Below are 72,089 nucleotides of genomic sequence, written 5' to 3'. Positions count from 1 at the left end.
GTAAACAAAAACACCCTTAAGTAAGTCTCTTCCAACAGGGACCGAAGCGTCGGTAGTTCTATATATATTGACAATGCGGTCACAAACCCTGAAATATTTTGTTGAAGATTTGCTTTTAATTTTATCAAAGACTGTTTTGACTTTTCCATGTGCTGAAACACTCCTTCGATGACCATCAGTTTTCCCTCTCTTAGAATTTCACATTCTGTCAATTTGATTTTGGTTCTCTACAATTTCTGTTTATTTTATTCCTAAAGTTGATCCTGTATAGCTGCCTTTTCCTGAACAGAATTTTACTTACTTCTTTCATCTGTCAATTGACTTCTTCTGTAACCCAAGCTCTTTTTACATTTTCAGTCCTTCTTATATCTGTCTGCCCAACGTATCTGAATGCCGTTTTCAGAGGCGTAAATTCCTCCTCAACTAAACTGCCTATTGTGAACTTATGATCGCAATTTCCACAGCCGTATGAGAATTTGAAATACACATCAGTCATTGCTCATTGTTGTTTCCAGTCCTCTCCTAAGTTCATCTCTACCTCCACCAACACCTCTTGTGATTTTTGAGCAGGATAATCTCTACTGCAAGATGAGATTTATTGCAGACATCAATCAGGTTTCCTCCTCTGTAATTCCTTCTACCGAGCCCATACTCTCCCGTAACCCGGCAAGCTTGCAAACATCTACGATTATTGAGTTATATATTCTCTATCCTCGTATGCAATACCTCTTTATCTCCTGCCTGTGACAGCAGCATAGTTATGTACATGATGTATAATTGTTGGCACTTGTTTGATGCGATTCTGACGACAACAACTGAGTCCTGAAATGTTCACAGTAATTGACTCTCTGCCCATCCTTCCTCTTCATTCTACTGTTCTTGACAATACCCAATATTCGCCTGTCCAAATGTACTTCTCTTTAGTTCGCTTCAGCGATCCGACAATATATAGACTTAATCTCCGCTCTTCCCTTTTCAGATTTTATCTTCAGTATGATTCACATTTCAGAAATTACATGCCGGCACCCGTAGAATGTTACTTTTTTGTTGACTATTGAATTATTTTCTCATAGACATCTCTCCCTTAGCAGTACCCTTCAGGAGTTCCGAATGGGACACTAATCCGGATGGAGAGCCAAAAATTTTAGAAGACTATCAAAGCAACGTGAATAGTTAAGCATTGGTTACTGTTGGGTTTAAATTCCATAGGAAAACAGTTGTGCCCAGCGACCATATTCTTCAAGCAGTAAAGGCTACGGCAACTAGTCGCAAACGATGTTTACTACATATCAAGATTTCCGTCACTGTGTGGCCATCATCTGCGCAGCTAATGAAAGTCATAAAAATCAGAACACTTGTATCTGCACTTACTTGCAACTGGACTATTCACTTCAGAGGTTGAATCCACAATCTTGCAGCAAAAATTTAAATTAAAGCATTCAAAACAGTCGTATACAAACATAATCCCAACTGGACTATCCATATCAGAGGTTGAGTTTGAACTCTACCTCTGACATGAATGGTGAAGTTGGGACTATTGTACTGGTCCTCTGGGAACTGGAAACATTTATTTATAGTTCACATGATGTGTTTAAACGAACCGTTATTCAGTGTACAAAAGAGTACGTGGAAATATTCTGTGAGGTATTCCTAAATGTAAGGAATTAAGGTGTTTCACATGACGAACTGTTGCTAATTTATTTTACGTATATTCGTATATTAAAAAGTGATATTTATTTGTTGAGCACTTGAATGTAGAAAGCCTTAACAATACAAAAAATAATAATAGTCGTCCGTGATCAGGAGTAGTAGTGAGTACGTCGTGTGCAACTTTATGTGATCATATGGCGTATTATTAACAGCACAAGTATTCAAATACAAGTATAAATCCAACACATGAAAAAATCACTACACTATCGTGAATACATAAGGGCTTTTTATGATTCAACTTATATTTACTGAGCTAAAGATGGCCATACAGTGACGGAAACATATATATGCTACAAACATCATTTGCGATTGATTGCTGTAAATGACTGAATACTATGTTGTTCGTATAGGTTCAACAGGGTGTTATAGTTCAATTCTTTTATCTTGGCGGCTCGCGCATGCCCGCCTAGACGCGGGAGATTGCTGCGTTGCCAGTTGCACACGACGCACGCGCCAAGAGAAGCAGCGCCATAGTATAGCATAGTTCGCAAGCTTACGTTTAGGGGGGAGCGCGCAGTTCATGAAGTAAAGCCACCACGGCCGCAGTAACCCTTTCGCTGCTACAAAGACGTGCTCCCTGAATTCCGCGCTGTGGGCGATTTTGTCACTGCACTGCTCGCCTGTGCAGACACATTGTGTTCCGACTGCTTTGACACTCTTTATCATTCGATTCCACAAAAACTATTTGGCTCAAAAATTAGATTTTTACCTATCTTCTTGACTGATACCTTCCCCCCATAAATGACTTAATTTTGTTTCGATGTTCAACGCAGTTATTATGCAGCATTAAATACAGTAAACCATTGCACGAAATTTTTAAGAGTTTGCAGAGGTTAAGTCCATAGAGTATACTTTCCGGATGGTCGATTTTAGTTGCCACAATGTTGAGAATGAAATGTGGACAAGATACCTATATATTTCATTTAAGTACCACATAAGTGTCGTATGTAATATTGAGAAATATTCCACCTTTCGCGACTGTAACGAAAGTTTTACTTACACTGGGCACGTTTGGCTTTATTTTAAAGCACTTCAATCAATCAAAAGGAAGTAGACAAAATACATTAAACAAAACTGTGGACTTACAAAAACATTAGGACTTGAATATACCGTCTGTCAGTGAAGTGCTCAGAGCTATGTCAAATATAATTTTGTGTGTGGCACACACAAACAGCATTTATTTGCTAAAACACTGATGAGCCAACACAAACGTTGAATATTGTGCTACCGCAGCGCAAAACTACGAAAGGTGACTTGGCAATGGAGGACATAAAATACAGTCCTCTTATAATGCTTCAAAAGAGAGAAACGCGTCTGGTCTAAATAAGTCGCTTATTACAGTTGCAGAAGAGGGATGTACAGTATTTCAATACCATTGGTAAAACTGCGACTGTGGAACAAAAACAAGAAATAGAACATGAATACCATTGTGTATGTGCCATAGCTTTCACCGATGGAAGTGCTTTAAAATAAAGCCGAACGCGCCCTGGGTAAATAAAACTTTTATTACAGTCGCGAAAGACGGAATATTTCTCAATATTACACATGACACCTATGTGGTACTTAATAAAAATGAGGTATTGTTATACAGTAAATATTATATGAAATTTAGGTATCTTGTCCACATTTCATTCTCAACATTGTGGCAACTAAAATCGACCATACAGAAAGTATACGCTATGGACTTTTACCTCTGCAAACTCTTCAAAATTTCGTGCAACGGTTTACTACATTTAATGCTGCATATCAAAACAAAATTAAGTCATTTTTGGGGGAAGGTATCAGTCAAGAAGACGTGTAAAAATCAAATTTTTTGGCCAAATAGTTTTTGTGAAATCGAATGATAAGTGTGTCAAAGCAGTGGGAACACCATGTGTCTGCACAGGCGAGAAGTGCAGTGATGACAAGATCGCGCACAGCGCGGAATGCGGGAAGCACGTGTCTGCAGCAGCGAAAAAGTTGATGAAGAGGCAAAGCACTAGAAATTTCATTCAAACGAATGAAATTCGTGAAGTAAGGCACTCCAATATTGTTTTAAAATAAAGAAAATATTAAGCACTGCACAAGGTTTGAACTCATAACCTTTCACTTGGCAGCCCAACACCTTAACCGTTCCGCTACCTCAGCTCATCGAACAGTATAACTCCATAAGGACTCTAACACTCACGCAACTACTTATAAACACTGTTGGTATGACTATGAATTACTCACGCTTCGTCGAAGTACAATAGGAAATAAACAATTACCCCTGTTCTTTATTGCGAAAAAGCAGTTCATGAGATTGAAACAAACATCTTTCCTTGCTATCGCCTGAATTAGGAGTCTTATTGCTTGTTTGGTTTCATTAATTAATAGAATATGAAGCAGTTGGTATAAAGAATGCTTTTTCCAAACTTTCTATAAAAGAAAATCTGCTATCAAGACATTGCTTTTGTTCTATTACTTTATTTATGACTGAACGTTTCTAAAACTGAAGACACTCGTCCGTGTTCTGCACTGCAGTCGAGATCTGGCAACGTCGTTCTCTGTTCATTGGCTGACTGTGTTTTGTGACGTCAGATGCGCAGAACGAACCTAAACTCGGCCGCCAAGATATATGACGCGCACTATAGTTGCCCATTTTAACCAAAGCACGTATGGTGCAGAATCTGAATCTCGTTTGGTCTTTGTGTGGAAGATAATGTGAAATAATGTATTGGTTATGATCATGACGACTGTAATGACTGTAGGGAGTATGAAGTCGCAGGAATTAATAACCTAAGTCGTAGTACAGTTGTACCGTTAGTTTGTATTGATAATCCTGGCACACAGTGATTTCAGTTCAGCAAAGCGCCTCGCCAAAGTTGTGGCGCCACCTTGCAAAGCCCAGTGACAGCTATCACGTATGCGACAATGTACTGTCTCAGCTGCCGACGCGTGCTGGGTGTGAGGGAGAGAGAGCGGACCACCTGCTGGGTCGGCGAGAGTTTGGAGGAAACGCGCTGGCAACCCGTCACTGTGTCAGGCCGCAAGTGGCGCCAGCTGACACGGCCGTCACAGCTGGCTTAGCGACAGCGGTTTCATTACCGCCGTCTGTCGCGTAAGCACAACGCTGCACTGTCTGCTTACCACTGCCGATGGCGGGGTGTCGTAGCGGGCATCCCTCCCTCTCCCCAACACTCACACTCTATTATTTTGTGTGTGTGTGTGTGTGTGTGTGTGTGAGAGAGAGAGAGAGAGAGAGAGAGAGAGAGAGAGAGCGTTGTGCAGGAACTTTATGTTCCTGTCAGAGGAGAGCTTTAACATACACTAATGGCCATTAAAACTGCTACACCACAAGATGACGCGCTACAGGGGCTAAATTTAACCGACAGGAAGATGATGCTGTGATATGCAGATGATTAGCTTTTCAGAGCATTCACACAAGGTTGACGCCGGTGGCGATACCTACAACTTGCTGACATGAGGAAAGTTTCCAACCGATTTCTCATACACAAACAGCAGCTGACCGGCGTTGCCTGGTGAAACGTTGTTGTGATGCTTCGTGTAGCGATATTGCTGCTCGCGTTGGTCGAGATCCAATGACTGTTAGCAGAATATGGAATCGGTGGGTTCAGGAGGGTAATACGGAACGCCGTGCTGGATCCCAGCGGCCTCGTATCACCAGCAGTCGAGATGACTGGCATCTTATCAGCATGGCTGTAACGGAACGTGCAATCACATCTCGATCCGTGGGTCACCAGATGGGGACGTTTGCAAGAGAACAACCATCTGCACCAACAGTTCGACGACGTTTGCAGCAGCATGGACTATCAGCTCGGAGACCATGGCTGCGGTTAATCTTGACGCTGCATCACAGACAGGAGTGCCTGCGATAGTATACTCAACGACGAACCTGGGTGCACGAATGGCAAAACGTCATTTTTTCGGATGAATCCAGGTTCTCTTTCCAGCATCGTGATGGTCGCATCCGTGTTTGGCGACATCACGGTGAACGCACATTCGAAGCGTGTGTTCGTCATCGCCATACTGGCCTATCCCCCGGCGCGATGGTGTCGGATGCCTTTGTTTACACTTCTCGGTCACCTCTTGTTCGCATTGACGGCACTTTGAACAGAGGACGTTACATTTCAGATGTGTTAAGACCAGTGGCTGTACCCTCCATTCGATCCCTGCCTCACCCTACATTTCAGCAGGATAATGCACGACCGCAAGTTGCAGCTCCTGTACAGGCCTTTCTGGATACAGAAAATGTTCGACAGCTGCCCTGGCCACCACATTCTCCAGATCTCTACTAACTGAAAACGTCTGGTCAATGGTGGCCGAGCAACTGGCTCGTCACAATACGCCAGTCACTAGTCTTGATGAACTGTGGTATCGTGTTGAAGCTGCATGGGCAGCTGTACCTGTACACGCCATCCAAGCTCTGTTTGACTCAATGCCCAGGCGTATCAAGGCTGTTATTACGGCCAGTGTTGGTTGTTCTGGGTACTGATTTTTCAGGATCTATGCACCCAAATTGCGTGAAAATGTAATCGCGTGCCAGTTCTAGTATAATATATTTGTCCAATGAATACCCGTTTATCGTCTGAATTTCTTCTTGGTGTAGCAATTTTAATGGCCAGTAGTGTATTTATTAATGACGTGGCTCATACAATGTACAGAAGAAACTAGCGGTCACTATAATAATTTGGTTTATTGTCTTAAAGCAATGACCGAATAAATTACTCACTCAGATAAATATTTAAACATTTATTAAGTAGACAAAAGGTTATAATTACGAAATTATGGCACAGGTGGATGGATGCATGAAAGTGCAACGTGATACTACGTCACAGATACGGTCAATAACTGCAAGAATGGCTAGTGGTTTAAGGAAAGAATCGGGGAAAATTAGTACGAACACCAGTGGAGCCACCAAAGAATGGTGATGGAAACAACAGGCTGGCTGCGAACTTGATATTTAGCATCTTGTCCCCGTTGCTCCGGTGACAGCGCAGTGGGCTCATTGTTATCATTCCTGTAGTATGTGAATGTGAAAGATGGCCTCAGTAATGGCTGCAAATTCTGAGTCTGGCTCCTTCTCTGTACTCTCGTATAATATAAAGACACCGTTCTGGGCGACACTTCGGCAGCAAACTTGTATTCACCGACCTCACGGCAGCAAGTGTACTCTATTCTGTCGTCGGGCAACAGGTATGCTTTGACTAAACTTCTCGAAACTTGATTTCTATTGCCAGTGTAGCAATTTCTCCTGGCAACTGCAGGAAACCTTATGGGTTCGGAACAAAAATAGTTTAATAATTAAGTTTAACAAACTCCTAATGTCGACGATTTTTTCATGATTAACGAATGATCGGCTGGCGTGGGGAGTCAGGCAAAAAACCTCTCCAGCCAAGGGGCTTACTTGTACACACGCGAGTTCTACAGAAGTAATTGTTGTAGACCAGTTACAATCATTGTTACTAAATTTTAAACGAACATTCTCTCGTGGCGTGACTTCAGAGAAACTGCCAGTCTCACGTTCTTACATTATGCTGGCTACACCTGGTTTCACGTCTTAGATTTCAATTGGGATTTCTTCAGGCATCTCGCACAATATAGTACTGTCTACTGTAGATATACGCGCCAAGTCACCTGTTGAGCTGAGAGGTGATGTAGCGAATTATGCTTCTCCTATCAGCACAGTTGGACAGCATTCAGCTCCGACAATATTTATAATCCTCTTTGGCCATCTTAAGCAAACTCCTACGTTGCGTGATTCAGCTAAAAAGAGTTCTGAAGATATAAAAAATAACAGTCCCCCTTACTGTAACAAAAGGAAAGGAAGAGACGAAGTAATTATCGGCACTACTATTGGCAGTACTGTACATGGTCTGCTGTTATGCCGCAGGATGGGATCAACTATACTGACATTTGTGGCGTGTACCAAGTTACAAAATACGTTGTATGATAGTTTGGTGATAAATTGCTACATAAGTGGATCTGTGATTGGACAAAAGAAAAGAACTCCCTGGGTAGGTCAGTGATCTTGCAGAAGAAATTATAGTGCAAGACCCATAAAGTTATTTCAGCCATCTCAGAATGTCATCAAATCAGTTTACATTTCTGCTTCATACAGTTTATGATGTAGTAAGGAAGGAAGAAAGGTGGTGGCGTGTGCGAAGTGTCGTCACCCGAGCTGAAACTACAAAACACATTCGTTTTCTTCCTGCAAAGGGGGATTCATATTCGTCATAACAATATATTTTTCACGTTTCAAAACCAAAAACTGCCGAATTTCTTCCGATTTTTTGTGATGCCGTGATTAATTTGATGCACCCCTGTGACGTCAGATAATCTAACTGTGAATACAGAATTCAGCCTACCAAAGTTGCGTTGCTTTCCGTCCTGTAAACAATCTTCCTTGAAAGGAAGTCTGCCAACTTGAACTATGGGATTTTTGTCTTGTAGATGTCGTCTGTTCCACAGTCATAAATCTTATTTTTGTATATTTCGTAATATATTTCTGCATTTTCAGGTCGCGTAGGATGACTTCGGAAGCAGGGCCACATCGGTGCTTCTTCCTGTACTCAGCACGATTGAAATCCATGCATATCATTAAAGTCCAAGAAGCGAACAATTTGCTCCTCTCCTTTTCTTCATATTTCTGTCTGATACGCTACCGACACGGTGCCTAACACAAAATCACGTGGCACTACTAGTTCTGTGTCAAGTTTCAACAAGCTTTTCTTTGTATAAAATTCTGTTGATACGCTAACGACACACCACCTAACACAAACCACGTGGCAATACTAGTTCCGTGTTCAGCAGCAATATGCCGAAAGTGTAAATTTTCGAAGTGACTTGTTCAATGGTGCGCCACACATGCGCAGAGCCCCGCGGGATTAGCCGAGCGGTCTTAGGCGCTGCAGTCATGGACTGCGCGAGTGGTCCCGGTGGAGGTTCGAGTCCTCCCTGGTGCATGGATGGATGTGTGTGTTTGTTCTCAGAATAATTTAGGTTAAGTAGTGCGTAAGCTTAGGGAATGATGACCTTAGCAGTTAAGCCCCATAAGATTTCACACACGTTTGAACATCATTTGAACATGCGCAGAGGCCAGTAGCGTAATTTATAAACTTGTTTTCCAAACCTAGTGTAGTTGTCTAAGTTTGTTTTAACACATGATCATATAAAAATATAGAATCTATGAAGTCTACGTGACACTTGAGAATTTCTCGGTGTATATGATATTGAGTGGTACTTCAGATAACTAAACAAATTAGTGAAATCAAAGTGAAGTAGAAATTAGAAAATAAATGAAAAACTTCGTTCAGTTTAGAGAGTTACATACTGGCAAACAGCGAGCAGAACAGCAGAGCAGAAGAGACAATGACCGTGAAGTTGTAAGTAGGCTGTTTATGTTTTCTTATTGGCAACGCTACGTAGCGCTCTATATGAAAATCACTGGCTGTGCTGTGTGCAGTCTGTGGCTAGTTTGCATTGTTGTCTGCCATTGTAGTGTTGGGCAGCGGCAGCTGGATGTGAACAGCGCGTAGCGTTGCGCAGTTGGAGGTGAGCCGCCAGCAGTGGTGGATGTGGGGAGAGAAATGGCGGAGTTTTGATATTTGTAAGAATGGATGTTATGAACTGCTATATATATTTTGACTATTAAGGTAAATACAATGTTTGTTCTCTATTTAAATCTTTCATTTGCTAACTATGCCTACTAGTAGTTAGTGCCTTCCGTAGTTTGAATCTTTTATTTAGCTGGCAGTAGTGGCGCTCGCTGTATTGCAGTAGTTCGAGTAACGAAGATTTATGGTGAGGTAAGTGATTTGTGAAAGGTACAGGTTAATGTTAGTCAGGGCCATTCCTTTGTAGGGATTTCTGAAAGTCAGATTGTGTTGCGCTAAAAAATATTGTGTGTCAGTTTAAGCACAGTCTTGTCTAATTGTTATAAGGGGATGTTTCAAAGTCAGCAAGTTCCACATAAGCGGACGCTGTCGATTCAGCCGTCAGGGCAAAGGCTCTCGTCTACATTCCAAGAGCCAATGACCGTCTTTAAGAAGATTCTTCGAGAAGCTTTTCAACGTGACTGAAGAGGCAATGACCGGCTCACGTGTTTCTCAGTCGTCACATGTGATCAAAGGCCCTCGCCTACATTCCAAGAGCCAATAACCGACGTTAAGAAGATTCTTCGAGAAGCTTTTCAACGTGACAGAAGAGGCAATGACTGTGAAGTCGTTCACCTCCAGTAAACTAAAGTGAATAAATACGCGAGACGCAGTGGGCCCAACAGACGAAAGGAAAGAAAAGAGAGTAGCAGTTGTTTTCAGTCAGTTTCGGTGCTGAAGACCGTTATGCAAGAAGAGACTGCATCATGAACAGACACAACAAGTCCGCCGCTGTAATGAAATACCAAGCAGCAGCCTCGGCCCCAGAAGGCAGAAGTTAAAAAGTATTTGAAGTCTGATTTTCACGTACCCGGGTGACTCGTGAGGATGGGAAGGAAACAGCCTCACATCAGCAGTCACCTGTGAGCTGGGATGAAGATCTGACAGCCGAAGACAGGCAAGCGGGGCTCCATTGTTCGAGTCCGGGACACTGGCCTTCCACCGCCACGCCACTCCGCTGGCCGATGCACAACACACGCGGCCGCTTAGAGAAGAGAAACACTGGGACGCCACATCCAAGTATCACCATCGTATGCACGACTCCGCTCGCAATAATTAAACGGGCCACCTCGCGTTGCGTGTCTCCAGTCAACTGGGCGAGACGGCGACACGAGATACACACTGCCACGGGTAGTCAGACGCCGCCGCTGCCACTGCAGAAGGCTTCGCAAACGACATAGCTGCCGTTCTCCGAGCCACAACATCGAGTAAGGAAACAGTCGTACGAAACTTACAATAAAAGTTATCTTATGTAAAAATGCTGTTTCATTCTACCTCATACCAGTGTCAAGGAAGAACCCACCCTGCCCACATGTTGTTAAGAGAGAAAAATTAATATATTTAGTATTTTCCCCCTGACATAATGCTTTAGAATGAAATGCCCTTCAGTAATGCTCATCCTGACAATTGACTAGAGTCAAAAAGAGAAAACCCAGTTGCATTAAGTGACAGAACTGTTACATTTGATGTCAGAGAAAAAACCCTTGGCTCAATATGAGGTGTGAATGACAGTCACTAAAGGTCCACAGTGAGTATTGTTTAATGTGTGAAAGGATAGAGGTTTGCATAGAAGTCGTAATAATTTCTTTATTTGGAAGTGTATTTTCTGTCATAATTTTAAGAGTTTGTCGGAAATATTTAAACATCTTTTCCACGCAGTGTAGTAAGATTGCGTAACTAACAGTTTGTAAAATGATGACACGAAATCGTACAAAGTGAGTCAGCACCACAAGCGGTTTCTACTGATGAAGCTATTCAGAGATTAGTTAATCAAATAGCACAGCTTAAAAATGATAATAATGCATTATGTAAACAGTTGAGTGAGGTTAGGCAAACCAGTTCAATCCCTCCCACCGTAGATTCCTCAGCAGCAGCCTTTGTAACTCCTTTTTCAGGTAAACCTGGCGAAGACATAAGTCTTTTTTGATGATTTAGTAGCAGCTGCCAAGTTAAGATTGCTAGGAGAGGCTAAGGCACACGTATTATACCATGAAGAATTACGGAATTCTCCCACATTTGAGGGATTGAAGAAAGTATTGCTTAAAAGTTTTCGAAAACAGAACTGCTGCAGATTTTAAAGGGAAAAATTAAACACTATCACTCAGAGGAAAAACGAGTCGTTAGAAAGCTTTGTAGATAGGATTAGAAAAGTTAATATTAACACCTATCAGTTGACCAATAGTGCTGAAGCAAATAGTTATTTTACAAGAGGCAGAAGATAGAGCTCTGGATACAGTTTTACGTGGGTTACCTCCTGAAACGTCCCGTCGTGTCAGGGCAGAGTTTCCTAAAAATTTATCAGAAGCTCTATCTGTGGCGACGGCTTTCGAAGAAATAGACATTGCCACCAGATGCAAGGAGAAGCGAAATGTATTGTCAGCAGGAGTATGATGTTTTAGGTGTGATCGACAGGGCCATATAGCTAAAAACTGCACACAACCTCAATGCATTAATTGTCAAAGAATAGGTCACACATTCAAAGAATGCAGGTCTAAGAAAGTTTTTGGAAATAGAAATCAGTTAAAGTCAAACGGGAATGTCGGAGCCGCCGCCAGGCGTACCCAATAAAATTTCAGGCCATTAAGGCGAATGTGAAGGCGTAATGCTGGTTATCTGCTACCATACAGGATAAAGAGGCAAGGATACTGGTGGATACAGGCGCAAACGTATCAATAGTCAGTAATGAATGTATTGGAGAAAAGAAATATGACCCTCCAAGGTATAGATTGAGTGGGGTAGGAGGAGGTAGAGTGAAGTCATTAGGATGTGCATAATTTATTTTCTATATTCATGATGTACAATTTCAAGAAGATGTAGAAGGGGTAACGAAGGTAACTGACGGGTACGACGCGATCCTAGGACTGGATTTCCTGAATAAACATCACGCTAAAATCGACCTCAGACAGCAAATTGTAGAACTTAGCGGAGCAGTGTTTCAGCTAGGTGACACCGCTGCAAAGGGCACGCTGCCGCAATATTTCCCCAACCGGAAGGCAAAATCAACTACACTGCGTGCAAAGTCCTTGAAGGTTGATTCGCGGGATAAGATAGCATTTGGCTCAGGGAAACTTTTCTGGATGACCGTAGACCCCAAGGTACCTACAGATACAGTGTGTCTAATAGAGCCATTAGAGGAAAATGAGGAATTAGATGTATCACATTGTTTTGTACGTAGAAGTGTTGTACCGGTTCAAGACGTTGACAATTCGGAGTGGAGGACAAAGAGATGCGTAAGGGAATATTAGTAGCTACAGTCAGTACTTTTGAAGAAGAAGATTTCATTTGGTAAGATGTTACTGATGGTCAGAAACCAGACGCCTATAAAACCGCATTACGCCAGAAAATTGAGCATTTTAAAGGAAATGGCGGAGACACGATAGAAGCAGTTTCAGTTGAGTTCAAAGATTTATTTAATGGAGATGGTCCACTGCCAGCAACAGATATCACACAGCATAGAATCCCAACAGGAAATAGCCCCCCAGTTTATAGGAAGCCTTATAGAGTTCCGCATCACTTACAGCCAGTACTGGATGAATTTTTAGAACAGCATCTAAAAGATGGGATTACAGAATATTCTGATTCGCCTTCTAATTCAAATATTGTAATTATTCCAAAGAAGTCCCCTGACAGTACGAGACGATATAGACTTTGTTGTGACTACAGACACCTTAACAAACAAACTATCTCAGATGTTTATCCTCTTCCAAACATTACAGATATCATTGACAGTTTGGGTAACAGTAAATACTTTTCGACAATCGATTTACGTAGCGGATATCATCAATGAGAAGTTGCACATGAAGATAGGTATAAAACAGCATTTTCTACTCCTATAGGCCATTGGCAATTTAAAAGAATGCCGTTCGGTTTCAAAAATGCACCAGCAACTTTTCAAAGACTACTCGATGGAGTATTGCGAGGACTCAAAACTCAGCAATGTTGTGTATATCTAGACGATATTATTGTACTCTCCAAAGACATTGATGAACATGCTCTGCGTCTTCGTAATGTTTTTCAGAGACTTAAAGAAGCTAAGTTAACATTAAAAATTGGAAAATGTAGTTTTGCATTGACAGAGGTTACATATCTAGGGTATGTCATTAGTGAAAAAGGAATTAAAACTGATCCTCGATTAATTTCGGCAGTTAAGGACTTCCCAACACCACGACGCGTTAAAGAAGTACAAAGTTTCATAGGTCTTGCATCGTATTAGTGAAAATATGTTCAAAATTTTGCCGAAATTGCCCGACCCTTAACCCACTTATTGAAAAAGGTAGCAAAATTTCATTGGTCTGAAGATTGTGAATCAGCATTTCAAACCTTTAAAGATAAGTTGACACACAGTCCAGTATTAGCCTACCCAGATTATAATAAAGAATTTACTTTATCCTGCGACGCAAGTGGTCATTCAACAGGGATTGTTTTGAGTCAGAATATATGGCGCGGAACAACCCATAGCCTACGCTTCGAGACAACTAACAACGGCAGAAAGAAATTATTCCACAACGGAGAAACAATTGTTAAGTGTTATTTATGGCATCAAATACTTTAAATGCTACTTGTATGGTAGGAAATTCAAGGTTATTATAGACCACACAGCTTTAAAATTGTTGCTTGGGTTAAAGGATCCATCCAGTCGTCTCACCCGTTGGGCCCTATGTCTTTCCGAAATGGATTTCGAAGTTATCCATAAACCAGGCAAAAGACACACGAATGCAGATTGCCTAAGTCGGAAAATAGCTGTTTTGGAAGCAACAGGCCGAGATACTGAAGACTGGAGAAAGGCACAAGATGAGGATACAGAATGCAAAAAATACGCAACTGAAAAACAATTTTGCTTTGAAGATGGTGTATTATGCCGTAAAACAAAACTTGGACCGCGAGTTGTTGTTCCTCAACACCTTAGACGAGAAATAATGGCAGGCCCACGATCACATCCTTGCAGGACATGGTGGACAACGGACAACCGAAAGACGCGTAGCAGAGCGATTTTGGTGGCAAACCAGAAAGCAGGATGTTGCGCAGTACATTCGTAATTGCACTGCGTGCGTGCAACGAGCTGCATTTTCTCGTTTAAAAATACCCTTACAGAGGCTCCCCAAGGCTTCATGTCCATTTCAGATCTGTGGAATAGATCTCTACGGGCCATTTCATAAAACACCTGCTGGTAATAAGTATGTTCTTACAATTATAGGTCACTTTTCACGCTATCTAGCTATGGTGAGTCTCTCAGATCAGCAAGGAAATACAGTTGCCCAAGCTTTAGTTAACAACTGGATACTTAAATTTGGCGTACCTGAAGCTATTATCACAGATCAGGGATCTAATTTTGTGTTTGAATTAATGAAGCAGCTATGCCACTTACTAAAAATACGTAAATTACGCACAACTCCGTTACACCATCAGTGCAACGGGCGCACAGAAAGAGTTCATCGGACAATTGGCAAGATGCTTAGTTATTATATTAACGAACAACATTCTAATTCGGATACGTATTTACCAATAATCGTGTTGATATACAACGCCAAAACGCATGAAGCAACTGGCATGTCACCTTATGAAGTGGTCTATGGGACAAAAATGCCGTCCCCTTTTGATGTAATCAGGCAGAAACATGGAAAAGTCGGAGAAACAGTAAAAGATTTCTGTCGAGTGATGAAGGATGTATCGAAAAAGGTTCAAAAATCTAATACAAAGTCTTTGGAACGATAGGAAAGATTAGGTAATGCCCAAGCTAAATATCCAAATTACAAATTCGGTCAGTGGTTGTTGCTGTCAACTCCATACATTGCGAAAGAAAAAACGAAGAAATTCGTAACAAACTACAGAGGTTCTTATCAAATTATTGAGATCATGTCACCACTCAACGTTAAACTGCAGCTGCCCACCCGTATTACTATTGTCCATGCAAGTCGTTTAAAACCTTTTAACGGCGCTCCAGATGTAATTCCTGCTTTTCCGAAGGGTGGAGGAAGTGCCTGGAAAGGAAAGAGTGGCTACCCCAGCACAACATACAGACATTGCACCATACAGTCTTCGACCAAGGGTGCGAATGTCCTAGTTGAATCTTAGTAGACTGTGGATAATATACAAATGTAAATAATTAATAAATGATAATGGTTTATTTAGTTGAACGTAGAAACATGTAGATCTTGTAGTTGACAATGTATTCCTTCTTTTCTTTGTTTCTGTTTATACTGGGTTGGTAGGTCCATAACCATGTTCTTTGCTTTTTTTGAGAAAACGCCATGCAATCATTTCCTACACAAAATCTGTCCTACCTCAATGGCTCCTTTGACAGTTCCCTTCTGAAGTCATTAGATATGTTCATAAACTCACAGCAAGGCAAAGATTGATGTCAATGTTATGATGCAACATGTCTCAAAATTAAAAAGTAAACACAACACTAAAATTATAATGCTAGGAACGGGTATATCTGAAACCTTTGTGTTGATGTTTCTGCTTTGTACAGTTTTCTTTTATTTGAGACAAAAAAATAAGTCAAATCATAATATGACACTTCATCAAATCCCTGTTAACTGGATACCACAGTCTTAACTAGTGTACTTCAGTGGTTACTTTTGGGCATTAGTGTATCAGTTTTGTTTATTGTACTTCACTCTTTATTAAACAGTCTCATGTTAAAATAAATAATACTGTAGAGTAGATATTCTTGCATTAATATAAGATAGATTAAACAGGTGTTGCTATGTTATTTTCTAAGTGAAAAACCTATTCTTGTTTATTCATTGTCATCAAGATTTGTTACACTTATTATAACCACTGATGTGCAAACTATGTGATTCATGAGCATGCAGTGATTTAGTAAAGTGGTAAAGTATTTTCAACATACTTAATGTGAAGCGTATGTAATCGTCTAAGTCGAGAGTTTTCATTGCTTGTGTTATTGGTTTTGCTGTGTAAAGAGTGGAGGAATGTTGAGTGGTAAACTCGAGGGTGAATTTCTCTAAGGAGTGGAGGAATGTTGAGTGGTACTTAAGATAAGTAAATAAATTAGTGGAATCAAAGTGATGTAGAAATTAGAAAATGAAAGAAAAACTTGGTTCAGATTAGTGAGTTACATACTGGCAAACAGCAGGCAGAACAGCAGAGCAGAAGAGCCAATGACCATGAAGTCAGCAAGTTCCACATATGTGGATGCTGTCAATTCAGCCGTCAGGGCATTGCCTGACTGGCTCACGTGTTTCTCAGTTGTCACAAGTAATCAAAGGCCCTCGCCTACATTCCAAGAGCCAATGACCGACGTTAGAAAAATTCTTCGAGAAGCTTTTCAACGTGACAGAAGAGGCAATGACTGTGAAGTCGTTCACCTCCAGTAAACTGAAGTTAATAAATACGCGTGATGGGGTGGGCCCAACAGATGAAAGAAAAGAGAAGAGAGTAGCAGTAGTTTTCAGTCAGTTTCGGTGCTGAAGACCGTCATGCAAGACGAGACTACATCATACACACACGCACCAGGTCCGCCGCTGTAATGGAATAGCAAGCAGCAGCCTCGGCGCCAGAAGACAGAAGACAGAAGTTAAAAGGTATTTGAAGTCTGGTTTTCACGTACCCGGGTGACTCGTGAGGATGGGAAGGAGACAGCCTCACATCAGCAGTCACCTGTGAGCTGGGATTAAGATCTGACAGCCGAAGACTGGCAAGCGGGAGTCCGTTGTTCGAGTCCAGGACACTGGCCTTCCACCGCCACGCCGCTCCGCAGGCCGACGCACAACACACGCGGCCGCTTAGAGAAGATAAACACTGGAACGCCACATCCAAGGTATTACCATCCAATGCACGACTTCGCTCGCAATAATTAAATGGGCCACCTCGCGCTGCGCGTCTCCAGTGAACTGGGCGAGACGGCGACACGAGATACACACTGCCACGCGTAATCAGACACCGCCGCTGCCGCAGCAGAAGGCTTCGCAAACGTCACAGCTGCCGTTCTCCGAGCCAAAACATCGAGTAAGGAAACAGTCCTACGAAACTTGCAATAAAACTTATCTTATGTAAAAATGCTGTTTCATTCTACCTGACACCCGAGCCAAGGAAGAACCCACACCGCCCACATGTTGTTAAGAGAGAAAAATTAATTTATTTAGTAATTTCACCCTGACATAATGCTATAGAATCAAATGCCCATTGCTGTAATGCTCATCCTGACAACTGACTAGCATCAAAAAGAGAAAACCCAGTTACATTTAGTGACAGAACTGTTACAATGATGTTCAGTCAACGTTCGGATTATAGCCGCCTGCTACCTTCAACCAGGATTCCAATCATAATTTAAGCAAAATTGTCTGTGTATGATTATTTGAATCCTGCTCTCTCCCTGGTCAATGGACAGGTAGTTACTCACCTCTGACGTTGATCATCTTTTGCTGTGTGGTGCCACAACTTGTGCGAATGTGCCGTCGTTCTCCATCTACTGCATTACCATTCGTGATCGGCGACGATTTGTTTACCGGGTGTTTATGTTGCCTCATCCATCGAATTTTTGGTGGTTGTGGAGGATATCACATGGTTGCATACCCGTTAGTTGTTTGAACAAGCCTATGCATATTTTTCCAGAATGTTGAAACATACGCTGTTACTATAGAGATGTATTTTTTGACATCTGTTGTGGTAGACCATTACCGGGTAGAAATCTGGATCAGTTGAGGGTAAAGTAAGTCAGTACTCTCTCGAGAATCCGCAGGCTGCAACGAAGCTGCAACGGCTGTACCAGCAGGAAAAGACCCGCCGAGATTAACAGCGACTGTACCAGGAGGAGATGGTCGCCTTAGACATGAAATACAGAACCAAGACTGGCATCAGACATACGAGTACTACTACGATAAAATATATTCAGTGAAGCAAACACAGCTGAATCTGATCAGCAACAGAACGGCCTACTATGGGCTGGAACAGTCGCTGTAGCTGCATCCCCTTGAATCGGCCGCTTGTGGCCTGCTGTGATGAGGCCCGTTATCCGTCTGTGAATTCTTTCTAGCATCCAAAGGTAGAAGTGCGTCGTGTGGCTACCAAAGCTGGCGTTACACAGGATGAAACGAATTACAAACTCCACGGGGTATTGTTAACACAGACAAACCGTCCTCAAGGGAACCACACCGACAGAAGAATATGAGCGGCTGAAACAGGATATCGCACATGAAGTGTACTGGGAGAAGCAAGGAGACAGACAACCAACACCGTACCTGCACTGCCTCCTCCCGTTGGCGGATGCTTAAGTTTCCAACAAATCCTTGCGCTCCATATTGACGTCAAGTTTGGAAGAAAGTCATCACGTATTTGAAAGTGTCAGCTATGTGAAGACTCCTTTCACGAGCGGGGAGAGGCTACTCACACGTTCGACTTACTCAGAAGTGGCGTCAAAATGACGTGCACGTGTCCAGCACCACATTTCCAGCAAGTTGAGGGCGACATTGCCACCTGCTTCTCCCGTTGGTGAGTGTACCATCGGAAGTCGGAGAAACGTTAGTTAAATACTTTACTCGCATCAGTGTAAGCTGTCTTCTTAAGTTCCTTTCTAATCGCTCCCTCGGAAATCGCAATATATTTGGAAATATGCAGCCAAACTCTGACGACGGCCAGAGTGGCCGAGCAGTTCTAGGCGCTACAGTCTGGAATCGCGGGACCGCTACGATCGCAGGTTTGAATCCTTCCTCGGGCATGGATGTGTGAGATGACCTTAGGTTAGTTAGGTTTAAGTAGTTCCAAGTTCAAGGGGACTGATGACCTCAGAAGTTAAGTCCCATAGTGCTCAGAGCCATTTGAACCATTAACTCTGGCAGCAGTTTAAGGGTATTCATAGAATGTTGCCTCAACTCACCATTGGTAATCACGTTATATTCTGGAGAAACAGACAAATATTTATGAAAAGCAAGAATACACATGCCACTGCTGGTCGTTTTACTCAAAGCAATATAATTTTTCGTTTTCTGATCAGATAGAGGTAACAAAACCGAAGAAACTCATTCCGAGAGAGTGTGCTCCGCTACTTAAACAACGTGGAATACTGCAAAGCATAGTAGTATTACAGTTACAAGAAAAGAGTAAAAAACGCTAAGGCGAGAAAAATAAGCATGAAGCAGAACACGAATCTACTTCTTTCAACCCCATAATCCACTTCATTACCCTCTCCGCTACGCTGCTATCTATTTCAAAGTTGTTCATTCGTACGTGTACGAGAACATGGGCATCTTAACACACTGCTCAATAAAAGATTGGATTAATATACTAAAATGTTGTCGACCATCGACCATCTGGAAGTCTTACTGACCTACACACTTATTCAGTCGGAGTCCATATACTGGACGTGTTTGCTACCAGTATGGTGTGTGGCCGATTGCCAGTCAGGTAAACGTACCGCTGCCGCAGCGGCACTCCGCGAACAGTCCAGAGTCTACAATTCAGTTTGTGTTCAGCACTGCAGCTGTTGTGAGTTGGCAAGACAGCCAAGTCACTATGCGACGATGCCGAAAAGCACGCGTTAAGCTCACGCAGGCTGGCGTGAGGTCTGGAACAGTAAAGTAGTTGAGTCTAGTAAGAAAAGAACGTAGTTGATGTAATACTTAACTTTATTCCATAATTGGAGAACATCGGTCTTGATGATACATAAGTGCAATCTCAATATACTGGTAATGGCGCCTTGCTAGGTCGTAGCAAATGACGTAGCTGAAGGCTATGCTAACTATCGTCTCGGAAAATGAGAGCGTATTTGTCAGTGTAGCTTCGCTAGCAAAGTCGGCTGTACAACTGGGGCGAGTGCTAGGAAGTCTCTCTAGACCTGCCGTGTGGCGGCGCTCGGTCTGCAATCACTGACAGTGGCGTCCGTCTTATACTAGCGGACCGCGGCCGATTTAAAAGCTACCACCTAGCAAGTGTGCTGTCTGGCTGTGACACCACAGCAGCATCATGCAACGCAGGGGCATACAGCACTTTGATTGAGTTAAGATATTGACTTTACTTTCAGCAGATCATACACAGCAAGATGTTGCCGACCTGTTACATGTCACTCAAAGTGGTGTTCTAATGAATTCTACTTTAATTGATGAAAGTATGTGAATGCAGCTTGCCGCTAACTTGGTGTAATGTTTTGTCTGTACAGAAGTGTATCTGTCGCCTTTATCGCTCTCTCACCCTCACACACAATTCTGTACAATAAAGTCAAGGGCTTAGGTTTTCTTATCAGGCTTATCCGTGCAAAGACAGACAAAACATTATACTAATGGGAGGATTCTGAGTAACTTCTAGAATTCCATTCGCTCTCTCTTTCTCTCTCTCTCTCTCTCTGTCCTTTATCTGTGTACAGTTCAAATATAAGTTACATGAAATCAGCCTAGTAGAATCTCTGGTGGAGCCCTTCGTCTTAATATTCAGCGGCTGGCTTGCTGGAAAAGATCTTTACATACGTTATTATTATTAAGCGCTGCATTCAGTTGGGAAAATCGATCGTTTGAACACTTCGTTCAGTTTACGACAGATCTAAAATTTCAGATGTGGACGAAGCCTTTTTGGACGATTTCAATAAAACTCAGAGATTGCAGGCTCTCTTCGTCACAGCTGAAACTTCCCAATTAAGTACAGGGCCCAGATAATCATCAATGATTCAGACAGAGAACGCATTCGTCATTCACTCTAGAATAAAATGGTCACAAACCTTATTTCTGAGGAAAATTGTATATTGAATCCATTTCCGTACATGTTCCGTTTCCGTGGATTTTAAGTCTCATGCAATTTACTTTTACAAGTCCTTCTTTCTCTTTATCTACCACGCTAGCGGCACAAACTTTCCTGTCTCGCTTTAGCGCGAAGAAGAGTAAATAAATCTGCTTTAGCAATCCGAAAATCTTCCAACCGATACTTTCCGAAGCTGTTCCTTTCTCTCTCTCTCTATAATGACCATGGAGCATACATCTCTGTACCTCTGTTGTTCCAAAGAATAAACGTACTAGAAAAATACCTTGGCGTCGACGAGCTGTCGGCGCATATATTACTAGAAAATCTGCTCGGATACTTTTCAAACGTAAATAAATGTGGATGATTTGATTGACCATTATTAATTATTGCGTGGTAGAGGGTAATTTTCCGTGGGGCGATTACAGTGTGTCTAACGTGCGGCATCGCAGTGGTTGTCCACGTATGAGAGCGCCAATACAGAATCGTCCCTCGAACTGTTGCCTCACAGGTACTCAGTATCACTGCCAGAAATATTGGTAATGACTTTTCCCGTGCAACAGGGATTCGTATCTCAGACCAAACAGTGCGTAGAAGACTGGATCAGAGTTGACTTTATTGCGGAAGACCAACGGAACCAACGCAGTCGAAGGACTTAGGCTCTTGCACATTAACACTTGACCACTACAGATTGGAGTAATGTCATATTCGCTGATGAGACCAGGATTGGTGACCGACTGGGTACTATACATGTTAGGGTTTCAAGAGGCGCTACACGACGCCAGGAACGCCGAAACGTTCAGGAAGTTCATCTGTTTGCATGTGAACTGTAATGTTGTGGGCGGCAATAATGATGCGACGACAAACCTCTCTAATTCTCATCAATGGCAGTTTGACTGGTCCTTGATACCTCCGAGAGGTCCTACATACAATTTTAAGACCGTGCAGACGTGAATTCGGTGACAACTTCATCCTAGTCGATGAGACTGCAAGACCCCATCGTACCGTAGCATTGTCTCGATATCTTCAAAGATGCAACATCGACCGAATACGCTGGCGAGTACAGGCCACAGACATGAATACAATTGAGCAAGCGTCGGTCATCTTGAACGTGGCCACTGAACACCGTCAGAGTCCACCTGAACTCACTGAAGCTGCCATTATGGTCTAATTCAGATGATGCCTCGCAGAGTGCAGAGTTCATCCGCGTGTGGGGAGGACATCTACTAAGGTCTGATAGTCGTCATCCTGAGATAAAGATTTTCACTGTTCTTATTTTCAAGATGTACGTTTGGGAAAGACCCACATTTTGCTTTGTAATGTTTTTTTTGCAAGTAACCAAACTCGTTGTTTATTTTGTTAATGAGGTATTATACAGACGCCAGTGGATGTACTACAAGAAATCACAGTAGTAAACTCTATAATATTTCAAACTTTGTTGAGGTGTGTATATTCCAAAACTCACCGCATAGAAACGGGATTTAACGGGACTTGCACCTCGAATTCTAGTGTTGGTGGAAGGGTAAGTCAAGTGTTTTGGATAGCCCTTGGGCTAAGGACCATTTGTATGCATAACAGAATATTCTCTTTAGTGTTTCTATCGTACAGTACATAGTCAAAGCACGAATATGAATATTACACACTTCCTCTTACTTAAGCAAATGGTGTATATCATTTGGTTTTTTTCTTCATTTGATCTAGTCTATGGTGGGCCTTAAGGGGCTTTTGGAGTAACATTTAGTTGCTGGGTGATTCCTTAGAAAACTCCCTAGAAATGTTTCTTACCATTTGTTCGTACCGAAACGAGCCGCAGATTCCAATACGGCTATGTACAGCAAATGCCTGATATTTTTGCAACATTTTCCTCATATCTTTATCAATGTCAGTGGTACAGAGATTCAAAATTACCCTACCTGTACCTAAGGACATCACACACATCCTTGCCCAAGGCAGGATTCGAACCTGTGACCGTAGCGGTGTAGTGGTTCCAGACTGAAGCGCCTAGCACCGCTCGGCCACATCGGCTGGCTCCTGTAAATGCAATATACGCGTGTAAAACCATTGTGAGGTGAGAACGCAGTTTATATATGAAGATAGTATCTATTTGACGATCTTCCTCTGTGTGGATGCACAACAGTGCCCGAACTCTTACGTGAATCGGCAAAAAGCCTCGAGTAATGAGTGTAATGGGCAGGGCACTATGAATATAGTGCGGGACAATAAGATGAGAATTTGGGTCTCACGGGAGTCATTGCAGTCGCACTATCTTCTGTGTCCTCGGCGGTTCAGATGGGCCATGTTCGGTCAGAGGGCCGATTGTCCTCTGTAATAAAAAAACTGAGTAAAGGATTCATAGATCAACTTGAACGGACGCCATGTGACGTCCGCACAGATCAAACGCATCTAACTATACTGAACAAAATGAAAAATAATAATTAAAAAAAAGATGTATAGAGCGTCTGCCATGTAAGCAGGAGTCACGGGTTCGAGTCCCGGTCAGGGAACCCAGTTTCAACTGTCCCCGTTGACTTATATCAACGCCTGTACTCAGCTAGTAGTATTCATTTAATCGTAATTGCAGTTTATAAAGTGACGTAGCACGGAGAAATATGCTGTAATGTGTCTCGGTTATCACTGCAAGTTTCCTCGGTACCCCATGATGTAGTACTGAAACACATTCAAAATTTTGTGAACCTAAAGTCAGGGTTGAGGTTCAAAATTAATTTTGCGTTATTTAAATTTCACATAAGCAAACTATTGAAAATTTACCAACCCAAAAAGTAATTTTCATATCAGAAGGGAAACAGTGGAAAAATGTTTTATCGTTGCACGAAAAGGCGAATATACTAGAGTCTATTAAAAGACTGAGTGGAAAATGGGGTAGCAGTTGCCTCATTCTAGGTTCCGCAGCACCGTTGAATATCTTTCCAAAAATTTTGGGCTGCAAATATAGGGTATTCGTACTTTAATTTTATGCTGAGGGGAATGGTGACAGTGGCAGTGGGAAAGAGACGGAAAAGTAATAAATACCAGAAGTTAGTAGACAGTGGTTGTTGTATAAAAACAGCGAACGAGACAATGACCGTGTAATAGACAGGGACACAGCGGGAGTAGACCAAAGTTGACACTGATAGAACAGTACTAGCATAATAATGGAGGAGACTGTGTGATGGGAGAGGACTATAGAGAAGGGGGAAATGGAAGTGGATGGGCCTCAAATGGTAATGAAGGACAGAGTCTATGACATGAGAATGAGGAAGTGAGAGATACTGAGAGTGAGCAGAGACACCAACAGTGGGAGAGAGTGAATGAAATAGTAACATTAAGAGAAAGCGAAAGTTAGACAGAGAAAGTAATAGCAGATAGCAATGGTAGGAATGAACGAATGAGACGTGATGTGAGACACAAAGATATGACAGTTGGGCTGAATGGCTGAGTAAGAATAGGCATGTGGGCTGTAAGGGTATGTGCGACTTACTGCGTTGGACTAGTGAGTGAAGCCATTTACAGTTAGGGGGGTTGTGGGAGTGAGAGGTGAGTTGCATATTAAAAAGAGCACGAATATGTTTGCATGCCAAAATCTCTGGGAAAATTTTGAAAGGTGTTGAGGAAGGTAGAATGAGGCGGCTGGTAGTTCACTTTTCATACAGAGTCTTTTAAACAGGAGCTGTTCGCCTATTTTGAGGTCCGATAGGAGCGTCTTTTTTCTCGTCTTAGTACATTCTAAGGCTTTGGCCTTTGATGCTCCATTAACTGAGATTCAAATATCACCTAGGGTGGTGCGTCTCTAATAAATATGCTGTTGCCTCGAAATGACAGAATATGACGAAACCAATATGATGTCTGTCGCATCAGGTGACACATCGTTATGACGTCACTTCCTAGTAAGGCAAATATATCAATAGCTTCTCCCTTCATGAGTGAGCAAGCACCTCCCGCTTCAGTGTTCTATATTCGCCAAGCTGTAACAGCTCTAAAGACTGCACTCCCAGTCTCTCCACGTTAGTCACATCTACTAAGCCACACATGGTACGTCCCGCTAAGATCAAAACCTTTGATCCGCATTAGCCAATCGGACGCGCATCACGGAAATGTCGTTTTGAGAAAACGTGAACAAATAGGAAGGCACTCCAGGCTTATCTTTTCGTGTTTTGGACGCTCCGTTGCTTGTTTTCCGACAGAATATGCAGATCGGCGGTTTCAACATGCTGTTTTGCACACTTGGGTGATGCCGATGTATGCTGCAGGCTTAATCCTTGCGTTTCACACGTATTATTTTCGCTTCTTTCACACCGTGTTCCTTTTGAGTCACCTTTATAGAGAGTAAATTCTCACGTCGCATATTTCTTCAAACTATAACGAAAAGCAGACTTCCTCCGTGGAATTTCGGAAACGTCCACTTGAAATTATCACATCCGTGAACACCGACTGGAATGGAACTCTCTCTCTCTCTCTATCTCTCTCTCTATCTATCTACCTATCTATCAATCTATCTCTCTCTCTCTCTCTCTCTCTCTCTATCTACCTATCTATCAATCTCTCTCTCTCTCTCTCTTTCTCTGAACTAAAGGTATGGATAAAGGTTTCCTTGTATCATTTTCCTGGTCTTTGTTGCTAATCATTGTGATCATTAGCGTGGGGCTATTTAGAGGGCACAGAACCTTCTGGAGCGTTACGGTGCCTTTTTGCCACAATTCGTATTGGTCTCTTTCCTGTGACTTACCTTTCCTTATGTGTACCTGGTACTTTTATTACGGTTCATTAATAAATACTCCTTCATCACTTCACCACTCAGTCTTTTGCGTCCTTTAGTAGCAACTGCAGGTATTTGTATTTGTTGACGAGTTGTAGCTTGCAGACGTTTGCATTTCCGAGCACCGACCCCGTTTAAGTCAGTCTCCTCAACAAATGTTTCGTCAATGTTCGTTGGGATTCGGAAGTCTTTGATCAGAGCGCTTAAGTTCCTAATACATAGATTTCAAATAAATAGCACCAAATTTGTGTACAAGATGAACAGCAATGTCCACTGAGAAGACAAATAGCATGGGATAGCGATATTTATATACAGAGATGGTGTTAGTATCGCGCACACAAGGTATAAAATGGTAGTGCATTGGCCGAGCTGTCATTTGTACTTAAGCGATTAGTGTGAAATGGTTCCCGATGTGATTATGGTCTCACGACGCGAATAAACAGATTTTGTACGCGGAATGTCTCTTGGAGCAAGACGCATGGTACATTCCACTTCGGATATTGTTAGGGAATTCAGTATTCTGAGATCCATAGTGCCCAGAATGTGCCGAAGGTACCAAACTTCCGGCATTGACTCTCACCACGGGAAATGCAGTGGCCGACGGTCTTTATTTAGCGACTGAAAGCAGCGGCGTGTGCGTTGAGTTGTCAGTGCTATCTGGCAGCCAACACTGCGTGAACTAAACGCAGAAATCAATGACGGACGTACGGCGAACGTATCGTTTAGGGCAGTGCGACGATATTTCACGTTAATGGGCTATGGCAGCAGACGACAGACAATTGTGTCTTTGCTGACTGCAAGATGTCCCCTGCAGCCCCTTCTGGCTCGTGGCCATATAGGTTGGACCTTACACGACTGAAAAACGTTGACCTTATCAGTCCCGATTCCCGTTGATGACGGCTGACAGTAGGGTTCAAGACTGGCGCAAGCCCCAGGCAGCCTATGGACCTGGAATGCACTAAAAAGTTAATCCAATCTTTGTCGCTCGATTCCCAAAACTTTTATTTTCTCATACTAATTACATGTTTTCTAAGGATCTTCCAAACATATTTGTTTCAAACTTTCAGTAAATGTTACACAGTACCATCTGCATAATTTAACACACCCTTTTTCCAAAAACTGTATATTTTTGAATATATAGATAAAAAATTGCAAAAAAATGTTGTGAATTTTCATTATAAATGAAAAAAAATCATCTTTAAAAACTGAACTAAAATTTTGTAAAATCCCTGTGTCAAGTTGTAGCCCATATTCCAATAAATAATCTGTAAAAAGTTCAACTTCCTACCTCAAATACTTTGTGAGGAAAGATGTAATTTGTAAGCGTTATTTTAACATTGCAAGTATAGGGCGTTCCGGAGCCCCTTAAGTTATCCGACCGCTTCGTTATGGGTCAGTCTCCACTCTTGCACGTAACGGTATGTTCATCGATTTTGCGCTCGGAGGATGTGCCACGTCATTCAGCAGTGCACTTTGTGTAGACTACCGACGGTCTTACTGTTTTCTGTCGACTGCAGCATCTTGGCTCGACAGAAGGCGGACCATCGCGGCACCTGTCGATGCAGGGGTCTCAGACGGGCTACCAGACATCCGTCGCAGAGCTCTGAGGCATCACCACTGTGCTCGATGCCAAGGAAACCACGTTGGCGGCTACATGCTATTGAGTGCTCAGATAATTTCCGAACGCTGGAGCCTACAACCTGCTACCACTGATCCAGATAATATACACAAAATGGCTAGCACAACAAAATTTCCATTGTTCAAATTTTCCAACGCATGGCACGGTGTGCACATCACTGCGCAAATTTTCCACAGAGTTACCATTCAGATAAGGGACCTAGACTCCCTAGCATTGATCATCTCCATCAGAACCAACTGAACGTCATTTTAAAGACGTTTTCCACCATTTAGTCGACTATACATTTCAACCGAAAGCAGTCCAATGCGCCATCCTCACTACCATGGTGATATTCATTAGATACAAGGTACCTATTGTTAGCACATGCGAACTTCCGGTGCGGGTCGCAGGCCTGAGTGACTATCCGGTGTCTACGGCAGTACGAGAACGGCGGCGATACTTAGGCATTATAAATACCGCGTGGATACCCAGGCACCATAAACGTCAATCGCTGCTTTATTCTTTGCCCTGCTGGTAACCAAGAGCCACTCACCGTACTCGCAAGTCATCCGACAGGCGTTTAAAACTCGATGGCTAGTCAGGCGCGAGTTGCACTGTTCGTCTACATCTACAAGTAAATGTATGCTAATCACATTTAAGCGCCTGTCAGAGGGTTCGTGGAACCACTTTCACAATAATTCTCTATTATTCCAATCTCGTACAGCGCGCGGAAGAAACGAACATCTATATCTGAAACTTGGTAGTCGAGGAAGGACAGGATTCGGTTACGATTGTGGACGGGGCCGTAATCACTGACTCTGGGTTGCGTTTTACAGTTACACACAATTTATTTCAAACCAGTAATTCCAGTAATTCAACAATAAATAAAAATCCCACACGTTATTAATGAAGAAATAAACAACTGTGTAAATAATAGTGTTTTCAGTGAGTTACAATTAGCAAATCGCCATTAAATAAAGATACGGCATATAATGTTTTAAAAGCAAGCCACTCTGACCTGGGCAGGAGGCCTTACACGCCAGAAATGGCAATAAATTAAGAATTGTTTTAGAACGCGCTGCAGTTTACTGCACCACAAACACAGCAGAAGGCATCAGACGCCAGAAATAGCAGTAGATAAAGTTTTAAGGCTTTCTTCTAAAATACAGATAACTAATTAGAATTTTAAGGCAAATGACCGCAATCACGGTTGAAGGCCTTACACTCCAGGAAAGGCAACGATATAAAAAATTTAGAAACCTGTTCTCGCGTCCGTCGGCCGTCGTAATTTAATATATTATTATTGTTATTATTATTATTTTTTGATTGTTGCCGACTTACGTGGTGGGCCTTAATAAAAATGATATTCCATTTAATTTTGATTTTACGGTTAAATTCTTTCCTGGAGTTCTCCTTTTAAACAATATTAATCTCAAATTATTTGTTACGTTAATGAATGTTAGACTTGCTGCATCTTAAAACATGAGCATACAAGCTGAACAATGTAATAAACTTTTCATATTAATTTCCTCGGCTAGTCAGTTCACTTTAAAGCAAAAGATCTTTAGTTATTAATTATAATTGCGGCCCACACACGCGCGAGTGTATTTTTCTTACCTCCGTTTACCATTGTATTGTAGTCGGAATCCTGGCTCTGGCTGTCGGATACGGTACTGAAAATAAGAATTTTAAAGCTACGTATTTCTGCAACTTCGTGCGACTGTGGAGGAAAATTAATATTATGTTAATAGCGGGCGAGTATTTCGCTTCCGCTAATTTTCATAAGTTAATATCGCCACGTAATGGCGTCGTTGGCTGCATCGGCCGCTGCGATTGTTGAACAGTAAATTACTTGAATGCAGGTTAATTCAAGGAAGGCGAACATGAAATCGGGATCACCTCTTACAAATTAAAAGTGCACAATAATATTCAATTAATATATTATCTGCTTAACTCATACAAATATGCTTACATTTGTCAGCACTCGAAAGATGTCCGTCTATACACACTAAAGACAAAAGAGGAAGTGAAGTCGACTAAAAAATTAACAAAAGAGCGTATCTTGTCGTCTCTTTAGATCATTTTGTCATAAATTATTTCTTTGCAATCTAAACCTACACAGAGAAATTATTATTTTACGGCTACATGATAAAAATATATTATTAAATTTTTTAATGTCTCTTCTTTATAATACTGTTTTTTAAGTCTTTTCGTAATATAGCACTGGGGACGCTATACTGTTATAAAACAGCAAATTCAGTGTCAAACGTTAATTAAAAAACTAGCATCTGATCACCAAATGAGTGAAATAAGATGATGTTAAACTTTGTAACCCTTAATATCCACTGAACACTACACTGCTAGATTTATTCCAGAAGGCGACCAGAACTATTAACTAGACATATATAACCTTTAATGTAGGCATTATTTTTGTATCCCGCCTGGAAGGAGACGTGTGGGTCTGCTCCTCAAAACTGAAGGGTAGGCCGAATGTAGGAAGCTAGGAGGAGCAGATGAGGTAGAACACTTTGTACTGCAATTAGGTTATAACTCTTTTACTTAACTTTGCATACAGATGAGCACGTAGGTGCGAAGCCATTCATCCATCAGATCTAACAGCGGCTAGAAGTTACAAAGTCAAAATCTGTAGTTGCTCGCCCACTATCAAATAGAAAGAATGTTGCATGGTCCTTTACTCGGAATCAACTGGGCTGAATCCGTAGCGGCGCTCGTAGAGCTGCACAGAGCCGGCTAGAGAGCGCTGTCGTCGGTGTCAAATGGTTCAAATGGCTCTGAGCACTACGGGACTTAACATCTAAGGTCATCAGTCCCCTAGAACTTGGAACTACTTAAACCTAACAAACCTAAGGACAGCACACAACAGCCAGCCATCACGAGGCAGAAAATCCCTGACCCCGCCGGGAATCGAACCCGGGAACCCGGGCGTGGGAAGCGAGAACGCTACCGCACGACCACGAGCTGCGGGCTCGTCGGTGTCGGTGTCGTAGTGCCAACCTAGTAGAGCGCACCTACGTTGTGGCATCGTAACTATCGATACCACAATTACAAGGTATTGTAATAAATAAAACAATAATTAAAACATAAAAACCAGTACAGAATTTCCTTAAAGGGTTCTGAGACAAATTATACCAGCAGAAGGCGTGGGTCGAAGGAGCGTTACACTGAACTGCTGGCCATCAGACCTCCTATTCAAATACACATGTCTTACAAGAACCAAGGGGCCTCGGATGTTGCTCCAGGAATCGACCTCTGAAAAGGGCTGAGAACAAACACTTTCGCGAGCGATGAGATAGGCAGACAAGAGTTGCATTCACTTCACAATATGGTAAATCAAACTAGAGTCAGCCTAATGAACGATTAATGATAATCATGCTGAAGCTACGTGACGTTCAATAAACCAGATGCAACATTGGAACAACTTGCCTGAGCCGGAACCGGCGATCTGCACTACGTCCCCAGAATACTGTGCTTCGAGCGCCCGGAACGAGAAAGGAACCACTACCACCAGAGTAGAAGAATCATCAGCTGGCCTACAATCAAGAAAGCTGTCAAAATTACACGCCTTACCGAACAGCAGCGGCAAGTCGAGGAAACGTACACTGCCGTTACCTACACTAACCCTCCAGGACAGGTAACTGGGGTGTTAGCCGCCAACAGGCAAGAAAAATTACCGCTGGTTGAACTTAACAAATTGTAACAAGTTCAACGCTGTTCTTCTTTCATGAGATTGTCATCATGTCATCTGAAAAGCGAACAAACACTAGTAACTGGCAACAATTAGAAATGTCAGCCGATTCACCTCACTGCAAAGAGAAACGCAGCGTTGTTTTTTTAATTATTGAATCAAGCTTATCTTCGATATCATTTGACATTAGTTCAGTTCGAGCCTTACCACTGTTATTGGCATTTCGCTATCAATTTCGATATCTCAAACGACGCTACTAATGCTATCTCCGATGAAGCAAATCTTGTACCACTAAGCCCGAGTTTCATTTTTCTCAGATTCTTTAATTTGGCTTCTAACAATTCTTTTGGTCGTTCAGAGAACTTGGGATGGACGGTTTCTGAGTGATGTCTCAATTACGCGAGAGCGGTTGCATATATAACGCACTACCGTTTTATTTGTCCATTACGTTCTACCGTAGTTACTCCGAATTAAATGTACTACAGTCGTACTTTTTGTTAGGCGCCATTTTCTGAAACTGAAACAGAAATCTTGTCCTGGATAACCACAAAAATATGTATTTTTCATAATAGAATACTTAACTAATATGAGAGGAGGAGGATGTTGAGGTCCCATACTCCGAGGAGCGTAGGAGAAAATGCGGGGACCCGCGCCGCTGTACTAGGCAAGGTCATAGTGGAGGTGGCTTGACATTGCCTTCCTCCGACCGCAATAGGGATGAATGATGATGATGATGAAGACGACACAACAACACCCAGTCCAACTCCCCCACCCCGCCGGGAATCGAACACGGGACCCTGTGCGCGGGAAGCGAGAACGCGACCACGAGCTGCGGACTACAAATATTGTTGTTGTTGTTGTGGTCTTCAGTCCTGAGACTTTGATGCAGCTCTCCATGCTACTCTATCCTGTGCAAGCTTCTTCATCTCCCAGTACCTACTGCAACCTACATACTTCTGAATCTGCTTAGTGTATCCATCTCTTGGTCTCCCCCTACGATTTTTACCCTCCACGCTGCCTTCCAATACTAAATTGGTGATCCCTTGATGCCTCAGAACATGTCCTACCAACCGATCCCTTCTTCTGGTCAAGTTGTGCCACAAACTTCTCTTCTCCCCAATCCTATTCAATACTTCCACATTAGTTATGTGATCTACCCATCTAATCTTCAGCATTCTTCTGTAGCACCACATTTCAAATGCTTCTATTCTCTTCTTGTCCAAACTATTTACCGTCCATGTTTCACTTCCATACATGGCTACACTCCATACAAATACTTTCAGAAATGACTTCCTGACGCTTAACTCTATACTCGATGTTAACAAATTTCTCTTCTTCAGAAATGCATTCCTTGCCATTGCCAGTCTACATTTTATATCCTCTCTACTTCGACCATCATCAGTTATTTTGCTCCCCAAATAGCAAAACTCCTTTACTACTTTAAGTGTCTCATTTCCTAATCTAATACCCTCAGCATCACCCGACTTAATTCGACTACATTCCATTATCCTCGTTTTGCTTTTGTTGATGTTCATCTTATATCCTCCCTTCAAGAGACCATCCATTCCGTTCAACTGCTCTTCCAAGTCCTTTGCTGTCTCTGACAGAATTACAATGTCATCGGCGAACCTCAAAGTTTTTATTTCTTCTCCATGGATTTTAATACCTACTCCAAATTTTTCTTTTGTTTCCTTTACTGCTTGCTCAATATATAGATTGAATAACATTGGGGAGAGGCTACAACCCTGTCTCACTCCCTTCCCAACCGCTGCTTCCCTCTCATACCCCTCGACTCTTATAACTGCCATCTGGTTTCTGTACAAATTGTAAATAGCCTTTCGCTCCCTGTATTTTACCCCTGCCACCTTTAGAATTTGAAAGAGAGTATTCCAGTCAACATTGTCAAAACCTTTCTGTAAGTCTACAAATGCTAGAAACGTAGGTTTGCCTTTCCTTAATCTTTCTTCTAAGATAAGTCGTAAGGTCAGTATTGCCTCACGTGCTCCAGTATTTCTACGGAATCCAAACTGATCTTCCCCGAGGTCGGCTTCTACTAGTTTTTCCATTCGTCTGTAAAGAATTCGTGTTAGTATTTTGCAGCTGTGGCTTATTAAACTGATTGTTCGGTAATTTTCACATCTGTCAACACCTGCTTTCTTGGGAATTGGAATTATTATATTCTTCTTGAAGTCGGAGGGTATTTCGCCTGTTTCATACATCTTGCTCACCAGATGGTAGAGTTTTGTCAAGACTGGCTCTCCCAAGGCCGCCAGTAGTTCTACTGGAATGTTGTCTACTCCGGGGGCCTTGTTTCGACTCAGGTCTTTCAGTGTTCTGTCAAACTCTTCACGCAGTATCGTATCTCCCATTTCATCTTCATCTACATCCTCTTCCATTTCCATAATATTGTCCTCAAGTACATCGCCCTTGTATAGACCCTCTATATACTCCTTCCACCTTTCTGCATTCCCTTCTTTGCTTAGAACTGGGTTTCCATCTGAGCTCTTGATGTTCATACAAGTGGTTCTCTTATCTCCAAAGGTCTCTCTAATTTTCCTGTAGGCAGTATCTATCTTACCCCTAGTGAGATAAGCCTCTACATCCTTACATTTGTCCTCTAGCCATCCCTCCTTAGCCATTCTGCAGTTCCTGTCGATCTCATTTTTGAGACGTTTGTATTCCTTTTTGCCTGCTTCATTTACTGCATTTTTATATTTTCTCCTTTCATCAATTAAATTCAATATTTCTTCTGTTACCCAAGGATTTCTACTAGCGTTCGTCTTTTTACCTACTTGATCCTCTGCTGCCTTCACTACTTCATCCCTCAAAGCTACCCATTCTCCTTCTACTGAATTTCTTTCCCCCATTCCTGTCAATTGTTCCCTTATGCTCTCCCTGAAACTCTGTACAACCTCTGGTTCTTTCAGTTTATCCAGGTCCCATCTTCTTAAATTCCTACCTTTTTGTAGTTTCTTCAGTTTTAATCTACAGGTCATAACCAATAGATTGTGGTCAGAGTCCACATCTGCCCCTGGAAATGTCTTACAATTTAAAACCTGGTTCCTAAATCTCTGTCTTACCATTATGTAATCGATCTGATACCTTTTAGTATCTTCAGGATTCTTCCATGTATACAACCTTCTATCATATAATAATAAATATATTTTACTATATTTATTTTTATTGCATGTCGCTCAACAATTTTGTAATATAACCGCAGAATCAATGAAATATACGAGTATCTAACTGTTGTGAACATTTTGTAAGACACACATGTAAACATATACAGGGTTATTACAAATGATTGAAGCGATTTCACAGCTCTACAATAACCTTATTATTTGAGATATTTTCACAATGCTTTGCACACACATACAAAAACTCAAAAAGTTTTTCTAGGCATTCACAAATGTTCGATATGTGCCCCTTTAGTGTTTCGGCAGACATCAAGCCGCTAATCAAGTTACTCCCACACTCGGCGCAGCATGTCCCCATCAATGAGTTCGAAAGCATCTTTGATGCGAGCTCGCACTTCTGGGACGTTTCTTGGTAGAGGAGGTTTAAACACTGAATCTTTCACATAACCCCACAGAAAGATATCGCAAGGGGTTAAGTCGGGAGAGCGTGGAGGCCATGACATGGTTTGCTGATCATGATCTCCACCACGACCGATCCATCGGTTTTCCAATCTCCTGTTTAAGAAATGCCGAACATCATGATGGAAGTGCGGTGGAGCACCATCCTGTGGTACGTTCAGCTCCCTGCTTGCTTTATTCGTCGACTTCCGCGAGCTACGCGTCAAACTTGCCCGCACGCGTTCAACCGTTTCTTCGCTCACTGCAGGCCGACCCGTTGACTTCCCCTTACAGAGGCATCCAGAAGCTTTAAACTGCGCATACCATCGCCGAATGGAGTTAGCAGTTGGTGGATCTTTGTTGAACTTCGTCCTTAAGTGTCGTTGCACTGTTATGACTGACCGATGTGAGCGCATTTCAAGCACGACATACGCTTTCTCGCTCCTGTCGCCATTTTGTCTCACTGCGCTCTCGAGCGCTTTGGCGGCAGAAACCTGAAATGCGGCTTCAGCCGTACAAAACGTTATGAGTTTATCTACGTATCTGTAGTGTGTCGTGACCACATGTCAATGAATGGAGCTACAGTGAATTTATGAAATCGCTTCAATCATTTGTAATAGCCCTATACTCTCGACTACATTTGCGTCTGTAATATCAAGTTTTGGCCAAATACTTTAAAATAGAAGAATGGATGCTGACCATTTTTCCACGTCATAAATTGATTGTACTGTTGAGCACTAACGGACTGTTAAACTACTGATGCCGACGTATCATTAAACGGACAAATATAATTACTGACACAGTCGAGTAGGAGAAAAGGAATCCTAATATTGACTGTCGAGCTCGTGCCATGCTGTGACGTCACTCTGCTCCCCTCCCCGACCACCCGCTCGACATTATTCACAGGCCTCGCGGCGATGCAACGCCCCCGCAACAAAGGATTACTAAATTAAGCGAATAAAAGAACGAAATTTTAAATCTTTCACGGAGCATGGTTTAGCTCTTGCACCACTGGCGGACCGCGGACCACTCGTTGGGAACGAATGCTCTCTATAAATCGGCAACATGAATATACGGGTATTCCCACAGACCTTCCGACGTAATCCACCTTGTCATTTACGTATACTGTTAAGTGGAATTGATCTGTAACACTTCCCTGAGCTATATCCGTAGTTAAATTTCCGCCAAAAACACTGTCTCCATTAAAGCTTCTATGCTGTGTTCCGTTTGCCATGAACTGTACGATCCAGTCACTAAACTGGTCTGTTATTCCCAATAAACATTTTTTACAGTTACTTCAGTTGTCGAAATACAAAACAATTCCCCAACGTTTCATCTCCGACTGCGGGCCGGGTCTGCATCTGTATACACACTTAGCAAGCTATCGCGTGGTGCATGGCAGGGATACCTTGTACCACTGCTAGGCATTTCCTTCAATGTTTCTCTCGCAAATAGATAGAGGATAAAAGACTATCTATATTCTACCGTACGAGAAATAATGTAGCTTATCTTAACGATCATTACGGGAAATGTACGTTTGCTGTATATATAGAATAAAGAGAGAGATAATGTGGATTCGCAAGATCTGAAGCACTTACGCTAATGCACGTTTATGCACACCATGTCTTGCCACCCATATACAACAATGCCGATGTGGCTCTTGCGGCTATTCTCTCTTCGCGTGGACTTCGTTTTCAAAAAATCTCCATTTAAAAAAGCAAGTGCTCGCCGAATAGGGAGAAGGATGGTAGTAGGAGGAAAACTTGCGAATTCCTCACATTATAACTTTTGCTTAACACAAACTGATATAGCGTAATCACACACGCCTTTATCGCATCATCTCAAAAGACCGCCAGGCGCAGAGATCAGTGGTAAAAACATGAAATACATAATAAAAATGACAGTTTGCACTTCATCTTACTGAGATAATCATACGGCGCTACAACCTTTGTCACACGGGGACTGCGCGAATATTCGTTTATAAATGTAGGCCATTTAAAGGACATTCACAAGCAGTAGGGAAAGTCAGCAGTTGGCGTCAGATGCCGGTTCCTTAAATTTTCTCAATAGGACTCTTCTTCCCTCCAGGGTTCACATTTGAGTTCAGGAAGCATCTCTGTAACGTCTCTGAATTGTTTCGATGTCTTCCTTTAATCCAGTCAGGTGGGGATCCCAAAAACTGGAGCAGTATTAAAGAATGGGTCTAACTGCTGCTCCATAGCTACAAAATGTCGTTTGCAGACGAACAATAGCTTGCAGAAATTCTCCGAATTACCCGAAATCGACCCTTCGTCTTCACTACTACCGTCCTTAAGTGCTCGTTCCATCTCATACTAATTTTTACTGCTAGATACACTCCTGGAAATGGAAAAAAGAACACATTGACACCGGTGTGTCAGACCCACCATACTTGCTCCGGACACTGCGAGAGGGCTGTACAAGCAATGATCACACGCACGGCACAGCGGACACACCAGGAACCGCGGTGTTGTCCGTCGAATGGCGCTAGCTGCGCAGCATTTGTGCACCGCCGCCGTCAGTGTCAGCCAGTTTGCCGTGGCATACGGAGCTCCATCGCAGTCTTTAACACTGGTAGCATGCCGCGACAGCGTGGACGTGCACCGTATGTGCAGTTGACGGACTTTGAGCGAGGGCGTATAGTGGGCATGCGGGAGGCCGGGTGGACGTACCGCCGAATTGCTCAATACGTGGGGCGTGAGGTCTCCACAGTACATCGATGTTGTCGCCAGTGGTCGGCGGAAGGTGCACGTGCCCGTCGACCTGGGACCGGACCGCAGCGACGCACGGATGCACGCCAAGACCATAGGATCCTACGCAGTGCCGCAGGGGACCGCACCGCCACATCCCAGCAAATTAGGGACACTGTTGCTCCTGGGGTATCGGCGAGGACCATTCGCAACCGTCTCCATGAAGCTGGGCTACGGTCCCGCACACCGTTAGGCCGTCTTTCGCTCACGCCCCAACATCGTGCAGTCCGCCTCCAGTGGTGTCGCGACAGGCGTGAATGGAGGGAAGAATGGAGACGTGTCGTCTTCAGCGATGAGAGTCGCTTCTGCCTTGGTGCCAATGATGGTCGTATGCGTGTTTGGCGCCGTGCAGGTGAGCGCCACAATCAGGACTGCATACGACCGAGGCACACAGGGCCAACAGCCGGCATCGTGGTGTGGGGAGCGATCTCCTACACTGGCCGTACACCACTGGTGGTCGTCGAGGGGACACTGAATAGTGCACGGTACATCCAAACCGTCATCGAACCCATCGTTCTACCATTCCTAGACCGGCAAGGGAACTTGCTGTTCCAACAGGACAATGCACGTCCGCATGTATCCCGTGCCAACCAACGTGCTCTAAAAGGTGTAAGTCAACTACCCTGGCCAGCAAGATCTCCGGATCTGTCCCCCATTGAGCATGTTTGGGACTGGATGAAGCGTCGTCTCACGCGCTCTGCACGTCCAGCACGAACGCTGGTCCAACTGAGGCGCCAGGTGGAAATGGCATGGCAAGCCGTTCCACAGGACTACATCCAGCATCTCTACGATCGTCTCCATGGGAGAATAGCAGCCTGCATTGCTGCGAAAGGTGGATATACACTGTACTAGTGCCGACATTGTGCATGCTCTGTTGCCTGTGTCTATGTGCCTGTGGTTCTGTCAGTGTGATCATGTGATGTATCTGACCCCAGGAATGTGTCAATAAAGTTTCCTCTTCCTGGGACAATGAATTCACGGTGTTCTTATTTCAATTTCCAGGAGTGTAGATAGAGGAAAAAAGACTATCTATATTCTTCCCTACGAGAAATAATGTAGCTTATCTTAACGATCATTACGGGAAATGTACGTTGGCTGTATATATAGGTTAAAGAGAGAGATAATGTGGATCGTCCAGATCTGAAGCACTTACGCTAATGCACGTTTATACGCACCCTGTCTTGCCACCCATATACAACAATGCCGATGTGGCTCTTGCGGCTATTCTCTCTTCACGTGGACTTCGTTTCCAAAAAATCTCCATTTCAAAAAGCAAGTGCTCGTCGAATAGGGAGAAGGATGGTAGTAGGAGGAAAACTTGCGAATTCCTCACATTATAACTTTTACTTACCACAATACTGATATAGCGTAATCACACACGCCTTTATCGCATCATCTCAAACGACCGCCAGGCGCGGAAATCGGTGGTAAAAATATGAAGTACATAATAAAAATGACAGTCTTCACTTCATCTTTCTGAGGTAATCATACGGCGCTACGACCTTTGTCACACGGGGACGGCGCGAATATTCGTTTATACATGTAGGCCATTTAAAGTACATTCACAAGCAGTAGGGAAAGTCAGCAGTTGACCTCAGATGCCGGTTCCTTACGTTTTCTCAATAGGACTCTTCTTCCCTCCAGAGTTCACATTTGAGTTCAGGAAGCATCTCTGTGACGTCTCTGAATTGTTTCGATGTCTTCCTTTAATCCAGTCAGGTGGAGATCCCAAAAACTGGGAGCAGTATCAAAGAATGGGTCGAACTGCTGTTCCATAGCTACAAAATGTCGCTTGCAGACGAACAATAGCTTTCAGAAACTCTCCGAATTAAGCGAAATCGACCCTTCGTCTTCACTACTACCGTCCTTAAGTGCTCGTTCCATTTTTACTGCTAGATATTTAATCCACGCGACCGTGTCAAGCAGAACACTACTAATGCTTTTCCTACTCATCTGCACTAACTTACATTCTTTTTACATTCAGAGATAGCTGCCATTTATTGCTCGAATCAGAAATTTCGTCTAAGTCACCAAACGACGACTGCTCCGTCCGGTACTTCACAGCATCATAAGCAAATAGCTGCGTATTGCGGCTCAGTCAATCCCTGAGACCGTTTATGTATCTAAAAAAAAATAACAGCGGTCCTGTGACAGTGATCAGTCAGTTCCTCAGATGGTTTATGTATCTAGATAAAGAAGAGCGGTCCTACCACACTTCCGTGGAGCACTCCAGACGATACCCTCGTCTCTGATGAACACTCGCCGTCGAGGACAACGGGCCACGTTCTGTCAATAACTAAATGTCTGAACCACTCACATCTGGCAACCCATTCCATATTCTTATAGCTTCGTGGCCTCCGTATCAAACTCTTTCCGGAAATCTAGGAATATGTGATTTGCCTATTGTCCTTCATCCCTAGTTCATAGAATATAAGGTGAGAAACCCACAAGCTAAGTTTTGCATGGGTTAAGTTTTCTAAATACGTTCTATTGTGGACAGAAAGTTTTCCGTCTCAAGTAAATTTATTTCATTCGAAGTGAGAATATGTTCAAGTATTTTGCAGCAAACTGATGTAAAGGAATTTGATCCCTAATTTTGCAGGGCTATTCTTTTACTCTGCTTTTATACATCTCTTACCAGCGATTCTTTTTCAGTCACGTGGGGCTTTGCACTAGGCGAGAGATTCACAATAAATGCATGTTAATTAAGGGGCCATTGCTGTAGAGGTACAACGGAAATAAAATGACAGTGTTCGTTAGGGGACACTACGGAAATTTACCGAGCATTCTCCGAGAGTGTAGGTAGGTGGCATTTATCTGGGTTATGGTATCTGTTGCCTGCTGGGTCTCGCTGAGGATGAAAGCATGATGAATTTCACTGGATTACTGTTTGCAGAATCCATGTTGGTTACTACAGACGAAATTTTCGGACTTCACAAAGGCCACCACAGGCAATGTAAAAACGTCTTCCCTGGGACTATAAAACTGTGACGTAAACGATATAGGCCTACGGACATGTGTATGTATTCCCTGGTCCTTCTTGAAAACTAGAATAGCTTGGACACTTCCAATCATTCAGGGTGGGTCATTCCTATATCAAACTACAATAAATCTCTCCTGTAAGGGGAGCAAGTTGTTTCTGCTAGCCTGTCTAGACGTGTATCTGTAACCCTTCGTATCCATTCACCTTTCTGCAGGTGACAGACTTTTTCCGTCCCTCGGTCACTTATCTCCACGTACGAGCTACAAGGAAGTAGAAACGAGATCCAGTGTCTTCATGTTTATATTTCCGTACACTATTCTACAAATGAATGAACACAAGAATGTGGATGCGCACTGAGCATATTATCTGAATACCATCGCACTGCACTCCGCTGTACGGTTTCTAAGGTACCCTTTATTTGCAGATAAGAGCGCATTTTACTTTACTTCCACTTTTGCTATTTCACTTAAGTGAAGTGAGTGTATCAGCGCGGATGTACGTGTGGAATAAGGAGCGAGCGGTAGATTCCCACGCTGGCTACCAGCAGCGGTTGGCCATTTGGCGATTTCAGAGCCAGCGGGATGAGATGACGAGAAGAAATCACTTGCGTCGTCAACAAAGATATAAGAAGGGAAACTACATTTATTCTGGCGCGAAAGATAATTGTTATTAATAAATATTTGCTAACAAAATTTGCATGTCGCCACTCAGACATTACCAAGAGCCTACAGGTAATTTTACAATGTCAGGGAACATTGATTTTAATAAATAAATGAATAATTTTTACATAAGCGAAGATGTACGACATTATACGAACTATACCGACTGTATGCTCAGGTTACAGACTGGGCGCCATAGTTGGCAGTCGTCGATAGGGTGCCTTTCGATTTAGTCATGCTGAAGACCACACTCTCGCACCGTTAATAAGTAGCTTATAATCAGCGTGAACAAGTTTATTTACGGTGTTTATCAAGCATCATAATGGTATACACATAACAGGCAGGAAGAATTCCTACGCGGCGACTCAGTAAGTCAGTTCAAGGATGGACTGGCTTAATTATCTAAAACCTCGGGTGGAAATGCGTGCCCAGCTATACTGTGTGTCCCTTATACTGCCACCTATGGACTAAAGTGAGTATTTCTGGAAGTTTTGTACTAGTGTATGTGTGGGGGGGGAAGGGGGGGGGGGGAATTGGCTCGTGTAGGTTCCCATCGGGAAAGTCAAAAACTTTATACGGATTGTTCTGTTATGTATCCTTAGTGAGAAAATGTACTGTATAATTAGTTCAGAAAAGATTGTAAAATAGATTTTTTATTGCCCAGGTTCGAGTTAAAATATAGCTTCATTACCAGTTTCAGCAAAATTACATTGCCATCTTCAGGTCGCCTGATAAGCGAATTACAAAGCCCCTAATTGTGGCACACAGCCATCTGCCACACGGAGGTAAAACTCACAGAAGAGACACCTTCATACAACACTCAGTACGCTAAAATAAAATCCATAACTCTATCAACAAGGCGCAGAGGTGTCAGATTCATCAGATATGGTACATCCATTGCTGTCAGATGTATTGTTTGGTGCATTTAAGAATGTTGGACAATAGACAAAGACCGAAATGGGGAACAACACTAAAAGTAGGTAATGCAATCTTACATTGATCTACTGTCAGCCTTCAAGATTTTTGTAGTTACGAGGGCTACTCGAAAAGTATGGTCCGATCGTGCGAAATGGCAACCACAGTGAAAATCCGATGAAACTTTGCACAGATGTGCTGGCAGTGTCACTAGTACGCCCGCCGATCGCTTCACGTCGTGCTTTTCAATTCTGAGGGCACATGAGCACGTAATGATGCTTAGAGAACAGTGTATCCCGCTAAATACGAGGGCCTGGCGAGAGATTTAGCCTGATGTCATGCAACCCACATAACGTAACTATCTTGTGTTTCCTTATTCATGACAAAACTCGACAGTAGACTACAGGGACAATGAAGATGCTCATGCAACGTTTTAGATGGGAAGTGTTTCAGCACCCACCTCACAGCCCGTATTTGGCTCCCTATGAGATTCATATGTGCTCTCGCGAATTGCTGGCTATGGAGACAATATTTTCGCATTGACCAGCGTTGGGGATTGGCGGAAACCACAGCCAGTTGCCTTCTGTGATGAGGGTATTGGAAAGTTGGAGCAGCACTACGATAAATGTGTAAGTAGGAGCGGCGACTATGAAGAGAAGTAATTGGGAGATGTAGGAATGTAGTCGAATTAAGTCGGGTGATGTTGAGGGTATTAGATTAGGAAATGAGACACTTAAAGTAGTAAAGGAGTTTTGCTATTTGGGGAGCAAAATAACTGATGATGGCCGAAGTAGAGAGGATATAAAATGTAGACTGGCAATGGCAAGGAAAGCGTTTCTGAAGAAGAGAAATTTGTTAACATCGAGTGTAGATTTAAGTGTCAGGAAGTCATTTCTGAAAGTATTTGTATGGAATGTAGCCATGTATGGAAGTGAAACATGGACGATAAATAGTTTGGACAAGAAGAGAATAGAAGCTTTCGAAATGTGGTGCTACAGGAGAATGCTGAAGATTAGATGGGTAGATCACATAACTAATGAGGAAGTCTTGCATAGGATTGGGGAGAAGAGAAGTTTGTGTCACAACTTGACCAGAAGAAGGGATCGGTTGGTAGGACATGTTCTGAGGCATCAAGGGATCACCAATTTAGTATTGGAGGGCAGCGTGGAGGGTAAAAATCGTAGGGGGAGACCAAGAGATGAATACACTAAGCAGATTCAGAAGTTTGTAGGTTGCAGTAGGTACTGGGAGATGAAGAAGCTTGCACAGGATAGAGTAGCATGGAGAGCTGCATCAAACCAGTCTCAGGACTCAAGACCACAACAAACAACAACAAGGTAAATGTTACAAGTAAAACCTTTTTGACTATCACCGTGGTGTACAGTTCGCGACCGATCGGACCTTACTTTCCTCATATTTCGAATATCATGTGGAACCACTCTCAGCAGATTACTTCACCTGCCATTTAAAATTGGTGCTGTGGCTGAAGTGTAGTACCGTAACTGAGACGTGATTGGTATCACCCGATCTTCAGTACTGTTTCTGAACTTTCACGATTTCCGTATACTGTTGCAGGAGGGTATTGGGAGGTTGCGTCAGTAAAGTACCTTCCTTGTCAACGTCGGCGTGGGCGAGATCTCAATGCTCTGAGAACTTCGTCCCGGTCGGCACGTGGAGCTCTTAATCTGCTCCCACTGTGCTGACATTTCTGCTGCGCTGACGTCAGTAATGCAGGCGATGCAAATCAATAAATATAAATGCGGGCTCAGTCTGCCGCGAACTTGGCGTTAGAACTCAGAGGAAGCACTTGCGTCAGCGCGTCAGCCTGGAGTTTACGGTACTCCAGAAGCGAGGGCGCCCTCAGCGAAGGGGGTCTTAGAGGGCATTTGCACTCTCCGGACTGTTCGCCCCTATTCATTCACGTTGCGCCCTGTCAGCTGTGTGTCGACGCTCTGAATTCTAAAACTCCGTACGCCGTTCACCTGTTCCGGGATTAGTTTGCATTTATAGACGAAAGCACTCAAGGGAACATCAACTGAGTTATAATGCCGTAGGATTCTACGAAATACTATTCAACCGAAGTACTCGAGCGCCGCATTTTCTCAGAATTCCGAACGGAAAAACTACGTAAAACCGAATCCTCTTCGTAGTAAAGCATTGGGGAATATTTTACTGTGAACACAAGGCTTAAAACTCTCAAGAGTTTTTTTAAAATCCATCTCTAAGTTTCTCATCACTATTGCAGGAGATAAGTAATAATTACGAACAGCTGAAGTGCTACAAATGCTTTTTTTAAAATCTAAACTTGAATATCAGTTTCGTCATCTCAGAGATTTCGAAGAAGGGATTTAGTGATTTCTATGAAAAGGAAATACGATATATGTTCTGACGATACGGTTATAGCGTGTATGTTGTGCCACAATTGGGACACTTATTCTGAAGAAAATGTCTTGACGGACAAATAGCAATATCTAATGTCAGCATAACAGGTGCATGAAATGCTATGCCGATTACGTGGAATTGTTGTGTGCTATCCTTTTAGAATACTGTGAATATGTGCCATGAATAAATACTCTGTTGTGTCTGTGTGATAAACTTTTCAGCATATATTCCAGAAACGCCGCATTCGTATTCGGTTAGCTGAACACGACAGACTTGCAGATATTTTTAAAGCAATGTTAACTGTAAGTGGTGTGAACACGCAAAAATTACCAGCAAACTGAGCTTCATCAACATGTTACGCCGTTACAGTCCTCCTAAGACTGCGTAAAGTCCAGTTTGGTTTCGTTATATACTATTCGTGCTAGAGCCTGTCGATTTTGTTCCACAACTTCTTGAATCGGTTAATCCTGCGAGTCTGGTGGCCAGGAGGGGGTACGGTAAATTCATCCTAATACTCGCCGGACCTCCCAAGAACATTGCGAGCTGTGTGGCATGATGCATTTTCCTGCTGGTAAAGCCGTCGTGCCGGGGAAAGCAAAATGCATGTAAGGTTGGACGTGGAGCCCAAGGATAGATGCATACTTGTTTCGATCCGTTGTGTCTACCAGAATGATATCACCGAGAGAATGGAACGAATACCTTCGCCAGTCCAAAACCCTCCCTCCTTGTTTGTTTTCAGTTGTTTCACGTCACATTCGGTAACGGCCATGTATCCGATGCAGCATGAGACGTGATTCAACTGTTCACGCTCAGTGGACGACCAGTTGTCGTACTGGCGTGCAAATTCCAGGTTCGTCGCTGATGGGCACCGGTCACCATGGGTGCACAATCCAAGCGTCTGTTACAGAGGCCCACCGCAGCAACATCCGCTGCGCGGTCGTTGAACACACGCCGTTGGTCTCCCCTTGGTTCATCTGGGCGATCAGCTGCTCAGCAGTTGCGGGTCCACTCGCTTGAACACATCCCTGTAGCCGTCGTTCATCAGTGTCATCTACGGCCCGTGGTGCACCGCCGTTGACTCGTCGCCAACTTTGGATAGCGCCATTGTGAAATGCGTGGTGTAATTTAACTGCCGTTTATGATAAATGTTTTGTGCAACTATGATAACCTATGATGATGATAAATAATTACTATTAAAAACAGTCTTGATCACGATTTATTTAACAAGGTGACCGGTTTCGACCACTACTGTGGTCATCTTCAGACCATTGAGTAGCAACCTCTTTCTGTTGCAGAATCACTAGTAGTGATTCTCCAACAGAAAGAGGTTCCTACTCAATAGTCTGAAGATGACCACAGTAGTGGTCGAAACCGGTCACCTTGTTAAATAACTCGTGATCAAGACTGTTTTTAATAGTAATTATTTATAAGACATTGATCACTGCTGTTCCCGTAATGCATTCAAAAGTAATGATGATAAATGTTTTACATACTTACACCCGCCGGCCGGTGTGGCCCAGCGGTTCTAGGCGCTACAGTCTGTAACCGCGCTACCGCTACGGTCGCAGGTTCGAATCCTGCCTCGGGCATGTATGTGTGTGATGTGCTTAGGTTAGTTAGGTTTAAGTAGTTCTAAGTTCTAGGGCACTGATGACCTCAGCAGTTAAGTCCCATAGCGCTCAGAGCCATTTTTACTTACACCCAAACCTCAAGATGTCAGACGCTCAGGTTGATACCAATCGTTGTGTGTCGATAGAGTATCAACAAAAAACAACGATTTAGTTCGTGCTGTGTGCTGTTGTCCAGCAGAAGATGCGTTAACGGTAATTAAAAGTAATACCAGAACTACGGAGTGTACGGAAACTGTATCTGTGAAATTTTAACGTGAATAATCGTGACAGGTGTGTTTGTAGAGCGTTTATCGTCGTAGTATAGGTCTCGATTTCGAAACCCACTGATGGCGATTTTTGTTTATCAGTTTACGGGTGAAATTATTATTTTTTTTTACAAGTAAAAGGACGTTCCGGATTTTTGGCACTGTTCTTTTGGCAGTCTGCTTTCGCTTCATTAGTTGAAAGTAGCAAACCTATGGCGTACATTTTTATACGCAGGTGTGGAGTTATCTGTACGGATGTACGCTATAGGTATGCTCCTTTCAGCTAATGAACTAATAGAAGACTGCTAAAAAAACAGTGCTAAAAACATCGAAACGTCCTTTTGAATATCAAAAAAATATTCTCCCTTGTAACAATTTCACAAGCAACCTGTTAAAAAAAAAGCCTAAATGAGATTCGAAGTCGAACGGTCAACTTCGACGATCTCACGCTCTACAAACTCATCAACCAGACTTCATCACACGCCGAGCTCACCGGTACGCTTTTACGATACTCCCTCTTTCTGGTGTTACTTTTAATTACCATTTACACATGTTGTACTAGACGAGAGCACACAACATGAACTGAATCGGTGTTTCGGTTGATACTCTGTCGATACGCAACGTTTGATACCGATCTGAGGGCCTTACATCTTCAGGTTTCGGTGTTAGCCGTTTCGAAAATGTTTTTAACACTGGCCAGAAAGTGATTGCTCATTCCCACTGGCACGACAGGCAGACCGCTTCGTTTCCGAACAATGATACACAACTGTGCTGAATGAGATTTTCACTCTGCAGCAGGGTGTGCGCTGATACGAAACTTCCTGGCAGATTAAAACTGTGTTCCGGACCGAGACTCGAACTCGGGACCTTTGTCTTTCGCAAACAAGTGCTCTGCTAACTGAGCTACCCAAGCACGACTCACGCCCCGTCCTCACAGCTTTACTTCTGCCAGTACCTAGCTTCCTACCTTCCAAACTTTACAGAAGCTCTCCTGCGAAACTTGCAGAACTAGCACTCCTGAAAGTCGGGATATTGTGGAGACATGGCTTAGCCACAGCCTAGGGGATGTTTCCAGATTGCGATTTTTCACTCTGCAGCGGAGTGTGCTCTGATATGAAATTTTCTGGCAGAGAACTTGCCCGCGAAAGGCAGAGGTCCCGAGTTCGAGTCTCGGTCCGGCACACAGTTTTAATCTGCCAGATCTGAAGTTTTGGTTCTTGTTGACCCTGTTATATGGTGTTCACGTACTGAGTAGTAAGTTCAGTGGGAGTATTCGCTTGTTTCATAATCTTCTACTTGTTTTTTCTCTTCTCCCAAAGGATACATCGTTATTTTATCCCTTCCATGATTATACTTCACTGTGAAAACCATATGTACAAAAAACCACAAAAATACGTTGTCCAGACTGATCACAACATCACCGAGCAACTTCTAAAGGCTACCCCATTAAATCATTATAGAAATGGACGTCCGTAAAAGGTTTCTACGGAAGAAATTTGCCAGATACACAAAATGTTGCTGCTCAAAGGTATACTATTTTAAAAATATCAGCAGCATGCAAAAATTTAGCAAAACTCCGAAGTATGATCTCCACTTACTCTCTGTAACCTGTACTTAAACTAATTTTTAAATAACCTTGATTCATATAGCACAAAAAATTTTGTTTTGTGGCCAAATGATGCCAAACCAAACATTAGGAATTTTCTGGCATTGGAGAAAGCAGCCGACATATACGGTTAGTAGCAATGTCTTGATGTATATATACTGCTTCTGTTTACACGCATAATTGCTACCACAGCCGCTAGTATATTTTGAACATATTGTGCAATAATGGGCATGTGGTTGTCAGCATTTTATGCTTTAAATGCTACAAACGAAAACAAAGTTATCTAATCTAGATGCAAAAATGTATGTGGTAAATTTTTCGTAGTATATAGGAATATAGTCAGACTGTCGAGTACAACTGAAAGAAGTTTATATTTGAAACCAGACTGCAGTGTAATTTTCAATGGAGCACTTGCCTCCTCGCTAAGAATTACATGTCTTCTGCAGTACTTTTCTCTCTAAGTCTGTATGTGTGGTAGTTACAATGACATGTAAAACATTTTATGTGGACCTAAGGATTCTACACAAACGTGGAAGTTTAGTACACTATCCTATGGACAAAGAGATAAGTGGAAACTAACTGTATGAGAAACGTAAATTAATGAATCCACCGAACACAGAAAGTACTATATTTTAAAATAAATGCCTGTGTTATTCCGAATTACGAAGCAAAGTTTCTTTGGACATGGATGCATGGCCGAAGGAACAGGCACTGTGGCAATTACAGCCAACATGAAATGTATTCGCAGTTGCGAATGTGGACTACCATCAGTTGTGTAATGGAATGACAAGAACGAAAATATATGTCTGGCCGATTTCCCGCTTATCGTGACTATTCGCCTTACCATTTGATATCGTAATTGGAAATAATACAAGCAATGAAATATCGTATTTATCCGCCGAGACCGTGGAAGCCTCTTTCAAATAAGAAGTCTCCACCGGCCATTGTGACCGAACGGTTCTAGGCGTTTCAGTCCGGAACCGCGCGACTGCTACAGTCGCAGGTTCGAATCCTGCCTCGGGCATGGATGTGGGTGATGTCCTTAGGTTAGATAGGCTTACGTAATTCTAAGTTCCAGGGGACCGATGACCTCAGATGCTCAGAGTCATGTGAACCATTTTGAACAAGTCTCCCCTCTACGGGAATATAAGTTACGTAATGGACGTACGAGTACAGGTTATAGACACGTGGTTGACGACATATGAGAGTTTGGGTCTGGCAGTGACTAGTGCTCGGGTTGCCAAAAGGTGAAACAACCGCTCGCGATGAGCGGGAAATCCGGATGGCACAAATTTTCACTGTCGTCATTCCATTATACAGCTGATGATATTCCACATCCGCAACTGCCAACAAATTTCATGTGAAACGCAGAAAGGATGATTGCCAGGCAACATTTGGAACTGTTACGAAGTTTGAACTTATCGATTTCATATCTGTTATTGCGCTGCTTTAGAAAACAAGTTACGCTGAATTACTATAATGCTGCTAAGAACCCTACTGAGAGTAGAATTCATCTCACAAGCAATCATACGTTAGGGAATTCAACTGACTTACAAAAATTTAGGGTCGATAGAGGCCCTTCGTCGAGATTAGAAGGCGATCAAATCACTTACTAGCAAGTGACCTCGTCTTTTATGTGACGACATAGCTGACACTGCGTGTTCAGTGTTTAAATTTTCCGTGCTTTGGGGATACGCCTGTATTTTCATTGCAACACGAAATGCGGACCGCAAGCTTCAGATCATAGTTCGCTTGATTTCAACTGCATCATCGGTTACTAGAAAGAAATAAGAATTTCCTATTTTAAGTACTTGTATTACGGGTCTGGCATTATATATACGAGGATTAGAATCTAAATAATGGCAGTTACTTATTCACAATCGGTACTAAAGAGTTACATGTTTGCACCTGTTACTGGTCTTCAAAGTAGTCACCAGCGTTGTGTAAAACCCGTTGCCAGAGATGAGGAAAGCGTAGTATACAGTTAGCAGAGACTGTTCTGTTGATGGTGCGAATGGAGCAGTCTACTACCTGTCGAATCTGTAAAACAGTTCCGAAGCGAATGTCATGAAGTGGTTCCTTCGTCTTCGGAAACAAATCAAAGTCACAAGGACTAAGTCCGGGGAGTATGGTGGATGGTACAGTACTTCCCAGTCCCATCGACCGAACAGGGCAGCCACAGCTTGTTATCCTAATGCATTACGTTCCTCCACGGCAGACCGTCAATGCACAGTATTACTGTTCGTTTTTGGAGCATCAGCTGCGACCAGCTTTGCGAAAGAAGCGGCGACATTTTCTGCGCAACCCACCCATCATTTGGCACGAAAATGAGTGGGCGGAGTGCAGACTGTGGCTGCTCTGTTCGGTCGATGGGACTGGGAGCTTCTGTACCATCCACCATACTCCCCGCACTTAGGTCCTTGTGACGTTGATTTGATTCCGAAGACGAAGGAACCACTTCATGACGTTCGCTTCGGAACTGTTTTACAGATTCGACAAGTAGCAGACCGCTCCATTCGCACCATCAACAGAACAGGCTCTGCTAATAGTATACTACGCCTTCCACATCGCTGGCACGGGTTCCACACAATGCTGGTGCCTACTTTGGAGGACAGTAACAGGTGCAAACATGTATCTCTTTTGTATTGATTGTGAATAAATAGTTGCCACTATTTAAGTTCCAACTGTGTGTGTGTGTGTGTGTGTGTGTGTGTGTGTGTGTGAGTGTGTATACAACGTTAACACGGGTGTTTAATTAAATTTAATTTAAAAATAGATGATTACGAAGTTGTGAAGAATGTCCTAGCACATAGCACATTAAAATGGAGTAATCAATCCGCAGTTCTAAATGTACAACCTTGCTTAGTGCTTACGCATTCACGAATTCGTCAGCCACATGCTGCAATTCCCGGATTACACCAACGTAGTTCGCTGCTGCCTAGATTGTGAGAAGAGCTCTCATGAGTCATTAAAGCCCTTAAACGTGCCTCTAGAAGGCTGAGTTTGAAAGAAAAAGAAAATCTGATCCATCTACCACAATACTGACTGCCAATGTCACAAGAGTTATCAGTGCGTAAGTACGTAAGAAAATGTTTTTAGCCGAGTCGGAGTCTTAATGAAGCAATATCATATGCAGTCCCATTTTGTTTCTTGGTCGTCTCATTTGGGATTTAACGACCATCAAGATACAAAAATTTTCTCTTAAATAGAAACGAAGCGACTTATTTGAAAACTTACGTCTGCGTGCTTGATCTCATAAAGATATTAAAAATTCGTTTATCACACGTTTTCTGTCTTACTCTTGTTGTTTCGCAATAGTCTATTGCCGTTAAATAAAAGTTTAGCAAAGTTTTTGTACCTTTAAGGTTGGATAAACAACAGCGCATCCACTCCTGCAGTGTCGAAAATTCCACAACTACTTCTAACGTTGTATGCCACCCGAGAAAGTGACGAAGAATAGAAATATCTATGATCGTCACTGTGCGCATTGACAAAAATTTAAACAGGAAGAACCATATCAAGACTTGCTAAAACGTTTAGGTTTAATTAATTTGACGATAATAACAACTATCATATTTCGGGGTATGTTGTTGTGGTCTTCAGTCCTGAGACTGGTTTGATGCAGCTCTCCATGCTACTCTATCCTGTGCAAGCTTCTTGATCTCCCAGTATCTACTGCAACCTACATCCTTCTGAATCTGCTTAGTGTATTCATCTCTTGGTCTCCCTCTACGATATTTACCCTCCACACTGCCCTCCAATGCTAAATTTGTGATCCCTTGATGCCTCAAAACATGTCCTACCAACCGATCCCTTCTTCTAGTCAAGTTGTGGCACAAACTTCTCTTCTCCCCAATCCTATTCAATACCTCCTCATTAGTTACGTGATCTACCCACCTTATCTTCAGCATTCTTCTGTAGCACCACATTTCGAAAGCTTCTATTCTCTTCTTGTCCAAACTAGTTATCGTCCATGTTTCACTTCCATACATGGCTACACTCCATACAAATATTTTCAGAAACGACTTCCTGACACTTAAATCTATACTCGATGTTAACAAATTCCTCTTCTTGTGAAACGGTTTCCTTGCCATTGCCAGTCTACATTTTATATCCTCTCTACTTCGACAATCATCGGTTATTTTACTCCCTAAATATCAAAACTCCTTTACTACTTTAAGTGTCTCATTTCCTAATCTAATCCCCTCAGCATCACCCGACTTAATTTGACTACATTCCATTATCCTCATTTTGCTTTTGTTGATGTTCATCTTATATTCTCCTTTCAAGGCACTGTCCATTCCGTTCAACTGCTCTTCCAAGTCTTTTGCTGTCTCTGACAGAATTACAATGTCATCGGCGAACCTCAAAGTTGTTACTTCTTCTCCATGAATTTTAATACCTACTCCGAATTTTTCTTTTGTTTCCTTTACTGCTTGCTCAATATACAGATTGAATAACATCGGGGAGAGGCTAGAACCCTGTCTTACACCTTTCCCAACCACTGCTTCCCTTTCATGCCCCTCGACTCTTATAACTGCCATCTGGTTTCTGTACAAACTGTGAATAGCCTTTCGCTCCCTGTATTTTACCCCTGCCACCTTCAGAATTTGAAAGAGAGTATTCCAGTTAATATTGTCAAAAGCTTTCTCTAAGTCTATAAATGCTAGAAACGTAGGTTTGCCTTTTCTTAATCTTTCTTCTAAGATAAGTCGTAAGGTCAGTATTGCCTCACGTGTTCCAACATTTCTACGGAATCCAAACTGATCTTCCCCGAGGTCGGCTTCTACCAGTTTTTCCATTCGTCTGTAAAGAATTCGCGTTAGTATTTTGCAGCTGTGACTTATTAAACTGATAGTTCGGTAATTTTCACATCTGTCAACACCTGCTTTCTTTGGGATTGGAATTATTATATTCTTTTTGAAGATCATTTAGTTAACACATGTTGCATATTAACATTCACTGATGACCTTCTTGATAAGATTCCGAGGTAGCTCCACGCTTGTGGAAAAAGAAAAAAATGGTTCAAATGGCTCTGAGCACTATGGTACTTAACTTCTGAGGTCATCAGCCCCTAGAACCTAGAACTACTTAAACCTAACTAACCTAAGGACATCACACACGTCCATGCCCGAGGCAGGATTCGAATCTGCCACCGTAGCGGTCGCGCGGTTTCAGACTGTAACGCCTAAACCGCTCGGCCACTCCGGCTGGCTGTGGAAGAAGAAAGTAATTGCATTTATATCTGGGTTCAACAGGCGTACTTATTGCAGGCACTTGAACCTCACGTAAAGTGTATAGAATTTTTTTAATACTTATGTAATAGACGACGTAATAAGACTCCTTTTGGCGTAATCTGCATCGTCGTCCCTGTTCTGTATCAACTAATACTACTTTGAACTCAGTTCACATATTGTCTTATTACAAATCAATGATAACTAAAGAAAGAGAGAGGCGGAAACCATAATTTATGGCTCCTGTGGCAATTGTTTAACAATAGTGTTTCATTATTAAATGTGACAGCATTTAAGTCTTGCTCAGAACAGAATCCGTAATGAATGACCTGTGCACAAATGGTTCATTTGCATACGGAAAAATAATGAACAAGTTACCGTTCATCACTCTCACCTAACCCTTTGCTCTGAATATTTACTGACATGCGCGACTAAGTCCTTGTCCTTGCTGTCTGGGGTCCGAAATTTTCATCACGCGCACTAGAGCGAGAAGTGCATACAGCCTCTGGATACACCGTAAGGAGAAAGGAGGGATATTGCAGTACTGACATGAAAAGAACAAACGTACCGTGAAAGTAGCTAGTTATTAAGCCGGCAGTCCGGCGAGTGAACGTCGCTTTTACTTTGAGAGCAGCAGCAGCGAAAGAGGTAGCCACACCTGGTGGTCAAAATGAGTCCGAGTTCAGCTGTACCAGGTACAGTTCGCCGAGGTGTTTCCATATTGCCATACACCAAATGTAATGAGCACACGGCGACGTCATAAGCCTCAGCAGTGGTGCGCTTGGACGTTTCGTGGTGCACGTGCTCTAATGAAACCACACCGAAAGCAGGCACTGCCTGAGGCAGAAAAGCGACGTATGGTGACTGTGCTCGCAATAGTTGCACACAGACTGGGACAAAAGGGCGACCAGCATATATTTGTGTGTGTGTGTGTGTGTGTTTTGTCTTTGCATTGAACAAAGAGAATGTAACCCCGAGACTTCTATGCATTAACAGTTCTGCAAGAGAGTCCAATTCTATTCTCCAAATCGCTAGACAGGAGATAAAACCGACATCCTTGGAATAATCGAGTCAGAGGCAACTGTAAATCATTCATTCGTTTTCAAAATTCCGTATTTCACGAAGTACTATACAAATACGATTGGTATATGAGTAGACCCGTAAATTCACTGAGTTCCCATTGTGTCCACCAGATGGCGTTACAAGTTCAATACCTTGAGAAAATGGCTACAAGTCAAGAAAAGTGTTCTCGTCTATTGAGATATATGAGATGTTTACTGTTACAGAAGTGCAGCGTGTGTGGAGAGCCGCTGATACGACACTCTCGCATTACATTATCTCTACGAATTGCTAATGACATGTTGTGTAACCACAGGCGTACATTACTAGGCTGCCAAAGACGCGTCTTTTAATGAAGCCTGAAGTTTGTGTATGATACTACTATGATTTTATGAATCGAAATGACATTCTAATCATAACAAATTTGTCTAAACTAGTTCTGCAGCTGAGCGAATATTTGCGTACTAGTTGAGTTTAATACGTACTGGGGTGTGGTCCCGAAGGATACACCGAAATCACAACCGAAATCAGTTGTAGTTGCCACACTATTCTTTATTACAAATTCCATGCTCGCAATACATTCACAGTGACTATAATTACAACAAAGATTGTCTTATGAAACACAAAGATCTTTTAAGATATCTTCCACATATCGTTTTCTTTCAACCACTTACATTAATTTACATGGCCATGGACCTACAATTAATTCAATATGACTGACAAATAAATCACACCTACTTCATCCCTTACATGGAAACTCGTTTATCTACCTTTTCGTCACATCCAAGTTCGGAATTCTACAGACAATAATGTTTTAAGGCTCCTTTGGGCAACATTTCATAATTTGAAAACAATATTCATAAAAGTATCCTTCATAAAATATGACTTAACTCAAATAAAAGTTCTGAATTCCACAAACCCCAAGTTTTACTCGGGTAACTTTTCATTAAATGAAACACAATTCATAAAAGCGTTATTAAGATAAATATGGCTGAAATGACCAACCCAGTGTTCAACAGGCAGTAATGTTTTAAGCCTTCCTTGGCCAACTTTTCATAATTGAAACACAATTTTCATAAAAGTATGCTCCTAAAATATGAGTAACATAACTATCCCAGTTCAAAGTTCTAACAAATACCAAAATTTTAATGTTCACTCCACCAACTTTTCATTGACTAATACAATGTTCATAAAATCCTGATTGATAAAATATGACTACCATTACTAACTTACATCAAAGTTCTGAGCTCAACAAGCCCCAAAATTTTTAAAGTTTACCCGGCCAACTTCAGATTAATTAGAACAATATTACTTGTATATACCAGTTTCGTATGATATCAGTACCTGACCATAGAAAGAAGATCTTCCCTAGGAAAAAATTACAGGGTCCGCTTAGTGATGGACGCGAGCACACAGAAAGTTTTTAACCAGTACAAGATATCCACGGAACAGCAAATGAAATAAAAAGGTACTCAACTTTGCACTGAGACAGAGCTTCTGAAACCATAATTCTCCACCGAAAGGATGGGATTACAAGACAGTAGCATCATAACCCGTGAATGGGGGGGGGGGGGGGGAGGGGATGGCCTAGGGCAGGGCCTTAAATATCACTCTGCTACCGTGGCAGTCCGATCCCAGTTTGCTTGCGTCAACCACTGCCAATTATCTGCAACATAAAACACATCAGCAGGAGACAATATTCTGAGCGATAAGAACCACAAACCAAAATGCATAACTACTTATCAGTATCTTTCAATGATATACTCCACAAATAAAACGAACAGAATTACCCTCCGTGACTTACTTGAGCAGTCACGACTCTTTAAATTTGGTTACCCAATACTGTAAAACCATCACTAAAATAATGGCATAAGAGTTAGAATAGCAAGAGTAATCTGGGCGCACATTTAAAAGCCAGATTAAAATAATGACATTAACATGTTGAATAGGAAAAATATTTCAGCGCAGCTTGCAACGCCAAACACACACTTACGCACTACTTAGTTACACTTCTAGCTACGTGTTTAGCTATGCTTCGTGTCCGTTTTGTGGGCGTTGTTACGCTTCCTTAACTGCCGTCAAGGTATCAAGTGACGACACCAAATTCAGTGATAAGCAACTGGACAAAATTCCAAATGGTTTCTAGTACACAGGAATATTTAGTTAATATGAACATCACCCAAAGCAACTCGACGACTTCATTTCATTTGGCCTGTGTAACTTGTAACCAATTTGACAGAACTTGTCCTTCCAACCTCGAGGAAATCCCCATCACTATCGACAGAAGATTTGCATTGTAACGGTGAAACTCGCAACAGCGGCTGGCCACGCTCCTTCGTCCTGCCGACTTGGCCTCTTGACGTGCTGCATACAGACACAGTCCCCCGTCACTCCACCTCACATCGCGGATACCCGCACACCAGACGCCAGCAGAGTACTCACACTGCAGTTGAAATCGAAGTCGACTCAACGATCAATAGATAATCGATGGAAACTGGCGCCAGCAACGCACCAGCTCACGTACATTGTAGAATCGTGTTATGGAAACGACATCAAATTACATATAGAGACGTTTAAACCAGACTATAGTTTACGTAAGAATACTCAAATGCCGGCCGTAGTGGCCATGCGGTTCTAGGCGCTACAGTCTGAAGCCGAGCGACCGCTCCGGTCGCAGGTTCGAATCCTGCCTCGGGCATGGATGTGTGTGATGTCCTTAGGTTAGTTAGGTTTAATTAGTTCTAAGTTCTAGGCGACTGATGACCTCAGAAGTTAAGTCGCATAGTGCTCAGAGCCATTTGAACCAATAATCAAATGAACAGCGGCATTTTTATCAACGACTAACAACACGTTCTAGTTTTAGCAGCAGTTGCATAACGATCGTATTATTCGAAGAAACGCCGAAGCTGATCACACCTGGTTGAAAACACATCAGTCAAGTCTCTTAGTACTAGATTTATTAAAAACTTTAAAATATCCATAAACGCTATTAATATTGCAGGTATTTCAGACTAGACAAACTGTGATGTAATTTTTTAGGTTTACACACTGTACAAAGACAAAAATGAGTAAAATGTTTCTAGTAAAGCTAGCATTGGGACGTATTCCGTTCCATGCATGTTCCGTCTGCTGTACGAAGAATTACAGCTAAACAGACGCACGAATTTACCATTATGTCAGAACTGTAAAGGTTACGTTGTTAATTCAGTTAATATCCATTTCTTATGACTGTCTGAACAGTATATAAAAATCTGTTTACTCGTCGTTTCCACCCGCCGCCATATTTCGATTCTAAAAGATTTGTAAACGGTACTGCTAGTGTAGTAATGTATGTCTGTATATGTAATCGTACCGTAGAAATATCTCTGAGTGAACATAGGATTCTGTGCCTGTTGTCAAAATTAACAAAGTCGATTACGTACAGTCTGGAGACACTCTGGCGGAAAGTTGTTACCTTTGACACCTGGGGCGACACTAGCTCTCGAAAAGGTGAGCAAGCAGACATTCACATGAGTTGTAAAAATGTATAATGAATGTACTTTCACAGTGCTTACAGATAGTTCTCTGTATGCACTGTGAAAGTGCATTACAAAAAAACTGGCTCTCAGCACTATGCGACTTAACTTCTGAGGTCATCAGTCACCTAGAACTTAGAACTAATTGAACCTAACTAACCTAAGGACATCACACACATCCACGCGCGAGGCAGGATTCGAACCTGCGACCGTAGCGGTCGTTCGGTTCCAGACTGTAGCGCCTAGAACCGCACGGCCACTCTGGCCGGCGAAAGTACATTACACATTTTGTTGTCATTTTCGGAGACGCCAATTTCGACTTTGTTACGTTCATTTGAAAATGGGTCTCTGACCGCAACTAGCCATAGCATGAAAAATATAATATTTGCAATTTAGACTGCTTTCTCGTTCTATTGATTAACAGAAGTTGTTACTCCAACACGTTGGACGTTCGTAAAAAGTGGTCGTACTCTTTTGGCTGTTCAGTGTACGTTATGAAGTTTACTTTGACCATTAATAACTTTTATCACTGTCAGTACTTAAATTCCGATAGTATGCTGTGATATCACGGATGGTGATTCATAACCTCACTTTCGCCGTTCGTTACTGGGCTAAGCGAATTTAAGCGACATGTCGTGACAGTTTTGAACATACGCGGTCGCGACGGTGTCGTGGCGTAATGCCATTTCATTTGGCTCATCAAAGATAAGGGACAAATTTATTGTAGGTATCAAACGTAAGTTGGTAAGGGCCTATGCCAAATCAACAGCACCTACGAAGGGAGTCTGTCTGTACAAGCGGTATGAAAACATTCAAAGTTTGTAGCACGCATTACGGACATAAGTACGCCGTACTCAGGTCACGTGACGACGGTGCAGTGTAATCCGACAACATAGACTTAATTTTAGGAATCTTAATTGCTCACTCCAGAGATATTCCTACACTAGGAGGTAGACGCTCTGTGCAAATAACGTTACCGCTGTTTGATGTTTAAATTCCACTGTCATATTGTTCCAAAACATTTTCTGGTGCCGAAACCAGGGAGGTGGAGACTTCAGAAAGGCGAGGAAATCGAAAACACATCGAGCGAGTACGCATCGATTTAGAGCACGCACCTCCAGCTAAGTCATTCACGCACTGGGGCATTCTGTTTATCTGTTTTCTTTACTGAAACGTACTACACCAGTGTCAGCATACAAGTACTTGAAGTAATAGCTGAACGCAACGAAAGAGGATACAGATTGCGTTACAGGTACAGTTGATCCTTAGTGAGAGGTCAATGCAGAAGCTTGCAGAGTGCTGTCACGGCTCATGGCCGCGAATATACACTCCTGGAAATTGAAATAAGAACATTGTCCCAGGAAGGGGAAACTTTATTGACACATTCCTGGGGTCAGATACATCACATGATCACACTGACAGAACCACAGGCACATAGACACAGGCAACAGAGCATGCACAATGTCGGCACTAGTACAGTGTATATCCACCTTTCGCAGCATTGCAGGCTGCTATTCTCCCATGGAGACGATCATAGAGATGCAGGATGTAGTCCTGTGGAACGGCTTGCCATGCCATTTCCACTTGGCGCCTCAGTTGGACCAGCGTTCGTGCTGGACGTGCAGACCGCGTGAGACGACGCTTCATCCAGTCCCAAACATGCTCAATGGGGGACGGATCCGGAGATCTTGCTGGCCAGGGTAGTTGACTTACACCTTCTAGAGCACGTTGGGTGGCACGGGATACATGCGGACGTGCATTGTCCTGTTGGAACAACAAGTTCCATTGCCCGTCTAGGAATGGTAGAACGATGGGTTCGATGACGGTTTGGATGTACCGTGCACTATTCAGTGTCCCCTCGACGATGACCAGTGCTGTACGGCCAGTGTAGGAGATCGCTCCCCACACCATGATGCCGGGTGTTGGCTCTGTGTGCCTCGGTCGTATGCAGTCCTGATTGTGGCGCTCACCTGCACGGCGCCAAACACGCATACGACCATCATTGGCAACAAGGCAGAAGCGACTCTCACCGCTGAAGACGACACGTCTCCATTCGTCCCTCCATTCACGCCTGTCGCGACACCACTGGAGGCGGGCTGCACGATGTTGGGGCGTGAGCGGAAGACGGCCTAACGGTGTGCGGGACCGTAGCCCAGCTTCATGGAGACGGTTGCGAATGGTCCTCGCCGATACCCCAGGAGCTACAGTGTCCCTAATTTGCTGGGAAGTGGCGGTGCGGTCCCCTACGGCACTGCGTAGGATCCTACGATCTTGGCGTGCATCCGTGCGTCGGTGCGGTCCGGTCCCAGGTCGACGGGCACGTGCACCTTCCGCCGACCACTGGCGACAACATCGATGTACTGTGGAGACCTCACGCCCCACGTGTTGAGCAATTCGGCGGTACGTCCACCCGGCCTCCCACATGCCCACTATACGCCCTCGCTCAAAGTCCGTCAACTGCACATACGGTTCACGTCCACGCTGTCGCGGCATGCTACCAGTGTTAAAGACTGCGATGGAGCTCCGTATGCCACGGCAAACTGGCTGACACTGACGGCGGCGGTGCACAAATGCTGCGCAGCTAGCGCCATTCGACGGCCAACACCGCGGTTCCTGGTGTGTCCGCTGTGCCGTGCGTGTGATCATTGCTTGTACAGCCCTCTCGCAGTGTCCGGAGCAAGTATGGTGGGTCTGACACACCGGTGTCAATGTGTTCTTTTTTCCATTTCCAGGAGTGTAGAAGCGGCAGATTGTCTCTCCAAACTAAAACGTACACGAGGAACGCAGCGTTCCACCGTTACTCGCTTCGTCAGCCAAAAAAATTCATTTCATTACTCCACTGCCGGAAATAACGAGGAACGTACTACAAGGCGTGTCTGCAGGAGACATTAGCTAAGTTAACAACCTGGGATAACTCTATTCAAGACTTACTTCACTACGTAGAGTACGAAGCCGATGCATCAGCGAGCGAAGACTATGCAGACACTACGAGGACTCGACTCAGCGGATCCCGAGCTGAATACACAATACAGAGAGAAGAATTTCACACGTAAAAGCCGTCGGGACGATATCTGTGGTTTCTGAGCAGTCTTTCGTTGATGCAAAGCCAATAACAGATATGTCTCAGAGGCTACTTGGATGAGTGTTCCTGGAGACACACTTCAGCAATTCAGGAAGTGTTGGGTGCCGCATCGTCCTGCTGGAATTGCCCAAGTTCGTCGGCGTGTACAATGGAGATGAAAGAACGCAGGTGATCAGACGTGATGCTTAGTACGTGTCACCTGTCAGAAACATACTCTAACAGAGGTCTCATATCACTCCAGCTGCACACGCCCCACACCATTGCAGAGCCTCCACCAGCTTTAACAGTCCCCTGCTGACATGCATGTTCAGTGGATTCGTGAGGTTGTCTCCATACCCGTAAAAATCCATCCTCTCGGAAACGTGACTCGTTCGACCAGTCAACAAGTTTCCAGTCATCAATAGTCCAATGCCAGTGTCGACGGGTCCATGCGAGGCGCGAAGCTTTGTGTCGTGCAGTCATCAAGGGTACACGAGTGGGCCTTCGACTCCGAAAGCCCATATCGGTAATGTTTTGTTGAATGGTTCGCACGCTGACACTTATTGATGGCCCAGCACTGAAATCTTCAGCAATTTGCGGAAAGCTTGTACTTCTGTAACGCTGAACGTGTCTCTTCAGTCGTCGTGTGTGCCATTCTTGCAGGGCCTTTCCCCGGCCGCAGCGATGTCGGGGATTTGATATTTTGCCGGGTTCTTGATATTCATGGTACGCTCGTGAGATAGTCGTACGGGAAAATCCCCACTTCATCCATCGCTACCTCAGAGATCCTGTGTCCCAACGCTCTTGCGCCGAACACCACCTTCATACTCACTTAAACCTTGATAACCTGCCGTTGTAGCAGCAGTGACCATTTTAACAATTGCGCCAGACACTTGTTGTCTTATACTCGGGTTGCCGGTCGCAGGAACATATTTAGCCTGTTTACGTATCTCTGTATTTGAATACGCATGCTTATACCAGTTTCTTTGGCCCTTCAGAACATATTGAGTGTATCAAGCTCATGCCGGTTCTACAGGCGTTATTTGACAGACTCTTACAGTCGAGTCTTCATTCCTAAAATATCTCAATGCTGGACTGTCCATACCAAAAGGGTGACATTGTCTGAAGGAATGTTTCTGAAACTAATGGAATTCTACTCAGAACAGGTAGGTGTAGCGCTGAAGCCACAAGAAATTCGAGAGCTAATTCAAGGATTTACCAGCGTAGTACTGTCTACGGCAGTCCTCAATATTCGCTCTGAGCCTGGGCTCACAGTTTGTAAGACAGTTCGGACGGTAGACGCGAACTGAGTGTCTTGCGAACAGCGTGGTCACTGGTCAGTGTGGGTGGCGGAACTCGGGTCTACGCATGCGCAGTGTGGCAATATGATCAATAAATATTCGCGTGACGTGTTCACCATCGTACGAAAAACAAAATAGCACGATTACTGGAGACAAAGAACCATGAGCAGAAAATAATTAGAATTCTTTATAAGTTAATAAAGAATCTGCTGAGAACAATATTGGTGACAATCATCATCATAATCTAAACGTATAAATATCTTGGACTTGTTTCTTTGAGCATGCTGTGAGAAATAAGTGATAAGTAACAAAGCATATTACTGAATATTTTAGGAAATAACAGGAACATATTGCTTAAATAGTACAGACCTGGCTAAAGTACCTAATGTTATAAAATCTGTGTGTGCGAAAAGCCAAACAGTAAGCAATAAATGAAAGTTAACTAAAGCATTAAGAATACGGAATTATTGGTCAAGAATCAAAAAGACCACGAAGTCCAGCTGTAGACAACCTTAATTGACATTTTCATTTAAAAAATGACAGTTATACGCTATGTTACGGTGAAGTAGTTCCAGTTGTCTCGCAAGAATACCTGATGGACCTAATAATTTCCACCTCCACAATGATGTGAGTTGTGTTCCCCTTATTTTCTTTATGCTAAATGGACACGATTGAGGTCGGATCAATAGCTGTGTGTCGTTTTTTCCTGAAAATGGGCACATAGTGACGGTCTAGAATCCGAACCGATAAGATTTTCTTTAAATTTAATATTAAAACTCGTACCGCTTTGCCCTATGTAACTTTTTGAACAGTTGTTACGCTACATTCTGTACACGCTTGTTACAATGAATTTAGAATTTGTAGAGTATTATCTACGGCTATACCTGTCTGCTACTTCATTATAAATAAAAATGTTCGATAATTCTTCCCCGCAAACGTCATCCAGTTGTTTTCCGAGACAGTAGCAAAATAAGGGAACTTGTGATATGTATGTTTTTCTTTAACGTACGTACTCTTAAGAGTAGTAGATAACATGATGGCCTTCTTCTTTTTCATGCTTTTGACGTTACTACGGCTCCCGTCACCTACGAACTTCCTATCACAGCAACCTTTAAGAACAATGTAAAGAATAATCTTGTAAATTTTTTTCCGATGCTTCTTTGGAATGGCTACAGAACGCTGTCACTGCAGCACGGGCGTAAAGGCGGCTTTCTTATGTTGAATATGGCAATATGATTTTCTATGGAAATCCGATGGTGTTACGTTTATGTAAATGTCGATGGTCACCTGACCCATATTTAAACCAATGTTGAAATCTGTATAGCGAAGCTTCCTGTCTTTCCTGTGCTGTACATAAAGTGGAATGTTGTCAAGGAGCCTGTTAATATTTTTAATGAACAAGTTGTACTGTTCCTCTGTCCTATAATGAAACAAAGGATGTCGTCCACATATCTACCGTATGCCGAGCGACGCCTCTCTCAGTGTGGATAGGGAACTGGGTCATGGCGTCGTATTCAAAGGATGTCATGAAAACATTGGCCAACTAATGCGCCAGTGCTGACCCTATGGCTAGGCCCAGTTCTTATATAAAAATATGATCACTAAATCGGAAGTAACCGAAGCTGAAGACAATTCCAAGAGCTTCTGAACATCACTAATTTCACAGTCATCTATATCACTGAATATTTTGAGATTATGGACTACCATGAATTGAAATTATTCTGTGAAAATATTCGTGAATAAACTTTTGACAACCACGGTGACCAAGGCAACGAAAAGACTCCTCTGTTACGGATGCTACATGTAACTGGATATTGGTAATACTTGTTTATATACCTAAATAAAAGCTTCTGAGTATTATAACCTACACCACTCCGGGCATTCATAATTGTTCTCACCCAATTATTTGATCTCTGAAACCCAATCGTTGCCTGAAGCCTTGTAACTTAAGGATTCTTTTCTTTTTGGTCATCAGTCTACTGACTGGTTTGATGCGGCCCGCCACGAATACCTAAATAAAAGCTTCTGAGTAATATAACCTACACCACACCGGGCATTCATAATTGTTCTCACCCAATTATTTGATCTCTGAAACCCAATCGTTGCCTGAAGCCTTGTAACTTAAGGATTCTTTTCTTTTTGGTCATCAGTCTACTGACTGGTTTGATGCGGCCCGCCACGAATTCCTTTCCTGTGCTAACCTCTTCATCTCAGACTAGCACTTGCAACCTACGTCCTCAATTATTTGCTTGACGTATTCCAATCTCTGTCTTCCTCTACAGTTTTTGCCCTCTACAGCTCCCTCTAGTACCATGGAAGTCATTCCCTCATGTCTTAGCAGATGTCCTATCATCGTGTCCCTTTTCCTTATCAGTTTTCCGCATATTCCTTTCCTCTCCGATTCTGCGTAGAACCTCCTCATTCTTTACCTTATCAGTCCACCTAATTTTCAACATTCGTCTATAGCACCACATCTCAAATGCTTCGATTCTCTTCTGTTCCGGTCTTCCCACAGTCCATGTTTCACAACCATACAATGCTGTACTCCAGACGTACATCCTCAGAAATTTCTTCCTCAAATTAAGGCCGGTATTTGATATTAGTAAACTTCTCTTAGCCAGAAATGCCTTTTTTGCCATAGCGAGTCTGCTTTTGATGTCCTCCTTGCTCTCTCCGCCATTGGTTATTTTACTGCCTAGGTAGCAGAATTCCTTAACTTCATTGACTTCGTGACCATCAATCCTGATGTTAAGTTTCTCGCTGTTCTCATTTCTACTACTTCTCATCACCTTCGTCTTTCTCCGATTTACTCTCAAACCATAATGTGTACTCATTAGACTGTTCATTCCGTTCAGCAGATCATTTAATTCTTCTTCACTTTCAGTCAGGATAGCAATGTCATCAGCGAATCGTATCATTGATATCCTTTCACCTTGTATTTTAATTCCACTCCTGAACCTCTATTTCATTTCCATCACTGCTTTCTCGATGTACAATTTGAAGAGTAGGGGCGAAAGGCTACAGCCTTGTCTTACACCCTTCTTGACACGAGCACTTCGTTCTTGATTGTTCACTCTTATTATTCCCTCTTGGTTGTTGTACATATTGTATATAACCCGTCTCTCCCTATAGCTTACCTTACTTTTTTCAGAATCCCGAACAGCTTGCACCATTTTATATTGTCGAACGCTTTTTCCAGGTCGACAAATCCTATGAAAGTGTCTTGATTTATCTTTAGCCTTACTTCCATTATTAGCCGTAACGTCAGAATTCCTCTCTCGTCCCTTTACTTTTCCTAAAGACAAACTGATCGTCACCTAGCGCATTCTCAATTTTCTTTTCCATTCTTCTGTATATTATTGTTGTAATCAGCTTCGACGCATGAGCTGTTAAGCTGATTGTGCGATAAGTCTCGCACTTGTCAGCTCTTGCCATCTTCGGAATTATGTGGATGATGCTTTTCCGAATGTCAGATGGTATATCGCCACACTCATATGTTCTACACACCAACGTGAATTGCCGTTTTGTTGCCACTTCCCCCAATGATTTTAGAAATTCCGATGGATTGTTATCTATCCCTTCTGCCTTATTTGACCGTAAGTCCTCCAAAACCCTTTTAAATTCCGATTCTAATACTGGATCCCTTATCTCTTCTAAATCGACTCCTGTTTCTTCTTCTATCACATCAGACAAATCTGCACCCTCATAGAGGCTTTCAATGTATTCTTTCCACCTATCTGCCCTCTCCTGTGCATTTAACAGTGGAATTCCCGTTGCACTCTTAATGTTACCACCGTTACTTTTAATGTCACCAAAGGTTGTTTTGACTTTCCTGTAGGCTGAGTGTGTTCTTCCGACAATCATATCTTATTCGATGTCTTCACATTTTTCCTGCAGCCATTTCGTCTTAGCTTCCCTGCACTTCCTATTTATTTCATTCCTCAGCGACTTGTATTTCTGTATTCCTGATTTTCCCGGAACATGTTTTTACTTCCTCCTTTCATCAATCAACTGAAGTATATCTTCTGTTACCCATGGTTTCTTCGCAGCTACCTTCTTTGTACCTATGTTTTCCTTGCCAACTTCTGTGATGGCTCTTTTTAGAGATGTCCATTCCTCTTTAACTGTACTGCTTACTGCGCTATTCCTCATTGCTGTATCTACAGCGTTAGAGAACTTGAGACGTATCTCTTCATTCCTTAGTACTTCCGTATCCCACTTCTTTGGGTATAGATTCTTCCTGACTAATGTCTTGAACTTCAGCCTACTCTTCATCACTACTATGTTGTGATCTAAGTCTATATCTGCTCCTGGGTGCGCCGTACAATCCAGTATCTAATTTCAGAATCTCTGTCTGACCAAGATGTAATATAATTGAAATCTTCCCGTATCTCCCGGCCTTTTCCAAGTATACCTACTCCCCTTGTGATTCTTGAACAGTGTATTCGCTATTACTAAGCTAAACTTGTTACAGAACTCAATTAGTCTTTCTCCTCTTTCATTCCTTGTCCCAAGCCCATATTCTCCTGTAACCTTTTCTTCTACTCCTTCCCCTACAACTGCTTTCCAGTCGCCCATGACTATTAGATTTTCGTCCCCCTTTACATACTGCATTACCCTTTCAATATCCTCATACACTTTCTCTATCTGTTCATCTTCAGCTTGCGACGTCGGCATGTATACCTGAACTATCGTTGTCGGTGTTGGTCTGCTGTCGATTCTGATTAGAACAACCCGGTCACTGAACTGTTCACAGTAACACACCCTCTACCCTACCTTCCTATTCATAACGAATCCTACACCTGTTATACCATTTTCTGCTGCTGTTGATATTACCCGATACTCATCTGACCAGAAATCCTTGTCTTCCTTCCACTTCACTTCACATCACTGACCCCAATTATATCTAGATTGAGCCTTTGCATTTCCCTTTTCAGATGTTCTAGTTTCCCTACCACGTTCAAGCTTCTGACATTCCACGCCCCGACTCGTAGAACGTTATCCTTTCGTAGATTATTCAATCTTTTTCTCCTGGTAACCTCCCCCTTGGCCGTCCTCTCCCGGAGATCCGAATGGGGGACTATTCCGGAATCTTTTGCCAATGGAGAGATCATCATGACACTTCTTCAATTACAGGCCACATGTCCTGTGGATACACGTTACGTGTCTTTAATGCAGTGGTTTCCATTGCCTTCTGCATCCTCATGTCGTTGATCATTGCTGATTCTTCCGGCTTTAGGGGCAATTTCACACCCCTAGGACAAGAGAGTGCCCTGAACCTCTATCCGCTCCTCCGCCCTCTTTGACAAGGCCGTTGGCTGAATAAGGCTGACTTCTTATGCCGGAAGTCTTCGGCCGCCAATGCTGATCATTTATCAAAATTTAGGCAGTGGCGGGGATCGAACCAGGGACCGATGACGTTTTGATTATGAATCAAAGACGCTACCCCTAGACCACGGGTACCACCGGCATTAAATTCTTCTTTTCTGTACAAGTCTGGGAAAGATGTCAAAGCATTAAGGGCTTTTTTTCAAAGTAGCAGAAAATCTGTTGGTTGGGTCTTTTTTAGTTGTCGATATAAAATTCTTTGGAAGAGTTTCTCAACAAATTACGTCTCCAACAAAACTACTGCCGTATTTCCTCTACCAGATTGCTTTGTGATCATTAATTTGTCTTTTATTTATGTCTCCTAAATCCACTAAGCCGATTCTGACGTCACTAGCAGTTTATAAATTGACAAGGCTTAAACTGCGTGGAAATTGAATGACCTTAACTGTTGGTGAGTGATTGGGGTTTTTACGATATACGTTAGATCTTTCTCCAACACAAGTTTTCATTTCCATTAAAATTAGCATCCGGAAGACTGCAGACTCAAATTCACAGCTAACGTCATCATGGAGTATAGTTTGAAGGTCCTTACTAGCTATCTTATTTTTGAACATACTATTACTAAGATTATTTACTGCATTCAAAATACGGCCATATGGCCAATGAAAGGACTATCGGTGTACTTCCACGGCAATTTTCAAATGTGCCATGTATAAGTCATTGTTTGCAAGAACATTCATGGCATAAATCAACCAATCTCACTCTCCACATATAATAGCTTTATTTTCTGCATACAGAAATCGGGCATCGACTGTCTTTGATGGGACATGTGACTTACATACTTAGGAATACATGCGTTTTCTAAAATGCCCTCTTTCCTTTGCCAGGCAATTTGTTACGCACTATCTTGAATGAGGGACACCCATAGCCATAAGTACACATCTTGAATAATAACAGCTAGGCTTCTCTCTTAAATAATTTATTTAACGACAGGTTTCGTTGGGGATAAATCTGTTATATTACAAAAAGCGTTCGCTGAAATTGTGATCGAATTATTGTTACAATAGAGAAAATTACCTATATCGGGAATCAAGACATTAAAGTTGCAACATGGCCAGAATCGAACATTCCTTGTCTATGAACAAATGGTGTAATTAGCCGATTGTCCGGTAATGGAAGAATATGGGCCACAGTTCCTCAAGTTTGCCAAATGGTTTCCTATTAGCTATAAGAGCCGTCAAGACATATCCTTACAACCTAATGCAATAAAAGACTAACAGGATTAGAACACCCATTCGAGGAATAAAAATCAAAAATAGAAAACATCTACCATAAATTCAAACGGACTATAGTAGGCTGAACATAACCAGCTAACCATTAGATGTACGGGCACAAGGCCTCTAGGGTGCCTAAAATTAATGAAAATGATGGAAGTATCAATCAAAACCAACTTAGTACTAAAAATGGTATAAAGACGAAGATTGGGAGATTAGTGAGAAAATGACATACCCTAAATACAGAAAACCGCAATGCATGGAGGTGCAGGTGGGAAAGTGGCCAGTTCTATTCTGAGCCGGGGCCGACGAGAGAAAAGCCCTACCCCCTGCAACAAATTTGTGACGTCACACTAGTCGGATTGTCCGCCATACTTCACGAAGAGTCAGCTCTGTTCAGGGCCCACGGGGGATCAATATGTCAATGAAAAGTTTTAGACTAACATCTTAACTTTGTCGTGAGCTAGCGACAGATCGTTTGCATTTTAACTCAGAGTTAAGAACTACCATTCCTGTCCGAAACAACTGCTCGCACCCCGCCGAAGACGGCTGCTGACACTCGTGTAGTGACACGTACACGCCTGTGTTTCTCGTGGGCGTCGGGACAGAGCAACAAGACGTGTCGGTGGCTGCTTCAAATGGTTCAAATGGCTCTGAGCACTATGGGACAACATCTGAGGTCACCAGTCCGCTAGAACTTATACTTAAACCTAACTAACCTAAGGGCATCACACACATACATACCCGAGGCAGGATTCCAACCTACGACCGTAGCGTTGGCGTGGTTCCAGACTGAAGCGCCTAGAACCGCTGGGCCCTTCAGGCCGGCATGTGTCGGTGGCTGAAACCGGATCTACGCGTGCGCAGTGGGACAATATGGCCTATAGAAAGTCGCGTGGCATGGTCACAATCGTATTCTACAATAGCTAGCGTCCTCCCCCAAATTACATAATGGAACAATTACACGTGACGAAGAAACGTTAACAGAAACAATTCTATTTGCCATTTGTTAATTCAGCATCTACAGAGAACAACACTGCAAATATCGTTGTCAAAATATAAATGCATTAATTTTTGTTTGTGTCGTGCTTACTTGAGCATATTGTAAGAAATATGTAAGAAGTAAACAAAGTAAATTATCGAATATTTTAGTGAACGACGGTAACACATTGCTTAAATAATACACAGTTGGCTGAAATGTTTTATGATTTAAAATATCTGCTTACGGAATTCAGACCATAAGCGATAAAGTTAGGAGTAATGAAGCCACAAAAATTCGTCTTGTACTGAAGAACCCATCAAGAACAGGTGTAGGCAATCTTAAACGATATTTTTATTTATAAAGTTATCCGGAATGCTATGAAGGCGTAGTTCGAGTTATCCGTTTAGTACCTGCTGCGGAAACTGCTTAATGGACTTGATATGTCTTCACTAATCATCGGGACTCAGTTCAAAGCGGAGCTCGTCATTGAAAACAGTTCTACTTCAACTAGTAAGATTTCAAATCCAAGCGTGTCCAGATACGCCCTAGACAGTGGTCGGATACGAACCTTACTGTCCGCCGCCATGTGGTCCAACAACCTATAGTCATGGCCTGTGGTGCCATTTCATTTCATAGTAGGGCTCCTTTGGTTGTCATAAGCGGCAGTGCTACAGCACAGAAGTAAGACGATGATATAATGTTCCTCTTTTTGTTGTCCTTCGTGGCAAGCCAACGACGGCTTACATTTCAGCAAGATAACGTTCGCATGCATACGGCGACAATTTTTACTTTACCCTAACTGGGCCACAAGTCGGCCGATTCTCTCCACAACTGACAATGTTTGGAGCATTTTCGGTAGGACTCTCTAACCAGCCCATGGTTTTGACGATATAACGCCGCAGTTGAACAGAACCTGGCACGATGTCCTTCAGGAGGACATGCTCCAACTCCATCAATTATTGCCAAGCCGAATAACTGCTTGCCTAAGGGGCAGAGGTGGACCAAAGCGTTATGGACTTGCTTGATCTGTAAATAAATGATCCAATTTTTCTGAAACTGTAATCATTTGTTTGTCTGTATATGTACGTGAAATCTACCGATTTCCGTCCCATTCGAATAACTTCTTCGTGGTGTGGCACTTTTTTTTTCTTGGAAAGTATTTTCGTTGTATGGTCTCATGAACAAGGGAATTCTCCGAGTTCCTAAATTTCTGGGTGATATTTATTTTGATACAGTGTTCACTTTGATAATAGAGAAAGAAGGTCATATTTAAAATACCTTGAAGAGCACAGTCTACAGAACGCCCACTTGTAAAAAAAAATACCTTCATAAGAATTGCAGCAGTCATTTGAAGAAACTAAGAGGAATAATTAAGGTATTAATGGACCATTCTAAAAATGTGAATCATAGTACCTGGACGTAGCGCAAAGAAAAACTTAGAGCAATGTGATCAACAGAGGAATACGTCCTAATAGATCAGTAGCTTCTAGAAAGATAGCACCGCCTGAATGAAATCTTTTCCTGCTATTCGTAAAAACACAGATTGCATGAGCGGAGTAGTAAGAAGATGAAGTATTGACATGGTGTCTGCACGAACAAGGATAGAATATGAATGTCTCGTTGCTCCAGAGAAATTACGCCCACAGCCTGCCGTAGCTGAAAGATCTAAAATCGCTCGCAACGTGGTCAAATGTATTGGGTGACCCTGAAGCCCGTTAACATATGAAAATGCACAAATTCAAGCAGTACTGTAGGCAGAGAAGTAAAAAGTGTCGAGGAAAGCCTACTGAAGAACGAAAAAGTCACTGTGTGGTATGGATTTATAACATAAATCATAATCGCCCCTTTTTCTTCGAGGAAATGCGGGGTGTTGATTTTCAAACCGTCAACATGATGGGTGGGAGGTACGCCGATCTATTACGGAATCGCATTGTCCTTAGCCTGGCACAAAATCGAAAAAATGTAAAAGAAGGGATATCACGGAAATTTTCATTTATAATACAAATAATGGAGATAATATTCCTAACGAAGTCATTGAATTAATAAACTCAAAATTATTCAACAGCCTTAAATCAGTACTAATGCGCCATTTTGAAACAAACCACTACCAGACTGTTAGTATCGCGAAAATTGCAGGAAAGGGACTATAGACGATTTCATCAACACGCTGCACGTCCTTCATCTTGTATTTAGCGCATATTATTAACATCTACAGAGAAACCTTTTTGCAGTGAAAGTACTTCAAAAAAGTTGTTGCGGAATAGTGTATTTTTCAACTACAGCTCTTCCACTGTATCAGAACTTCAGAATCGTGAGTGGACAACCGACAAATGTAATAGTGTATCACACGAGTATCACACTGTAACAGCTGAAGCTGAACTATCTGAATCCTACGCAGACAGTGGTATCAATAGAAACCACTAGGCACAGTTCCATACCTGCAAAGGACAGACTGGACATCGAGT

Source organism: Schistocerca cancellata, chromosome 5 (assembly GCF_023864275.1).
Source record: "Schistocerca cancellata isolate TAMUIC-IGC-003103 chromosome 5, iqSchCanc2.1, whole genome shotgun sequence".
NCBI classification, from domain to species: domain Eukaryota; kingdom Metazoa; phylum Arthropoda; class Insecta; order Orthoptera; family Acrididae; genus Schistocerca; species Schistocerca cancellata.
The sequence above is the reverse complement of the archived record's forward strand: the minus strand, read 5'-3'. Positions refer to the sequence as shown.